Source organism: Zingiber officinale, chromosome 8A (genome assembly GCF_018446385.1).
Source record: "Zingiber officinale cultivar Zhangliang chromosome 8A, Zo_v1.1, whole genome shotgun sequence".
NCBI classification, from domain to species: domain Eukaryota; kingdom Viridiplantae; phylum Streptophyta; class Magnoliopsida; order Zingiberales; family Zingiberaceae; genus Zingiber; species Zingiber officinale.
In genome coordinates this window covers 9,509,039-9,579,506 of record NC_056000.1, presented here as the reverse complement: position 1 = coordinate 9,579,506, position 70,468 = coordinate 9,509,039, and the positions used below count along the sequence as shown (strand labels likewise).

Genomic DNA, 70,468 nt, shown 5'->3' with positions numbered 1-70,468 from the left:
AAGCTCAAGTGTGACTTGGCAATGGATGAAGTCTCAGAGGCGTGACCTCTTGGCAAAGGAAGACCCGACAATAATGACAAGGCCGATGGAAGCTCCATAAGGCAAGACGTGAAGGATGGGGAGACATCCGAGGGACGCAAGGCTGATGGAGGAGGCTAAAAGGCTAGGTCTAGGTTGGTCGGGCAAGGACGAGTGCTGAGTGAATGTACTCGGGGGTTAAATCCTAGGATTATGGCTTACTGTAGCAGTACTGTAGCGTTACTATAGTAGTCAACTGATGGTTTCATCAGTCGATCGGGCGATCGTGTAGTTTGGTTTGCATTTCTTGTCTTGTATTTAGATTATCTTTCTACTTGTTTGTTTGTATTTCCGCTGCATAACTAACAAGTGTAGGAAGAAACTATCGATTTGGGTGAGACGCTATTCACCCCCCCCTTCCCCCTCTAACGGACGTCAAGGTCCCAATAGATTGATTTTGGGCATTTCGATCGCCCAGATCACTTATGGGCACTCGGACCACTCCGGGCGCCTGGACAAACTTTTCCAGCAACCTTTATTTCTTACAAAATAAAGTTAGTCCGAGACAAATAGACAATAAAACTTATATTACCTTACCAAACAAGTACTGTTAGCACAATTATAGTCAAGAGTAGTAATTAGATTCAGTCTCCTCGAGACCAGAATCTAGTTAAGATCTTAACTTAGATTTTCCAAATGGATCTAAGTTGGATCGACGCCTATTGTTCCCTCAAACGGGGAACGCGTCCTCACTAAGTCACTTTCCTCTAGTGACTTACCTTAACTTACCGCTTTGCCAGATAACTGGTCAGCTCGTCGGCCTGTTTGGACTTCATGCCAACTATTCGGTCGACCCATTGACCAAACTGGACATCATGCCAGATATCCGGTCAGCCCTTCGACCTTCTGGACTTCGTACCAGCATCCAGTCAGCCCATTGATCTAGCTGGATTTCTTGCCAGATATCCGGTCAGCCCGTCGACCTATCTAAACTTCTCCTGCACACTTAGTTAAATCGTTAGATCACATTAAACCTAACTTAACTTACTTTGTAATTCATCAAAACCTGAGTTAGACCGTTAGTGCAATCTGCATCAATAATCTCCCCTTTTTTGATGCAATGACAACCTGGGTTAAGTTAGGAACAAACAATATGCAAAAGTAAATGACATGGTTTTTAAGTTAGTCTTGTTTTGATATTATGCTTGGTATTTTTGCTAACTTAATTCACCTAACCCTCCCCCTTTGACATTTATCAAAAAATGGGAATAGACAATGCATGAAAAAAATTTGCTAAGTAAAGTAAAAAACTTTGACAATAGAAAATTTTCAGGATTACTTGGGGGAGTTAAAAATAGCTTCGAAAATAAGTTAATTAACTTGAAGAGAATCTTTAAAGACATCTTGTAAAATGATCTTTAAAAGTAAAAAACTTTATGTTAGGATTTTTAAAAATAAGGTGATTTTGAAATTATTTTTCAAATCTACAAAGTTTTCAAAATATAAGATTTCCAAAAGATACAACAATTTGATAATTCTAAGTTTTTATAAAAATAACTTTAAAGATTAGAAATTTGAAATTGTTTTCAAAATCTACTAATTTTCCATAAGGTTTTCAAAAGAAAAGTTTTTGCAAAAATAACTTTAAGGTTAGAAAATTCAAAAATAAGAAATATTTTGAAAACAACTAGGGTTTTCAAGATCACTTTTGAAAACATTTGAAAAACTTGTTTTTTTAGAAATGTCTTTCAAAATAATATTTCAAAAACTTAAATAGTGGTCAAACTAATTTACAAAGCTACCATTTAAAAATACTAAGGGTGATAAAGTTGAAGTGTTTACAAACTTTACAATTTTGAAAATGCTAGTAGTAAAAAAAATGAAGCAATTTTCAAAATAATTTTTAAGTTATTAATCCTCCCTCTGAACCTGACATTATTTCAAAATAGACAATTAAAAAATATCCTTAACTGTCTAACCATTAGTTATTTACTAACTGTCAGAAGATAGCAGTTTTCACTTTATTAGTCAGGTTAAGTTAATTTATCCAGTTACTGTTTGACTAAGCTGAAAAACATAACATGATTACTGTTAGTTTGATATTAAATGCTCAGACTTGTATTGATGCACTGATATAAGCATCTTAAGTCCAGACAATCAACCTATACATTCACCACTTTCTAAGTTTAGCAATATACATACAAGGTAGTCCTAGTGTGTTGGTGAGATGTTCAAGTCTTAGATCTATAGGAGCATGCTTTCTAAGGGTTTTATCTAGACTAAGGCTAAAAGTAATTTTAAAAATTCTAAAAATAAGGGATGTTTTGAGAAAAATAAGTAAAGAATTTTACCCTAGAAATTTTTTAAAAAAATTTGAAAGTAATTTTGAAATTAAGAGTCCTAATTTATTAAGCGCATTCCTAATTGCAACAAATAAACTGAGAAAAACTGACTGTAAATAGTAAGTCAAAAATGTACAATGCATAGAAACATTAATCAAGGCAAATACAAGTAGACAATAGTAGCTTAATCTACTGTGATGATGAGGAGGGTGGTCCGGAACTCAGAGAGTGCAACATCTCTATTAGGTCAGTGTGACAAGTCCGGTTATCCTCACGAGAGCTGGACAGGTCCCGTCGAAGATCGGTGACATCCTACCGAAGGCTAGTCACAGCTGACTCAAGGCTAGTAACTCGGTCAGCTAGAGTGCGAGGGGCGGGACGTGTACAGGGGGATCACCAAAAAGCGCAACCATGAACTCATCCACCCCTGCCTCCTCCCCTCAACATCTGGTTGTGGCTCGACGTCCGGGTCAAGCTGGTGTTGGGCCCCCCCTCCGCCAAGACAAGACACCCTCATCATCTATATGAATACCACCTAAAGAAAAGTTCCTAGATCCTACCATGTCAAACTCAGTCAGGGCTCTGCCATCACCTCTGGTGACATCAATACCTAAAGAGGCAATGTATGTGGTCAAGATATGACAGTAGGGGATGTGAACTCGTCTGCTGGTGATAAGTCCAGCTGAGTAAAGAATGACATGAAAAATATGTAAACTAATATCTATATCTAATCTATGGCAAAAGACATATAGTAAAAATGAGTGAAAGTGACGCATCATCGCGATGTCGTGAGTGGTCAACGGCAAAATGCAAGAGACTAAGACTCTATAAAGGGTATAGTCCTGGACTCTAAGGGAGACTGACCTAAATAGGATAACTATGGATACTCTCTCTCTCTCTCTCTCTCTCCCCCCCCCCCCCCCCCCCAAATATATATATATATATCGTATCAAGTGTAATGTGCGAGTACGAATCATCAAATGATAAATCCCTAGGAGGATAACACTGAAAAAGTGCATGTAGATGGACGTAATCCTAGAAAGGTTCAAATGACAGTAGGGGAGATAACGTGATATCAGTACCAGTTACCCTAGTGGTGTATATAAGGCCATCAATTCTAATTAGGTTTTTGTACAGTTCAACACATAAACCTATGTTAAATAAACTGGTACAATAAACCAGATGCTACAAACTGTAATAGTTAATGACCTCTACAACAGGAATACATGAATGCATAAAAAATTGTCTATCTAGACACCTAGTCCATATAAACATATAAATAGTGGTGACAAACCTAATCCTAAGTTTCTCAGTAGGAAACCTAGGATTTAAACTAGCAGTAGAGGGCCCAGCACCAAGATTAGAACGTTTCCTAATTTATCAAAGAAAACTAAACTAAGCATAAAATACTAAAATAAAATAATTTAAAAAAATAGGAAAGGAAAGAAAATTTACCGACGCATCGTTAAAAGTACTAGAATTGACAATTTCGATTGTTCCACAATGACATAATAACCGGAGGAAGAGGAAAAAATTTAAAATTTTATTCCTTTTGCGTTAAAGCTCGGTGAAGGCCTTTGCAAAAGAGAAATCTAGAGGTGCAAGACATTGGGGGCACCCTTACCGCCCCTTTTATAGGGCGGTCCAGGCGCCTAAAGCAGGGCAGCAAGGCGATGCACCCAGAGCATGTTCTCGATGCCTGGAGTCGAATACAAGGGGCACTGGCCTTAAGTCTAAGTAAAATTTTAAGTTAATTTGAATTTTAAATTAATTTGATTTGAATGTTTAAGTTAACTTTCAGTTAAGTTTAAGTTAATTTTAATATCAAGTTAATTTAAATTTTAGTTTAATTTAATTTTAAGTTTTAATTTAATTTTTTATTTTAAATTTATTTAATTTTAAATTTTAAGTTTAAATTAATTTTAAAGTTTAAGTTTAAATTAATTTTTAATTTTAAGTTTAAGTTTAATTTAATTTAATTTTAAGTTTAAATTTAATTTAATTTTTAAGTTTAAGTTTTAATTTAGTTTTTAATTTTAAGTTTAATTTAATTTTTAATTTTAAGTTTTAATTTAATTTTTAATTTTCAGTTTTAATTAATTTTTATGTTTAAGTTTAAGTTTAATTTAATTTTAAGTTTAAGTTTTAATATAATTTTTAACTTTAAGTTTAATTTATAATTTTAATTTTAAGTTTAATTTAATTTAATTTTTAAGTTTAAGTTTAAAAATTATCGACCGAAGCCTTGTAGCCTTTGGTGATGCTAATCCACTAGTCGAAGTCGGTCTTCAGATAGGACTCCATTTGCTTCTTCTAGTACGGGAAGTCATCGTCGTTGAAGAGGGGAGGACGGACAACACTGTATCCCTCGTTTTGGGTCATTGCTCTTGCACACAATAAAGAAAAACAGAGATGGTCCCAAGACTTTTGGTCTTGGATTAGTAATGTGGAATAAAAATATTAAGACTGAATTGGTGTTGCATCAATTCAGATTGTTTTGCTACGAGAAAATGTTTCCAAAGAGGTAATTGTATCAATTTGGATTATGTCGAAAAATTTAAAACTAAAAATAAGAAAATAAACATTTTCACCCCCTTTACTTGATTAGTGGTTGCACCAAATCAAAGCGATACCTGGTCTGATACCACTTGTGGGATCGAAAAAAATACTAGAGGGGGGGGTGAATAGCAATCGTTGAAAAATCATTATCGAGTCAAAGTATGCAACGGAAAATAATAACGAAAACAATGTTAACACACTAAATTTTACTTGGTTCGGGGCCTTCATCGACTCCTACTCCAAGGCTCGCACGTGAGAGTGCTTTCGTTAGGTAATCCACTAATAGTTCGCAAAAGAGTTACATAATAAGTACAAGAACTATAAAATAAAGTTACTGACAACAAGGAAAATAAAAACTGAGTCACAGGTTGTCAGGGAAGCTTCACAGCATCGCAGGAGTGTCTTTGGAGCAGCGCGCAAGAAAGCAGTTGTAGAGAGAAGTTGTGTTTTGTGCTCCTGGTGGAAGGTTACTTATATAGGCAGTTCCGGGTGCATGGATCCCTTCCGGGCGCCTGGACCGTGATGTTAGCCATCTAATCAACTCTCTCTAAGCTGGAGACAAGATTGATTTTGGACATTCCGGGCGCTCGGATCACTTTCAGGCGCCCGGACCACTCCGGGAGCCCTGGACCAACTTTTCCAGCAACATTTATTTCTTGTAAAATGAAGTTAGTCTGAGATAATAAAACTTATATTACCCTGCAAAATAAGTGTTAGCACAATTATAGTCAAGAGAAGTAATTAGATTCTGTCTCCTCGAGACCAGAATCTAGTCAAAATCTCGACTTAGATTTCCCAAATGGATCTAAGTTGGATCGACACCTATTGTTCCCTCAAATAAGGAACACGTCCTCACCAAGTCACTCTCCTCTAGTGACTTACCTTAACTTACCGCTTTGCCAGACATCTGGTCAGCCCATCGAATTGTCTGGACTTTATGTCAGCTATCCGGTCGGCCCGTTGACCAAGTAGGACTTTGTGCTAGATATTCGGTTAATCGTTGACCTATCTGGACTTTATACCAGCTATCCAGTGAGCTTGTCGGCCTAGCTGGATTTCTTGTAAGATATATGATCAGCTCGCCGACCTATCTGGACTTCTCCTACACACTTAGTTAAATCGTTAGATTACATTAAATTTAACTTAATTTACTTTGTCATTCATCAAAATCTAAGTTAGACCGTTAGTGTAACCTGCACCAACAATACATTCCAAGTAAGTCATTTACCTCACAAAGTGATGCAAGCATTGAGCAAGAATGGAGTTATATTGCTTTATTATGCACGCCAGTGATTAAATATGCTTGTCGACTTTCATTAAGTACCTTCTCATCTATAATGTATATGTGAGGTGTACATGCGAGACCTAAATCATCACTTTGGGCCTCGCCTTCTTGGACCAATAGGATGTTGTAGTCATCTGGGATATTGAGACCCAGGAAGGTGAGGCCCAAAGTGATGCCATCTTTAGCTTCTCGGAAGGCGAAGAAGACATTGAAGACCTCAATAGATCCATTCAAACCTTATGCATCAATGAAAATATCTTCATGCTTGGACAGGTGGATAGGGGTTACCACTCCCAAGTCAAAGTTACTGATGAACAATACACATGTAATCATGCGTGGCGACTCAACGATGAAGTATATCCTCCACAACCCATCAAGTGCACCTACTGTAGAAGAGAGACTATTCAGAGGGCAAGGATCCACTGCCCCAAATGTTTTATTACGACCTACAATTTCTGCGGACCATATTACTTCGACAAAGAGGTACCAGTAGCCCCTACAACCCTTGCTCAATTCTTCCCCAATAGACTTGTACAAGAACAACAATACTACATTAACTGGTGCAATGGAGAAATTGAGCGTCTCCAAAAGGAGGTTGCCTACTATAAATAGAGATATGAAGAATTGCTATTGGAAAAGGACTTTGAAAGGGACTTCTCATCCTTAGAAAAAGGAAAAGGGATCATAACAGAGGATGAAGAGGTGGAAGTTGCCAGCATGCTTTATGAAGAAGTTACCGAAAAAATTACGATGGCCCAAGAGGTCTAAGGACCCAGACTAGTAAAGAACATGCTCTACAATCTACAAGTAGAAATGGAAATACAAGGTATTCCAAGGTTTTCTCTAAAGGTCATTTTGGATATAGGAGCTACGACTTGCTATGTGGATCAGGACTCAATTCCTAAAGAAGCATTGGAATACAACACTTTCCTAGTCCACTTCAGCAGGATAAATTCCCAACAAACTGCAAAAATGAAGCTTAAGCCTGGACGAATGTACATAGGGGAAAATATTTTCAGGATTCCATATACTTACAGTTTCCCTATGGTACTTGGGAACAAGATCCAAATGATAATTGACTGCAATTTTATATAGCCCATGCATGGGGGAGTTCACATAGAAGGAAACGTGGTAACCTTTTATAAGAATTTAACTGTTATAAATATTTTACCCCTCGTTACTGTAGCTGTAGCCATAGAAGAGCTTGACTTAGAAGAGAAAGAATATATGCAAATAAAAGAGATGGTATATTATTCAGTCGGGCAACCATCTCAAAGGATTAAGGAATAATTTGAGCTCCTAATAAAGGAGCTAAAGGAGCAAGGATATATTGGTGACAATCCTCTTCAGCATTGGTTGAAAAATAAGGTTCTTTGTCAATTGTACATAAAGAACTCGAATTTTACTATTGAGGATCGACCGCTCAAAAATTTAACACCTCAACAAAAGGAGGCTTTCCCCAAACACATAAAGGTCTTACTAGAATTGAAAGCAATCAAGCCAAGCAAAAGCAGACACAGAACCACAGTGATAATAGTCAACTCCGACACCATAATCGACCCAAAGACTGGCAAGGAAATTAGAGGAAAATATAGGTTGGTCTTTAATTACAAACACCTCAATGATCTTACCAATAAAGATCAGTATAGTTTGCCAAGAATCAACACCATCCTTCAAAAGAATGGCCGGAAGGTGCTATATATCAACAAACTGGAGCTCGTGGCACCCGCTCTCAAGGAGATACAGAACAAGCCCAACATGGAAGCCTAGGCCCGGATAACCCAAGTCCTCTAGACCCTATCAGCCTTGCTCGGCAGTACCAACAACTGCTTCAATATCTCCGTCAGCAACACTCAACCTCGCTTGACGACCACACCAGAGTCAGTCAACAACTGCATTTACTACAACAATAGGCTGCAGTACAAGCAGCCAACTCCCTTCAGCAGCTCAGGCTGCTTCACTCCTTGAAAAAGGAAGAATGCCAATGAAGGAGCACCCATGATAATTAGTGGGCAGACTAGTACCCTGCCACCAAACAGATAGATGAACAACTGGAAACAACTTCAAATTTGTTACATGACGCTTTGAGATGTATGGACTCCTTCCAGCTGTAAAGAAAGGAATAACGGAAGTGGTGGGCCCAACTAACTCAGCCCACATAATCTTGTCCTAGAAAATCCAAAGCAACCTAGCTATAAAGAAGATTCGTTCTTATCCCAGGACGACCACGTGGAATAAAGGCAATGCTCATGGGTAGAGTGTGTTAGAATGTATACTAAAAGCCTAGCTTTTGGTATAAAACATTTATCTAGAAATAAGAATCACATTGGTCAAATGTCTACATTTGTGATAAAAGTAGTTGTTCAATTAATTTATATTGTAGATAACATGGTGTGTGGTGTTACACACAGAAGATCATGTTATCAGTACCTTATAAATTATAAACAGTAGCTCATGACCATGATGAAAAGGAACAAACCATTGGAAGGTCGTAGTGTAATTAGGTGTTAGTTTATCTTAACTATATAATTACACTAGTACACTAAGAGTGTATTGAGTAGGACCATTAGAGGTCGTTTCTTTTATACTGACTTTATAAAGGAACAAAGACCTCAGTTATTATGGAAGTGTGTGCTCTTAATCCTAATATAATAACAAGCACATATATTTGATATTTATTTCTTTAATTTATCAATGGGTGAGATTTAGTTCGATGAATCAATAAGCCCGATAAGTTGGGAGATGATATCACTTATAGTGTGTGTTGTTGATTATAGAAGGAAACTGTGTCCTAGTAATCTAGGTTGAGAATGTCCCCAAGAGGAGCTCATAAGGATTGTCATGTTAAACCCTGCAGGTGGACTTAGTCCGATATGACGATGAAGTTGAGTGATACTACTCTTGGAGCTAGATATTAATTAAATGAGTTGTCTGTAACTTACTTAATTAGTGAACATTTGTTATCTTAAACACAGGGAGACTAACACACTCATGATAAGAAGGAGCCCAAAATGTAATTTGGGATTGATGCGGTAGTTCAATAATAGTTCTCTAGTGGAATGAATTATTATTGATAAAATTAAGTTGTATGTTCGGGGCGAGCACGGGATGCTTAATTTTATCGGGAGACCAAAACCAATTCCTCCTCTCGGTCCCTATCATAGCCTCTAGTATATAGAGATTTATACCCACCGCATACCCACCTTCTTACCCATCCAATGGGGTCGGCCAAGCTAGCTTGGAACCCAACCTAGGGTCGGCCAAGACCAAGTGGATGAGTCATGTAGGTGGCCGGCCAAAGCTTGGGTCCCAAGCTTAGGTGGCCGGCCACTAGAATATTAAAGAGGATTTTTATTAAAATTATTTCTTATGTGGATATCATGATTTTAAAAGAGAATTTTAAAATTAAAAATTTTCTTTTATAGCTTTCTACAAAAGATTAAGAGAAGAGATTAATCTCTTTCCTTATTTGTAGTTTAAAAGGATGATTTTAATTTTTGGTAAAAACTTTCCTTATTTGTAAATCATCTACATGTTTAAAAGAGAGTTTAAAATTTGAAATATTTCCTTATTTGTTGATTAAAGGAGGATTTTAAATTTTAAGAAAACTTTTCTTTTTAATCATGTTCATGATTTAAAAGAGAGTTTAAAATTAAATATTCTCTTTTATAAGTTTCTACAAAAGATTAAGAAAAGATTTGATATCTTTCCTTATTTGTAGATTAAAAGAGATTTTAATTTATAGAGATAACTTTCTTTTTATCCACATGTTTAAAAGAAAGATTTTAATTTATTAAATTTTCTTTTTATAAACCAATCATGAAGGGATAAAAATTATTGGAGAAATTTTTATAAATTTCCGGAAGCAAATAATGAAGTTTTAATTAGTGTTTAAAATTTTATTTGCTTGGAGATATTATTTGTTATGGCCGGCCATTGAAATTTGAAAAGAGAAAATTGTTTTAATTAAATAAATTTTCCTTTTCAATGGCAAAATAATTAAGGAAGTTTTTATTAAATTTTCCTTATTTGCCAAGACCAAGGATTATAAAAGAGGGGGTAGAAGAGGCTTCAAGGCTAAGGACTCTATTCTATTTTTCTCCCTCTTTTCCTTGGTGTGGTGGCCGACCCTTCCCTTTCTCTTCTCTCCTCTTGTTGTGGCCGAAATCTATCATGTCTTGGAGCTTGGAGGATGTGGCCGGATCAAGGAAGGAGAAGAAGGAGAGAAAGCATGCATCCCTTGGAGCTTGGTTGGTGGAAAATTCTTCATCCTTTGAAAGTTCTTGTGCTTGACCGAAACTTGAAGGAAGAAGGAAGAAGGTGCCAAGGTGGTTCTCATCTCGGAAGATCGTTGCCCACACAACGTCCGAGGTTAGAAGAGGAATACGGTAGAAGATCAAGAGGTCTTTCTAAAAGGTATAACTAGTAATTTTTCTTTCCGCATCATACTAGTTATTTTTGGAAATAATACTAAATACAAGAGGCATACGATTCTAGTGTTTCGAATTTGTTTTTGATATAATGTTCTTTTGTTTTTCTTTTCCTTGTGATTTGATTGTTCTTTTCGGTTGACCTAAAGTTATTTTAGGAAATTAAATATTAGCTTTCCTTAAAAGGTTTTGTCTAGTCGGTGGTGGTTGCTCCCATATCCAAGAAGGCCATGTGCCTCGCCACGTCAGTATTGGGAACTAATTTTGAAAATTAATATTTAATGGAATTAATAACTTAGGTGATTTGGATCAAACGTATTAAGTTTCGCAGAAGATCCAAGTCAAAACCTAAAAGAACAAATAGATTAAGTTTTGGATCAAACGTGTTAAGTTCCGCAGGCGATCCAAAATTTAATTTAAAAGAACACATGGTAACTAGGAAAAGGTTCAGACCTTTGTACAGTGGAACCTCTAGGTTTTCCGAATAGCAACCAACAGAGTGTGTGCTGTAAAGCATATGTATGAGTGAAGTGTGTGCTGTAAAGAAGGATTCCTTCTTATCCATAGGAGACAAGGGAACGTGATGATGAGGCCCAATGAGCACCCGACGATTCTCTCCTCTTCTATATGAGACCAAAACGCTCTGCAGAGTATTCAAGCAATAACTTGAGCTCTACTCAGGGGAATGTAAAGAGTTTGAAGTTAGTGGAATCTGTGAGTTCTTCATCTTCTCCTTATTTTCATAATTTCAACTTTGCTGTTTCGATCTGCAACCCCCTCTTTTTTTTCTTTCTGGTATCAAAGCCTTGTTTATTCTAAGATGATTATGGTAACGTAAAACCTTAAGGTCAAAGGTATGAAAGGAAGTATTATTCCGTTTTTGTTATGCCATTGTTATATTGCACATTTAAATTCTCCAATCATAATAACACAGTACTGTTTGTATTATACAAACCTTGTTAAGCAAAAGAACAGGATCTAATTTGGCAAAGCATGACATAGCAAAGTAAAAACATAAAACATAAAGCGACAAAGAACTTAATTGTAAAGTCATTGTCCTTATCCTATAGCGTCATTTTAGAATCCGATGATCCTTATGGAAAAAGAAGAAGCGGAAGTAATAAGAATTAAAGATGTAAATGAACTAAGCCACTCATGAGCTATTTGAAACTCGATTCGATAAAAGCTCGTTTGAACTCGTTTAATGAGACTCGTTAAGATAAACGAACCAAGCTCAAGTTTCGCAATATTCGACTCGTTAGCTCGTGAATACGTTCGTTAAGCTCATTAAGCAACTTTTATATAAAAATAATAATAGTTTTGATATTGAATTTATAGATTTTACACTCTACTTATGAAAAATATAGACAAATATATTAAATTTATTTATTAGAATAAAATTATAAATTTTAATAATATTATTATAATTTGTCCTAAATATATAATTTAGTTTTTAATAAATATTTAAATTTATAATTTATATTTATTAAGCTCGTTTAGGCTCGATAAAAGCTCGAATAAGCTCGTGAACCATGAATATATTCGTTAAATAAAACTCGAGCTCGACTCGATTATAAACGAACCAAGCTCAAACATTCAAGAGTTCAGCTCGGCTCGGCTCGATTACACCCCTAATAAGAATGATATTCTAAGGAAATTAGGATTGACGACACCATACAACCTTCATCAATGAGAAACAAAGATTATATTAAGATGACCTAAATAACAGATCAAGTTAGAAGATTCTACATATTAAATTTATATTTAATAATTTTAAATTAGATCATTCAAATGAATTCAATTTATATTATATTCATAACTTACAATCAAGTTCATCATATGGGATAATAATACTACATCTCCATTTATCAAATTATTCAAGGTCAATTATTTCACTTCAATAGTTGTCACGTGCAATGTTTCTTCTTATAAAGTAAAATTAATTAGGCGATAGGTAAGCTTTACATAAGTAATATTTCAATTTTCCATACTGAAGGACACGTGTTGTGTTTCCATGTGCCTTTCAAGAGCTATCTTGAAAGATGGAGATTTCCCTATCCCATAACCTGTCACCCACTTTGTGGCCTTAACCCGTTACGGAACGACTCAGCGTTCCGAAATTTTATCTCGGTCCGATATAACTGAACGCTACCTGACAGCTGGACAAGTCATAACAAAATATATGTGATGCCAGTTTTGCTTTCCTGATTTATTCCGGACAGTGAAGTCACAAAAAAAAAAAATTACGGAGAACCCTAGAAATCCTTGGACTCATGAATTGACACGTCTGGAGGACCCGCCAACCGCGTCGTCTTGACTCCCTGAAAAATATTGGTACACTATTGGGTACAATGGCGCGAGTACGGAAGTTTTGCTCTTTAAATTTTTAGGCCTTTGTAACTGGACTAGTCAACGTTACGTGCTAGATGACTTTCGTTCTTTCGTCTTCGTCGTCGTTTCTTTTTAATGGGGGCGATTTGATTTGCTCGTATCCTTGCTGCTGCCCTCTCTCGTTTCGTTGCAAGGGGAGGGCATTGGCGTGGTTCATACTCGGATTCGTTGGTCTTTCCTTCTTTATCGTCGGATGATGGGCTTCACGTAAGCATTGCTCCTACTCTTTGCTTAAAAGGTTGTATTGTTGATCCGCCCTGGAAGGCCGAATGACTTTATTCAGTTTGTTTCGGGGATTTATACTGATTGTGGCGTATTTGGGGTTGATATTTGTGAATGGAGTTTGGTTGTGTTGGGGTTTTATGTTTTACAGGATTTTTTTTCCTTGTTTTGGTTGGAAAATTTACTTCTTGTTAGGTTTACTAGTTTCCAGGGATCAATGAGCGATAATATTCTTTTTTGTGAGTTAGCCTTTGTGTGTGGAGAACTAGTTCTTTGTGTAAATTGTTTGTGGTGAAAGAGGAACTGGACTATCAAATGCCAAGTCGTCTTCTTCGCTTTCCCTCTAATTCTACTAGTATACGTATGGAGAATTTGAATTTAGGTGGCATTGCATCTTACTTTTTGAAGCGCACTTGTTTTTACCATGTTTGGCGAAATACCAAAACTTACTTATCCCTCTTCCCTTCAATTACCAGACATGCTCCTCTGAACTCTCCTGATGGACATCATGGAAGACTTGACTATGAAGATAACAGTAGTTTACTTTTGAATGGAGAAAGAAATGGTTTGGTGAGCCATGATCAGGATGGAAGTTTACTAGGTCCTGCAACAAGTCCCGTAGTGAGTGGAAGAAGAGACGTTAGCAGGCAAGATGATACTTATCATCTCTTTCATATATGTTAAGTATCATTTCTTTTTTTCTTTTCTTCTCAATGACTATTTTATAAGCTTATCCTTCAGATATTTATTTTTGCCAACAGAAAACCATTTTGCAACTTAAAAATAACGCTTCCTTTTTTACTTTCTTAATGAAAATTTCAGTTTAGTGCTTGTGTTGACGTTTGCTGTTTCAGCTTATTTCATCCATTTTATTTTTTTTGGTATTCCATACTAATTGTAAAATTGCTCATTTAACTGAGCAATCTAAGTAGTAAATGTTAATGATAGTTACTTAAAGACAATATCCATTGTTAATGCAAAAGAATTCATTGATCACTTTGTTACTTTGATATTGTGTAACTATGAAGATTATGTTTATTTCACATGATACTGATTGGACAGTTTTTTGCAATAAATACTCTAAATTGAATAATAATTCCATACAGCTACAAAACTTTAAGTTCATAATGTTATAAATGAAGCATAGTGAATATTGATTTCTTCAATCTGGAATAAATTCATGAATATTTCTCATATGCATATATTTCTTTTATCTTGTGTGGCTACTAATTCATATTTCTTGTTTTGTTTTCACATTTCATTTTATATTTGCTACATGTTGCATCATCTTTTGTGATCTTATGCACATATCTAAAAAGCATAGATTTCATGTATCCAATTTCTAAGCATTTATATTCATCTTCAGGCCACTATCTGGTGTAAGATCCTTTGAAGATGATGTGGACTTAGAAGATGGTAAAGTTGAAAAGGAAAGGGATAAACCTTTACGCTATGATAGACCTCTAAAGTTGAATAACCAAGCTTTTCTATCTGGTCTTGCATACTGCTTATCATCATGTAGTATGATACTTGTCAACAAGGTAGTGTTGTCTGGGTATGATTTTAATGCTGGGATATCGCTAATGCTTTACCAGGTGTAGTTGCATATAACCTTTATTTCCTTGCTTCTATCCTACATCATGATATTTTGAATTCATTACTGCTTCAAACGACTAAAATGACTTATATTTGAATGCAACTTCTTTGCTTGCAGAACCTTGTTTCAGTCGTAGTAGTCTCCATTTTGACTTCATTTGGTGTTGTATCAACGGAACCACTCACTTGGAAATTAATCAAAGTTTGGTTACCAGTGAATATAATATTTGTTGGGATGCTTGTCACAAGCATGTTTAGGTATGACAAGTTTCTAGATGCAATTTCTTTAATATTTGTCACTTAGTTGCATACCCTGCATCAATATTGAGAGGTAGTATTTAGATAAGTCCAGGAAATGCCATAAAGTTATCTTCTTTACTTTCATTTTCCTTCTTTGATTAGTCGCATATTGTACTTGCTCCCTTAAAAATTGTTGTTTCTTCTAGTATATTCCACCTCATTTAATTCAAGTAAAAAGACCATCAGCTATATATACACTTTGTACACCTCTAGCAATTATATCAATATGATAAAGGCTATGCATGAAAGCTAATAGAAGTGTACAAATAATCCTGTATTTTTTCATTTTGTGTCAACTCTAAGTACTTATCTATGCGTTAATACCAGAGGTTCTGCATCTGGGTACATTTGATATGTATGCAGGTATTAATAAAAAAAAGTATTTAACTTTATTCTATTTGGAAAAGCATATAACTTATTAACTACAGTAAGAATGCATAAGTACTTACTATAAATAAGGAAAAAAGGAAAACAAATCAGCTAAACTTTCTAGTAATTAAAATTATTGTACTTATGCAAACAAAGATATAAAGTTGATGTGCAATTTTTAATTTTAAAAATCTTTTTAGTAAGATTAGTCATTGAATTCCAGGTAATCATAATTTTTCTCATTCTCTTGTATTTTCTGTCTTGTTATCTTCTATCTCTCTTGGGGTAAAATGATGAGGAATTTACTTATCTCTCATAGCATCTCTCCTTTCTCACAAGAGATGTTGAAACCTTGATCTCACTTTCTTGTCCACAACACTTATATCGAATCTCTTTATTTGCTCTGCCTCCTTAAAATTTATATTCGGCTAATTTTCTCTTTCAATATTTGTTTTTTTTCTCTTGTAGATGCCATAACTTATTCAACTCTCTTTTCCAATATCTTCTTTTGACCCTTGAAATAATATTAAATTTTTGTTGGATTTTCACATAATTTTCTCTTTTACATCTCAATGAATAAATATTGGTTGCCTTGTCTATCTCTTACTGGCAATCCATTAGAGTTTTCTTCAATTCAACACCTGTTTAAGGGGAGTTTTGGAAGAAAATTCTATTCAATGAGTACCCTTTTGAAGCACAAACCAAGCTGTTGAGTTCAACATCTCACCATCGTAGTTAGAGGGAGTTTTTTTTTTTTTTTGGGGGGGGGGTGGTGCTTGAGGGTGAGGAACAAAAGAAAGAATAAATCATGATAAGTAATAGTCGATAGTCGACAACTTCAGTTGAATTTTTGCAACCAATTTGAGATTACTCGGAAACTCTTGGCTTTTTCCTCAACTAATTGGACAATATGCTCGCCTCCTATTCTCTCTTCGCTTTCATACTATTTGGCTGGAAAGAGTCAGGAAGAAAAAATTTGGTTCCTCTTTCCGTTCCAAGTAAACAAAAGAATGTGCTTCTCCCTTGTTCCTTTCCTCCACAGCCTTCTTTCCTTTCTATTTCAGAAAAAAATCAAGTAGCCTTTCTTTAAAGCTCTACGTTTCCACTTGAGGGCCTGAACAATGTAGGGTGTAACACTGTTATCTCCAGGCTTCTTGTAATCACTCAGTTCACATGACATGATGGATTTTGTGTCAATAAACTGGCATTGCATCTATCTCTAAATTAGGTAGTTAGCTTTCCCAGTTAGTTTTTGTTGGAAAAATTCGATCCTAGTTCTGTATTTCCTTAGACTATAAATTTTCTTTTTTTCTAAATCTTGGCAGTATCATGTGATACAGTTCTATCTTATTTGTTTGTGTTTGGTCGATCTTTCATTATTTCCACAGTAGACATTATTATTTATAGCTTACTTGCATAAGTAGCGACTCACGCTCTTGCATAAGTAGTGACTCACGCTTCAACATTATCTTGTGTGACTAAATATTACTATCCCATAATTGAAGATACTTGTTCAAATAATGCTAATCGATTTTTTTTTCCTGTCACAGCTTAAAATACATCAATGTTGCCATGGTAACAGTTCTTAAGAATGTTACCAATGTCATTACTGCTATCGGTGAGATGTACCTTTTCATGAAGCATCATGACAGGAAAGTGTGGACAGCTCTGATCCTAATGGTACTTCCTTATCAAGCGCAGAAAAAATTAAGCATGCAATTTATATATATATATATATATATATATATATATTTGAGTGGTATGAAATGATTTTATGTACATATGACTAGTCTAGGAATCTCGTTAACTGTTAAAGATGGACATAGATGGGTTGCCTGGTGAGAAGCTATCAAATATTCTTTGCACTGCTTGGCATATATATTTTTTTCATTTAGCTACTTCATTGATATTCATTTTTAAATAGATTATGCTCCCTTTCTGAATTAGTGAAATTTTTCTTTAAGAATCATGCCTTTTGGCGTAACATGTTATTTCTTCAATATCACACACTGACTATTTCTGCAGATAGTTTCGGCAATTTCTGGAGGGATAACGGACCTATCATTTAGCTCAATTGGCTATGCATGGCAAATCTTAAATTGTTTTCTGACAGCATCCTATTCGGTCAGTTTTTTATGTCTGATTTACTCTGCAGATTCAAAGATCATCCCATGTTTGTGCCAATCAGTGATTATAACGAGTCACATCAATTCATTTCTTATTTTGTCTAAATATGTTCTTACAAATTTATAACTGTTATAGAACACTAGCGTCACAAGTTCTTGGACTTCATTTTTTCTTCTCTTTAAAATTTTCTTCATTGTCAAAGAAATATGGATTGGCAGCCAAATATGGTGTGTTGGGCACTGCTTCTTTGATTGCAATAGCCAATTGAGTACAGACATAAAAGGCACTCTAGCAAAATAGTTTTTAAGATGAGCTAGAACTTATTAAGCAAGGTTACCTACATGTTTTGCAAGGAGAAAAATGTTTTATATCCATTGACATAATTTGTTTGATTTGTGGTATTTCTATGTACTTAAATTTAGACTGATATGTGAGAGTATATTCCAAGAGTGATATACTGTTACCATGTTGGAGCTTGTAGGTTAACACCTGAATATTGGAACTTACTAGCCATACATGTTCTTTCCAAATTGGCCAATTTTCACTGGAGTCAACGTATTGCAATCCATTCATTGACTATATTGAACCTATTTGGAAAAAAATTTCAATAGTCTAACTACAGTATTTGAAGTGTTCTATTTTGACCTTGCTTTTTTTTTTGCTATCTTTTAATGTATAATAGTTGAGTAACCAGGAATCTGATATTATTGATCACAATTTTTGTAAATGTGACAATTTTGTTTCTTTATTCAATGAACTAACAAAGGGTTTCCTACACCTCAGTTAACACTACGGCGAGTTATGGATACTGCAAAGCAAGTCACCAAATCAGGGAACTTAAATGAGTTTTCAATGGTTTTGCTTAATAACATCCTTTCTCTTCCTCTGGGACTTCTTCTTATATTTGCTTTCAATGAAGTTGATTATCTTTGTAAAACGTGAGTAGTTTATGTTGATTTCTTACTACATACATTGTTTGATTTTCTGTAGTAATATTTTTTATGAGCTGCTTCAGTTTTTGATTCTGGAACATGAATTATCTGAACTGTATGCTATTTTTTTTTTCTCATCTGACATAAAAAAGACTACAAACATTGTGATGGTAGTTTGATCGTCATCAATTGATTAACATTGATAGTTTAGTTTCGGCGGAGTGTTGTGTATTAACTCGAGCTTTCATAGAAGATAATCAAGGTCAAAAATCTTGTGCTGTGCTAGAATTTTTATCTTTAAATCGAACAATATGAGTCTGGTAATGTGATGATGTACCAACTGATGGTGCTAATGGCAAATTGAAAGAGGAGAAAGAAAGGAGATGAAAAGACAACTACATAGCTTCGAACAAAGTTTAAATTATTATTTCATGTTGGTTTTTTGTCTCTGGGTGGAATAGTATAATTTTGGTACCATGTTATGCTAACACTTGATATGCTTTATTGCTGAGATGAACATAGATGAGTTTTATTCTTTTGATACCTTTTCTTTTTGTTTAATTTATTTACTTATAAAAATAAAATTGTAGCAATAAGATAGTCAATTAATTAAAACTTTCTTATTATTTTGTGCCAATACTTGACATGATTCAGCATGTGCTAAAGAATGCCTACATAAATTTAGATGAGTTTTACTCATCTAATGTCATTCGCTTATATTTTCTATAATTGAGTTAGAATTTTAGAGGAAATAGATTTTAAATAATAATAAATATTGTTGGAATTCATTTGACGTGCATCACACTGTCAAAGTATATTGTCAGCCCAACATAATACTAATTTGCACAATCAACACAGGTTGGAAAGGAGGTTATTATGCATGGTATTGATTTCAGTTATTTATTGGAATGCTACTTTTCGCCCGTGCCCCCCACATGACCGTCGGTGACATAAGATTTCAAACTCTGATGATAATAGCATCCGCAATAGGTTTAATTTGTTTTATTACACTTCTTGAAAAAGGAAATGAAAAATAAATATAAAAACACAAGTTAGGCATGTCATTGGGCTGACTAGTTCTCATAACCTTTGCTGCCGAGATTCATGTCTATTGTTTTACAATTCTGTATTTCTGGGACCAACTAATCATGTTATTCAGCAAAAATATTTTGATTCTGCAATGATGTCTCAATTTTTAATGGAAAAGATTGTTTCGGAAAGATATAGTTGATAATTATTGCATATACAAAATACTTTCACCAAATATTTAGTGTTGAAATTTAAATTGATTCATGTGAATTTATGTTAGACGTTTTGACTAAAAGATTTTCTTAACTAAAACGTAGTGAAATATTTTCTACTGTGAGCTGCTGCCCGTATCAATTGAAATTCATTACATTCTCTGAAGCACTCTCTTTATCAGTCTTATGAATTGTCGAATGAATTGGCAGGCCACTTTTGAAGATGCCTATGTTTTGGCTGGTGGCAACTTTAAGTGGGTTTCTAGGTCTTGCTATCAGCTTCACTTCAATGTGGTTTCTTCATCAGACAGGTGCAACTACATACAGGTAGGGCAGAAAATCCTTAATTTGCCTAACTAAATTTGTTAAATTTCATTGTCAATCCATCCTCAGTCACACTACTTATTTACTCAAATAATGACCACTTTTTATTTTAGTCTGAATATTTGTCCTGCCCACCCACCATCCACACATGGTCTGGTCGCCATTGCTTATAGTCAGGAAAACTTAGTTTGATGATGATCCATTCTACCCTAGGACTTTTGTCTACATATTATTTAATATTGAATCAAATGCTTAATCAAATTGTTGGGTTTACGCAGTTGATCAGAGATCTCTATATTTTTCTTATATTCTATAATCCTGCTCAATGATGCATACTTCCATTTTGCATATCGTTCAAATAGCTTGAGCTAATTGTCTGCTGATGTGAGTTTGCAGCCTTGTAGGATCGCTAAATAAGATTCCGCTTTCAATTGCTGGAATCCTTCTTTTTAAAGTTCCGACCAGCTTTGAGAATCTGTTGAGCATTGTTTTTGGTAAGCTATCTTCATTTTCCGGTTCTGTGTTTTGTATGTGGCGTGCGTTTAATTGACAAGCTTAAACCCCACCTCTGCAGGTCTCTTAGCTGGTGTATTTTTTGCTAGAGCAAAAATGCGATAACATAAACATATTAACATTCCCAATCTTTAGATTTAAAACCGCTTCATTACAGTATAACACAATCACTTCTATCAGAGAGAATTGAGAAGCGTGATAGTGAAATTATTTCATACGATGGCAACTACAAGATCACACGAGGAAACTTACGAATAGCTAGACCTTCAAGGCTAGTGAAACGTTATTGTCAGAGAATCATCATTCATGAAAGGGTTTACGTTAGTCAAGGTCATCGACTTGGATGGGGCGAAGAGGCATTGGATACAGTAACGATGTTATAACTCTATATATTTTTTAAATTACTTATAGAAGGAAGATGCTTCGAAGTCCTCTTGTTTAGTTTTATTTTGTCATGTATTAGCTGGCTTTAGTTATTTAATTGAAAATATTTTTAATGATTCTTATTGACTGTCAAAGTTCTTTTTAAAGGTTTCTTGGGCTACATGTTGCGTTCGGTTCTCTTCAGTAGACTCCTTCTTCAACTATTTAAGCTTTGTGTGTATGATTATTATCTTGCCATCGAGTTTTACACTTGTTTCGCTTTGACCATTACCAAAAAGGCCTCTGGGATGAACAAAGTAAATGAGCAATTGACCAGGTTATTGTGCCGAAGAAAATAACTATTCAATAGGATATTTTTTTTTAAAAAAAAATAAATTGTTATTGAAAAACAATTTTTATTTGGTGCATATAGTAGGTTTATTTTAAAAATTATGTTGATATCGCGGTATAATCTCATAAGCAAGTTTTGGTCACTTAGATCAAACATATTATTGATAAAAAAATATTATAATAATAATTTTGATTAAAATTATTAAAAAATATTTTAACTTTATCAAAATTAATAATATTAGTCACATAAATAATAGAAGTCACATTAAAAATATATTTCACATCATAAACTAATAATATTAGTAGAAGTCAACATATTATCATTAGCCATTGAGATCTTTAAAATAAAATATTTAGTTTTTGATAGTTAACTATTTTATTGAAGTTTTTCTTTTAAATTTTTAATAATTTTAGTTTATTCTTTAAAAATTAGTAAATCATTTGTATCTTTTGCCATACACGTCATCCAAATTCGGGATCCTCCAGTTAAAAAACAACACTTAATCTCACATAATTACATATGTCTTCAGGATTGACTCTTTAATTATTAATTAGTTGAATCTTAATTTTATCTGATAGTTTAGGTGACGGAAGCTGGAGCATAGCGCTTCGATTGACCGCATGTCGACTCTTCGAGACCCCTGCAACCACAGTTGTGTCAGTACCGAGCTAAGAAACGGGTCCCCGACAATGATCCTCCGACACTCAAGTCAATTACCGGCGATGTGTGGAAGCAGAGCAAAGTAGCAAATAGTAGCAGCAACAGTAGATTCTCGCCTATTTTCGCTGAAGCTTGGACCCCCTTTATATAGGGCTCTTGTAGCGTGTGTGTACGCCTCCTGAAGTTTTCCCTGAAAAGATGTATCAGTAAAGTATCTTTGACATAATACCTTAACAAGCCGAGCATATCTCTGAAGTGACAGTAGAAGATTCTGCCGTACGATCTTCTGTCTGAACCAGCCGCCAACCATACCGCCTGCGGCACATGCTCCCAAAAACATAATATCCAGCTAGTCGTGTCTTTTACTGGGCCGATCGGAATAGTCTCTCGACTCGGCTGAGTGTGTTCTCTAGCCGAGCGGGGAGGGCGCTCGATCAGCGCTTCTGCTGTCTTGAGAAAGCCGCTCGACCGATCTTCTGTTTTAGCATAGCTCGGTTGTGCATCCGCTATGTTCTCGTAGCTCTGTATAAGGCCGAGCGAGGAAGTCGTTTGGCGTGCCTTTGCAGATGCGTAGCAGTCTTTCTGAGCGTCGGAAGCTCGGAACTTTGCCGAGCTTGTATGATTTCGGATTGAGTCTTCTTTATCCCGATCGGGCGAGCGTGCCACCCGCTCGACCAGTGGTCTAGGGCGTTTGACCACCTTGATCGGCTTCCACGATGGCATTGACCTCCACTATGGCAACGGGATGGGGTCCTCCCCTTGATCACCTCATTAAATCTATTATGTACACATGGAGAAAAATATACATAAAAGGACTATATATATTTAGCATCAAGTGATGGTGCCCTTGTCACTCGCTCAAATCTGTGGTTGATGTCGGTTTGTCTATGCGTCCGCTCTTGGTGTTCTACAAAGCAAAGCTTATATGTTGAGGGTTGGTATTGTCGATGTTATCCTCTTTAACGATCAAGTTAGTAATGAACTAAGACCCACGTACATGCATGAGAAAGCAAAAGAGCTCAAAGAAGAAGAAAATTTACCTTTACGTAAGAAAAAAATTATACCTTCATTTATTTTCACGGAATCTTATATAATCATAAATAGGGGTGGATCTAAAATTTTAAATTTAGGAGGAATCGAAGAAAATAATTATTATACATTGTATTCAAAGACTGTGCAACCGGGGCTACAAAAATATATATTTTAAACTACTTAATTCAAAGACTGTGCAACTGAGGGTTGGCATTGTCGATGTTACCCTCTTGGGCGGTCAACTTAGGTGGCGTTTGGTTTATGGGTTTGGGAATGAGGGAATGGATTCATTCCCAAACCTTATGTTTGGTTGATGGGAATGGAATCGAGATTTTGGAATGAAATCCAAAAACTTGGGTATGTATGAAACCCACCCCCTCCCTTGGGTTTTGATGGAATAGGAATATGAATTAAGTTATAGACAAAAATACCCTTAGTATTGTTCATTTTTTTTAATTTCACACTCTCTCTCCTTATTCTCTCTCATCATATTTTCTCTCTCCTTATTTTATCATCACACTTTCTCTCTCAACATACTTTCTCTCTCCTCATTCTCTCTCATCACACATTCTCTACCATTTTCTCTCTATATTCTCTCTCATTATACACTCTCTCTCCTCATTTTCTTCCTCTTCATTCTCTTCCATCACACTTTCTCTCCCATTACACTCTTCTTATTTTTCATCATATTTTTTCTCTCATCGCACTTTTCTCTCATCGTACTTTCTCTCTCCTTAATCTCTCTTAGCATACTCTCTCTCCTCATTTTCTCTCATCACACTTTCTCTCTCTTTATTCTCTCTCATCACACACTCTCTCTTTATTTTCTCTAATCACACTTTCTCTCTCAGCATACTTTCTCTCTCCCCAATCTCTCATTTTCTTTCATCACACTTTCTCTCCCTTCATTTTTTCCCATCACTCTTTCTCTTTCAACTCACTTTCTCTCTCATCATGCTTTCTCTCTCTTCACTTTTTCATTTTCTCTCATAATACTTTCTCTTTCTTTATTTTTTCCATCTCTATTTCTTTCTCAGCATACTTTCTCTCTCCTCAGTTTATCATCTTCTCTCATCACACACTCTCTCTCTTCATTTTTCCCATCACTCTTTCTCTCTCAACCCACTTTCTCTCTCATCGTACTTTCTCTCTCCTCATTCTTCCATTTTCTCTCATAATACTTTCTCTCTCTTCATTTTTTCCATCACACTTTCTCTCTTATCATACTTTTTGTCTTCTAAATCTCTCCTATCATGCACTCTTTCCTCATTTTCTCTTATCATACTTTCTCTCTCTTCATTGTTTCCCAACAAATTTTCTCTCTCATCACACTTTCTCTCTCATCAGTTTCTCTCATCATATGTTTCTCTCAGATTCAACTTTCTCTCTCATCTAATTTTTTTCTCTTATTTTCCTGTAAGGGTAAAAAAGGAAATTTAGGTTCATTCCGATTGAAAATATTTAACTAACCAAACATCATTTTTAAGAATGATACTCAAGCTCATACCCATTCTCATTCCATAATACTATGATACTCATTCTCATTCCGATTCCTTGGAGAGAACCAAACGCCACTGAGATTCACATGCATGCATGAGAAAGCAAAAGAGCTTGAAGAAAATGAAAAAAATTTACCTTCACGTAAGAAAAAAAATTATACCTTCATCTATTTTCGTGGAATCTTATATAATCATGGATTAGTGAAAAAAATAATTATTATATATTATATTCAAAGGTTGAGCCACCGGGTTAAAAAATATATATATTAAATTACTTATTTTATTTTATTTTATTTATATAATTAAATATTAATCTTTATATATCGTTGATACTTACGTAAAATTTATTAATTTTAATTAGCAAATTGGTAATGCATATGTTGAAAATACCTTGAATAGCCTAGAATTAATAAATTTAATATGAAGATATAATTGTCTTTTATAAATTTTTTTACTAACTTTGGTTAAAAAAGTTAAATATTATTTTTAAAAAACAGGAGAATAAAATAAGAAAATAGGGGGGTTAAAGATATATATCAAAGGGAATTCCAGAAAGATTAATGTCCTTTTAATTATCTCGTTCTATCTATTTAACATTTTTCTAATTAATAATTTATACCACATGCTCTAGTAACATACATCGAAAAATAAAGTCCTCTCAGGACGATGTGATAATTAAGACATGAGATGTTATCATATGAAGTCTTGGGATGACCCTAGGGATAAATTGACGGAAGCACTGAGACGAACAAATCATCTTTTATCACATACATCGAAAAATAAAAATAAAAACATCACTTTGAATTATTTATTGAACGCGAATTAGAAAACTGTCCGTAGGAGTAAATAAAATATTTCCACTGACTTTGACCAGCAGATTTAGAAATTGATTAAAAATAAGATATTTATTTATTTATTTATCAGAATTATAATTTGGAAATACTGAATTCTTAACAATTACGGTGGGAAATAAAGATTTTTTACCCATTGTTGAAACCAACGACAGCTAGCCTTCCATGCATCAAATCATGTCGCCGACACGCGCCAGTTATCTTTCCTAATCTGACGATGTCATAATCACTAAAACACCTCCGTTGCTGCGCTTCGCAGATCACTCCCGCGGCTCCTCCAACGCTCTTCACCTTCTCGTTTTTTCTGTCTCTTCTCTCCATCTCCGTCGCTTCCATGACCAAACACTTAATCTTGGCATCCGCTGCTCTTTTTGCAGTGGCGTGCATCCTCCCATCGATCGCGTTAGCGGCCCGCGGTGTGGCCAGCGTCAAGCCGGGATTCGTCGTCCAGGGCCGCGTCTTCTGCGACACATGCCGCGCCGGGTTCGAGACGCCGGCGTCAACCTACGTTAGAGGTGAGGGTCTCACCGTATTGCGTGCGTTTCTTGGCCCCCGATCTATGGTTCCTCGCTGGGGTATTTGCTAACATAGGCTATTCTGCTGGGTAGGGTTCCGTGAAAATATCTTATGCATATTATTCTTAATTTCTTTTAAATGTCTGATTGGGAAAACTATTTCTTTTCGTAGATAAGATATTATTGTTTTGTTGCCATAAAATTTTCTGCGAAAAGATAAGTTTCTAGATAAATTCATGTTTATCTTTTGTTAATAATCTTTATAGGGATATTTATTGATACTGCCCGAAAGCGGGGAAGGTGATTGGCTGGGGACGTGACTCTTCTGTTGACCAAATGAAGATTTCTCGCTATCCTGCGTAACACCGAGAGTGAAGCCATTGGGCCGATGGCCAGCTCGACTTGCAGGTCATAGTCAATAACTCGGTCTTCATTCGGCTCCTTCGTTTCCCTTGAAGGCATGACCTGTCCGATTGATCTGTAGGTCCGATTGACTGGGGAAGCTGGTCGAGTTAGTTAGCACTTAGCCTTAAGCTCTGTCTGCCTGTCATTGATTGAGACGTGATGTCCATCCTATTGGAAGGCTTGGTCGGCTGAGTTTCCTCAGGTCATTACACCTTGTCTTCATGTAAAGAGACCTGAAATTAGGCTCTGAGGCTTGGTCGACCATTTGAGGTCCGATCGGCCGGTTGACTATTCAAGGTCCGATTGACCGATTAACCTTTTAAGGTTCGATCGGCTGGTCAGCCACTCAATGTTCGATCGGCTATGCCCCTGCTCCTGTTGGTGATTTTGAAGGTTGACCACTTATTGACTTTGACTGCCTCGTTAGCCGATCTTCCTGGTTTTGACTAGCCTTTTAGGGGGTCCACCCTTATCACCACATCATTTGTCTTTTTGTTTTATATAGTAATTTAGCTCCCGAAACAAATGTGTGTTCCCTTGTTTATTGGAATTTGTGGGCTAATATTAAGGTGATTTATATAACCTTATGGCAAGTGAGCTATGATTAACTTAAGGGCATCTCCAATGGTTAGAGCATCTTTTTTGTAGTCTCAAACATGTCACCTCAATGCCACGTTAAAAGCATAAAAACCTTTCACTCTCTCCTCCTTGTAATCTTTTTGTGGACCTACATTATCAACTTTTTTGTGCATCTTTAATTAACCCCACCCATATTGTTAATTTTGAGATGAAAGAATGAAATTTCACTACTACTCTTATACTACAAACCTCAAACCTTGCATCCATATTGGTTAGAGTTTTTTTCTTCAACTTTTTCATTTCACAAAGCTCTTTAAAAACCTCCCATTGGAAATGCCCTTAGTTTAAGCATTTGGGCCATTGATTACTAGTAACAAGTTAATGAGTAAGTTCTTTACTTGGGTGAGTTGTAACAGTAATAAGTGCACATCCAAACCTAGGGATAGGAAATGTTTGAAAAAGTGTAATGGTTTAGCTACCATGGGTCTCATTTTCATTGGTCAGAGATGATTTTAAACTATAAGATAAATTTTGAGTGCAAATGAGACCTTAATCGGAAATTTGTGACTAAGGAAATGAGTGCTTTCTCATTTCAGCTAGGTTTTTGCTAAAGAATGAATAGTGTTCCTGAAAGAAAAACAGACTACTGCAAAAAAAAAAAAAGGTAGGTTAGTTAGATAGTATTGATTCATTTAAAGATTTTTTTTTGTCTACAGCTAGTGTTTACAAAAATGTAGATTTAGTGGCCACAAAAACCGTATCCTCAATTCATGAGATAATTTTATTAAATTTTGAAAATTTATGAACTTTGGCATTCTTCGTAAATAGAGATTTGTTGGGATATAGACAGATATGTATTTATAGATTAACTCATCACTGAGCTTTTGTGAACTTTTCTGTGAGCATGAGTTCTGACTTGAATCAATATTTACCTTCAAGGAAGAAACTTAACAAGAAAACGCCATACATAATTGGGAACTATAATTCTCTCGTCTTATAAAGAAGAAATCATGTAAATCTAATAAGCATCTCATCATAACAGATCGTTCTACTCTTTCAAACTATCCCCTTCACATTGCAACATTGTTTTTTTTGCACAGGTGCAAAGGTAAAAGTCGAGTGCCACCGGCAAGCCGCAGGGGAAGCAACATCCAGTTTTGAGGGTACTACTGACCACACCGGCACCTACAATATCCTAGTTGCTGGGGAACATGAGGATGAGATGTGTGAATCTATGCTCGTTAGCAGTCCTGAGAGTGGGTGCAAGGCTACACTCCAGGGCCGTGAGAAAGCTCCTGTGTTCCTCAGTAATAATAACGGTATTGCTTCAACCACCAGATATGCGAATGCCCTTGGATTCCAGAAGGACACTCCCTTACCTGTGTGCGCTCAGCTGCTCAAGGTCTATGAGCTGGATGATGAAGAAGAAAATTGAGTTTACCCTTGGTTTCATTGAGTTAGTATTTCCCATGGAATGTGCCGTTTGCCTTTCCGTTTTATGCAATGTTTGCAGTATTCCTGGCACTGCTTTTGGCTAATTCTGTAAAGTTTAGAGGATTTGTCTGCTTTACTTTATGATGTGTTTTATGGTTAATTAGAATTTGAAATTAAGCAAAACTAATAGAAATTTTCGGCAGGCAACTGTGCGTAGGTAAAGGATAATTTGGCGACAGGAGGTAGAAGAGAAGGGAAAATAGAGAATAGTGAGAGGGGGAGTTAAAGATAGAAAGTGTGATGTTCCACCCATCAAATTTGGTCTAAAGTTAGTGGTTTCAACAATTATTCATTTGTCCTTGTATTTTTATTTCTTTTTGGATAAACTTCATTTGTACTTCAATTGTGGAAAAAAGCGTATATGTTCGACCCCAGTGTCTCCATCAATCCGTCCCAAGGTCAACACGGAAAAAGTAAATTACAGGTGACTATTAGCCTTTGGAATAGTGACTAGCATATAAGGGAGGTATTTATCTCGGTTTTGCCGAGATTCGAACCCCATGCCTCATTGTGACAGCACCTCATGTGCTAGCCACTAGACCCATCCGAGGAGACCCTCATTTGTACTTCAAGACTTCTAGTGAGGTGGCACAGAGCGATTCAATTGAAAAAAGGCGAATACGCTCGTCCCCGTCAACCCGTTCCAAGGCCAACACGGAGGAGGTAAATTACGGGTGGTTATTAGCCTTTGGAATAGTAACTAGCACATAACGGAGGTATTTACCTCGGCTTTGCCGAGATTCGAACCCCAGACTTCATTGTGGCAACACCTCATGCGCTAGCCACTAGACCCATCCGAGAAGACCCTCATTTGTACTTCAAGACTTCTAGTGAGGTGGCACAGAACGATTCAGCTCGAGATAGTTTCAGGTTGGCACCAACATACAGATAGCTTTTACTCTCTCCTATCTTCTTAGCAGGCCCAGATCTTTTGATTCATACAAAAAGTAATTTAAGAGATAGATCATTTGTAATTATTGTTAGATTATGATCGTAAACAAGTTATAATTAGCTATAATTTCTTAATTTATAGCCCCCATGTTATAGTTTGGATCAGGATGAATAACTGAAAACTATCCGGAGGTCGTCCCCTACTCAGTGTCAGGTTATCTGACCACTTACCTACTGTTGACAGTCTTCGGTCATCCGTTCTGATTTAAATTATAATCGGAGGGCAGTGAATTCAAAAAAGAATCATAATCAATTATAATTGGATTATGATCGATCCATCCTCTTATCTATTTTCTGTTTCTTCGAAAGATCTGCTCCTTAGCTTGGGAAGGTCGTTCGACTTATGCGTGGTGTAGTCGTTCCAAAGATACGCTTTAAATGGCCCCACGGGCATTTTTGACATCATAGATCCTGTTGTCTCACAATCTTAGCATTCACATATAAACATGCACTAATTTAAGCAGATTCAAATTAGAATCGATCATGAGAAGAAGAATAACAAAAATAGAAAGCAATCCAATAATAGAAGATGAAGAAGGGTTGGTTGTTTGAAATTCAAATTTGCAATTTTGCTAGCTCAATCACAGCCGGAGCTTGGTGTTGCAATGCTGCGACGAGATGAGGGCTTCTCTGGCCAGCGCACTCGCTCCAACACCTCAAGTCACCTCCATTCTCATACTCCAAAGCTTCAACTTTCCCGCCTTCGGCCTCGCTCTCAACTTCGCCGTCAACTGTAACGCCACCGCGCCCTTCGGTTGCGAGGCGTTCGATCCGCGGAGAGCCAGCGGCATCGTCGTCGTGTTCAGGGGCCCCTGGTAGAACCGTGGCGTCTTTCCAGCCGCGATCTCGGCTCCGTTAGTGACGGACACGAGCACCACCCTCCCGCCTACCGCGTATGAGTACCCCAATTTGTGACTAGGGTTTCTAACGCTCAAGGTCAGATCGTACTCTGTTTTATTGGGATCGGTGGTGCCCCGGACGGAGAGGCTTCGGACAGCGAAGGCGTGCGACGCGGGACGCAAAATGAAGTACAAGGCGACGGCAGTGGTACCGACGAAGAGGAGGAGGAGGAAGGCGACGGCGAGGATCCAGATGAGGCAGCGGAAGCAGGGGTTGCGGCGGCGGATTTTACTCTGTTTGCGGTAGCGCTCGACGAGGTCGGCATTCTCTGGCGGGGGGACGCGGTAGATCTAGTCCTTGGCGACTTGGACGACGAAGGTCCCGAGCTCGGGCGCAGGGACGGGTGAGGCGTCGGTGGTGGACATGGGAAGTGGGGGTTCTGTGAGGGAAGAAGGGGAGTAAGAAGAATGAAGTGAGGGGATGACATTGGGAGAGGATCAGAGAACGGGAACACCCGCACATGTTGTAGCGGAGACAGCTTCAGGCCAGCCACGGTCATGGCGGTTTGTTTGATGCGTTACTCCAATCCTTCTCTTTTAGAATATAATTTATTCTACGGGTTGGTGGTATCAGTCAATCCTCGCTATAATCCAGCTGTCATAGATCGTGAAAAAGATCGACCGAGTTTCGTATATTTGAAGGAAAAATTATCGGACAGAAGGTGAAAGACCTGCTGTGTTGTTCTACGAGCAGTCCATAGAAAGGTAAGAAATCCATCTACCAAAATAAATGACACGTTGTGTTTCTTTGCCATCAACAGCCAACTAAGGAAGGTTCCACAACAACTGTGAATAATAAAAGTCAATTGTGGAAATCATGCCACTAGAGCCCTTATCCTCATATCTCCACAGGAACTGCATTAGAAAAATATAAATTCTTCTTGTATATGTATGTCAAATAACTCAAAACTCATGTTAAATTCTTAACTTAGTGGACTACTATTCATGTTTAAATCTGTATTCTTGACTAGTTTCTGGACCAAGTTCAAAAATTTAAGAGGAATCAACTGACACTGGCCCATTCAATCAAGGTCTTGCATGAAAACCAATATATCAAATAGAAATCTCGAACATGTTACAAAATTCCAACTAGTATCTTTTTCTTCTTGCCCCCATTTCATCTCTAAGGAAACAAAGTGATTCAAGAGTCTGCCTTTCCGCTGTACTGTCTTTGTTGCGCAAAGAAGGGGATAACACCTCTCAACCTCTAAAACGAAAAAGAGAAAGAGATAAAGAGATCGCGCAGAGTAACAAGACAAAGACGCACAAAATGAGAGCAAACACAAGGAAGGAGAAGAAGAAGAGTTACCGTGATTCGATGGCGTGCCTACTCCACAAAAACGACCGAACCTTTATTAGAATTCTTTCTACACAAGAGAATCACATTACATGATTCTTGTGATTATTGTTCAATAGGTTTACAATGATCTTTATAAATAGTGCATAAATCTCAAACCCGATAAAATCGTAACAAAATTTTGTTATGAAAAATCATAGCAGAATTTTATTATGAAAAATCGTAACAGAATTCTGTTACAATTTTTTATAACAGAATTCTATTACAAAAAATCTTAATAGATTTTTCTTCTATAGCATTGTCCTTCATCCAAATATAAGTCACACATCAACAATCTTCACCTTGGTAAATATTCACCCCTTCAAAGAGCACGAGTATCTGAATAAAGCTCCATCTGGATTTCTGGGTCTGGGATCAAGCAATGCTTGACTCCTCTATGCTCACTGGCTTTGTCAACATGTCTGTAATATTGTCTACAGTATGAACCTTCTTAAGTTAAATTTTCTTGAAAGCAATCAACTCTATGATCTTATGAAACCTCACATCAATATAATTGGTTCTCACATGATACACTTGATTTTTCGCCAAATAGATAACACTTTGACTTTCGCATAACAACTTGACTCCACCTTGCTAAACACCCAGTTCTCTAACCAACCCTGTAAGCCATAATAAAGCTTCCTTTGTTGCTCAGCTGCTGCCATGTACTCTGACTCCATAATAGACAATGCAACAATAGATTGTATCATAGATTTTCAACAAATAGGTTCTCCTGTCACAGTAAACACATATCCTGTAATAGACCTCCTGTTATCTAAATCTCTTGCATAGTCCACATCTACGTACCCAGTAACTGATGGATCTTCCAGTTATCTACTGAACATGATGTCATAATTAGTTGTATTTCTCAAATATCTGAAAATCACTTCACTGCATCCCAATGTGGTCAACTAGGATTTGAGAAAAATATGCTTATCATGCTAACTGCTTGTGCCAAATTTGGTCTCATGCAAATCATGACATACATCAGACAACCAAATGCACTGACATAAGGAACCTTTGACATCTCTTGGATCTCGCCATCCATCTTTAGACACTGTGTATTGGATAACTTGAAATGATGTGTTAGGGGTGTGCTCATCGACTTTGCATTCTTAATGTTAAACTTATCCAGTACCTTCTTCACATAGCTACGTTGAGACAACCATAATCTCTCTGCAGCTCTATACCTGTGAATCTCCATCCCAAAACTTTCCTTAGCCTCTCTCAAATCTTTCATGTCAAATTCCTTGCTCAATAGCCTTTTTAATTTGTCAACCTCTTTCATTTTCTTCGCAACAATGAGCATGTCATCTATGTATAGTAGTAAGAAAATCAGTGATTCATCTTCAAGGCTCTTCACATATATGCAACAGTCATAATCACATCTTCTATATCCGTTTTGAATCACGTATGAATCAAAATATTTGTACCATTGCTTAGGAGATTGTCTCAATTCATAGAACGATTTCTTCAACTTGCAAACCAACCGCTCTTGTCCGGACTGACTAAATCCCTCAGGTTGTGATATAAAAATTTGCTTCTCCAAATTTTCATGAAGAAATACAGTTTTCACATCCATTTGCTCCAACTGCAAATCGTGATGTGTCACCAAAGCCAACACCGCTCTAATTGACGTATGTCTTACCACTGGAGAGAAAATTTCTTCATAGCCAATCCCCTTTCCTTGGGAATATTCTTTTGCTACCAACCAAGCCTTGAGCTTCACTTATTCTCCCTCTAATATTGCTTCTTTCTTCTTGAATATTCACTTGCACCCTATAGGTTTCTCTTCTTCAGGAAGTTCCACTAGATCCACGTTTGGTTCTTATGCAATGACTCCATCTCCTCTACCATAGCACTCGTCCACCTGTCCTTTTCAGAGCTGTGTATTACCTCTTGAAAAGATGTAGGGTCTCCACTATTAGTGATAAACGCATAAGATATCAAGTCTTCAAATCCATATCTGGTGGGTGGTTTTACGACTCGTCTCATTCTCCCACCAACTATAGTATGATGCTCCGTGTGCTCTGAGCTAGAATCATCAGAGTCATGAGTCTCTAGCTCCACCTGCATAACATATTTCTCTATGTTGCTATGTGGTATTTCCTTTCCTTCTTCCTGAGTACGTTGTAGCATAGTTTTCTCGTCAAACACTACATCTCTACTGATCACCACCTTGTTTGTCTTAGAATTCCAAAGCTTAAAGTCTTTAACTCCTTTCTGATACCCCAAAAAAATGCACTGTTTTGACTTCACATCCAGCTTTGATCTTTCCTTACTAGATATGTGCATATAGGCTGGACATCCAAAAACTCGAAGATGATAGTAATCTACTTGATTCCTGTCCATACTTCCTCTGATACTTTGCCTTCTAATGCTGCCTTTGGTGATCTATTAATGAGATAACATGTCATGTTAACCATTTTGCCTAGAAATTCTTTGCAAGCTTTACATTCAGACTGAGACATCTTGCCTTCTCAATGATTGTCCTATACAACCTTTCTACTATCCCGTTCTACTGAGGTGTCATGCGAATTGAGAAATGCCTCATTATCCCATGTTGCTCACAAAATTCTTGAAACTTTAAATCTGTGTATCCAGTCTCATTGTCTGACCTAAGATATTTGATCTTTCTTCCGGTCTAATTCTCCATTGCAGTTTTTCACTGTTTAAACTTAACAAAAGTTTTCGACTTATGATACATAAAGTATACTTAGACCTTTTGTGAGAAATCATTAATAAACTCACAAAATACAAGTGTCTTCCACGTGATGCTACATTGGCTGGTTCCTAGATATCCGTATGTACGTAGTCCAGAATTCTCTCCATTTTATTTGTTGTCGTCTTGAATTACACTTTGCTCTGTTTCCCAAGAACACAGAATTTACAAAATTCAAAAAAATATGGAATCGCCATATCAGCGGCCCCCTAGAGTCGGTCCCATGGATATACAGGGAGGTAAATGCAGGTACACAGTTGAAAGCATGTGGTCAGGACGCTAACCCTAGGTATTTACATAAAATTTGTAGAATTCAAGCTTGCGCGTCTTGACACCCTTCAACAAATCTCTTTTGTGAAGTTCTAGCATCTCACATTCACCTATATGTCCTAGTCGCATATGCCACAAGACAGTATTGTCTGATTCAGACTCTACTGAGGTGACTCCACCTACAACTGTAATCCCTAGCAACTTGTAAATGTTTCTTGCTCCTTTCATTATCGTCAGAACTCTCTTGTTGACCTTCATCACCTCACTTACTGATTTATAATTGCAACCAATATCATCCAGTGTGCCTAGTGAGATCAAGTTCTTCCTTAGCTTTGGTATATATCTAACATCACATAGGGTTCTGATCATACCATCAAACATTTTGATTCTGACATTCACTATGCCGATAACTCTGTATGACGCATAATTTTCTATCAACACTTAACCAGAATCCACTATCCTATAAGTATCAAATCACTCCTTGTTTGGCATCATGTGATATGAACATGCAGAGTCTAAAATCCATGCATCCGTCAGCTGCTCCGAACTCGACATAACTGATAACATATCTCCATTACCACTCTCTGAATTTTTTTTCTTTAACTATGTTTACAGATTTTGTCTAACTACCTTTCTTCTCTGCAATATGTTTCTTTATCTTTGGATAATCTCTTTCAATATGACCTTTTCCTCTACACTTGTAGCACGTAATCACCTTCTTCCTTCTCGACTTAAAACGAGACTTGTTGTTGTTACCCAATCCATGTCGAGATTTGCTTATACCACGCTCTTGGTTGCTATTTACCACAAGTCCTTCTCTCTGAGAAACTTCATCAATTGTTTTCTTCCTTTAGTAAAAACCTAGTGATCCGGATATGTGAGGGGGTCAAAGATAATTAAAAGAAAGAAGAAGGGCATTTTTGTAATGGGACGTTTAGGTTTTTTTTGGTGATTAAGGCAAGCACGAGGGAAGGGAAAAGGGGGTTTTTTTGGGCTCGCGTTTTTTGGTCCGCCGGCAGGAAGAGCTTCTTCCTCCCTCCTTGCCGGCGCCGACCGCCGGCCGCCTCTCTACTCCCCCTCCTTTCCTCCGGCCTGCATCCTAGCGGTGACACTAGAAGGAGCGAGCTGAAAGGGGGTTTTTTCCGCCGCCACCCGCAGTCAGCACTGCCTCCGCCCTCCTCGCCGGCTGATGCCGCCAAGGGATCGGACCTCCGCCTCTTCTTCTCCTCCTCTCGCCATAGCTACCGCGAGTAGGGAGGGGGAAGTTCTCCTCTTCCTCGTGCAGCCACATGGGGTGACTTGTGGCTCACCGGGTTTAGCAGTCACCACCGCTACCTAAAGCAGCGGTCGGCGCCGCCTCCAGCGCTCGGCGCCATCTCCAGCGACAGGAGCATCCACCAGCAGCCACCTCAGCCTCCCATGGCCATCGGCGCCGCATCCAGAAGCCGTCACAGCCACCTCTTCCCGCGTCTGGCGCTGTACAGCGGCCACTACCGCTTCTCCAGTCGCTGCCACCTCTCCTGGCAGCCTTACAGCTGACTCCGACGGCCTTATAGTCGTCTTGTCCATCATTTGAGGCATAGATTGGATCCACTGTGGCATCTCCGGCAGTCACCCCATGATGTATTCGGCCATTGAGCCGTGGTGCTTGGTTCTTCGTAGCACTATGGGTGTTGTGAGCTGTTGCTATTGACCTGCCTCTGAGTCGTGACTGTATGTTATATTCCGGCCTGCGAGCCGATGTCATATGCCGGCCGTGTCGCCATTGTATTCCGGTTGTATCTCACCTCTCGGAGCCACGCAGTGTTAGGCTCCATGTCGCCACCTCCGGATCTCCTCTTTAGTCGGCTCAGATGCCTTCACTATTCCAGGTGACCGCGACTCGATCAGCTCTTCCATCCATCCGAGGGCGCCCCCCTGGGCCAGGGTACGTTCTCGTACCTTTTCTGCATTTAGTTAATTATTCTGTCATTAGTATTCGGTTGCTCATATATATGTGGGATTCGCCTCGAGCACCGAGGTACTAGAGGCCGGGGCGACCCGGTCGCTGGATGCAGGTACAGTTGAACGGAGGAGGACTTCCGACGATCTGGTCAACGTAGAGGACAGATCATCAACCGAGTCATGGGGATGTGGTCAACCTTCCAGACACGTCATTCCGGCAGGTTCGTCTTCTCAGCTTCCAGACAGGAACACCTAGCAATACACCTGTGATCTCCTCCAATTTGAGAGTTTCCTTACCTCACATCAAAGTAGTAACTAAATTCTCATACGTAGGAGATGAAGGTAGAGAATTCAACAACATCAGCGCTTTGTCTTCATCTTCGATCTTCACATCAACCTGCTTCAGATCACTTACAATTTGGTTGAATACGTTGATGTGCTAGCTCAAATCAATTCCTTCTATCATCTTCAACCCGAATAATTTTTGCTTGAGATACAGCTTGTTTGTCAATGACTTTAACATGTACGGGATTTCCAGCTTTTGCCAAACTGCCACCGATGACTCCTCGTTCATGACATGGTACATTACATCATCCATAAGATAAAGCCTGATTGTTACCACTGCTTCGCCTGAAGGTCTTTCCAATCTAATCTCTCTATGCTTTCCGATTTCTTTTCTCCTAGCGCCTTCACCATGCCTTATTGCACCAACAAGTCCTTGACTCTTCTCTGCCATAATCCGAAGTCTTCGGTTCCATCAAACTTCATTATATCAAACTTCGTAGAAGTCATCCCCGACATGTTGAAGAAATCCACCAAAACTTATAACTCTGATATCAATTGTTGCACAAAGAATGGGACAACACCTCTCAACCTCTAAAGTGGAAGAAGAGGAAGAGAGAAAGAAATCGAGCGGAGCAACAAGACAAAGACGCACAAAAGGAGAGCAAACACAAAGAAGGAGAAAAAGAAGAGAAAGAAGAAGAGTTATCATGGTTCGGCGGCGTGCCTACTTCATAAAAACGGTCAAAGTTTTATTAGAATTCTCTCTGCACAAGAAAATTACATTACATGTGGCAAAAGGCGATTCGCTCGCCCCCAGCGTCCCCGCCAACCCGTCCCTAGGCTAACACGGAGGAGGTAAATCACTGGTGGCTACTAGCCATTAGTGCAAATGGCCAAGACATGGGGGAGGTTATGCTCGGTCACGCCGAGTTTCGACCCCAAGACCTCATGTGGCAACACCCCATGTCTTAACCATCGCACCGCCCCGAGGGGACTAGAAATTTACATTACATGATTCTTGTGAGTGTGGTTCAATAAGTTTACAATGATCCCTATAAATAATACATAAACCCTAGATCCGGTAAAATCGTAACAAAATTTTATTATGAAAAATCGCAATAGAATTTTTTATGAAAAATCGTAACAGATCATGAATTCTATTATATAAAATCGTAACAAAATTTCATTAAAAAAATCTTAATATATTTTTTTTCATAATATCCATTGCATTGATCTTCGTCTAAATGTGAGTCACCCATCAAGACTCTTGTTTTCCCAAAGTTAACATACACTTAACATTTTTCTGACGTGGACAACGAGCTTCAAGCAACAAGAACAGAAGCCCTTCATAATTGATATTTATTTGAATGCACCACTGTAACTTCTTTTTACCCAAATGGCATTTCAGGAGTCTTGTCTTTTCCCATTACAACTCCGATTTTTTCTTTAAAAGACGACACAAGATTATTTGCAAACTGTTTTTGAGTTGTAAAGCAACTTGTAAGACGGTACTATTTTTCTTAGCACAAGGTGATATGTGCATCAGCTTGTACTATGAAAATAACATACCTATCCCATGGTTTTGTTTTGAGACAACCTATGTTGAACTTTCAAGCTTCCAAGTCCTCAGAATATACTTTTTTTTTACTCTAAATCTCTCTTCAGGTTGATTTTCAAATTAACTTGTGATACTTATAGGAGTTCATTTTAGTAAATACCCACCATGAAGAACAGCTTTTGGTAAAATTCTCTATCATTTATGAACCTATATTGGACCATACAAATTCTACAGGGAAGTTTGTTCTTGGATGTCACCCTACGATTATCTAAATAACTTCAAGAAAAGTATCAGGTTGTTAATGCTAAGAATCCTTTCGTGCTCACCTTGTCTTATCATTTGTTTGAAGATATCATTAATTTCGACTCTCCTCTGCTTTAGTTTCCTGTTCATAACATAAATTTCCTGACAGACTCCGTCTATGTCAGTGTTATCTATCTATATATAACAATCAAATGAATTATTACTTTTCAGGTACATGGTGTATCGATCAACATTTTCCCAGTCGAGAAATTTGATTTTCACTTAATCAATTCATGTTTTAATTTCCCACCAGATTAGTTGGAGAACAATGAATATCTTCTTAAATGCACTAGCGACTTGAACCTGCTCATCAAATTAGTGTTCTTTGACACATGTCTTGCATGATATGGCTACTGAAATCGCTCTACTCAGGTCAGTCTCAAGCTCAGAGTCAACAGTAGATGAACGCTACAAAGTCCTTTTTCTTGCTAATCGGCCTCTTCATGAATTTATGCTACATTAATTCCCTGATATCTTATTGTTGTGTGTTAATTAAATCCTTTAAATTGCATGCATAAAGAGCAGAAGAGGTAGGAGATGGCATTTAACAGGAACTGGTGGCAGATTGATGGCGCTGTGGTTGTGAGAGCAAAGAAGCAGCATTCAAGGCAATTGAAAGAGGAGAGTTAATGGTGGCAGGTGTGGCTCAAACTTATGAACTGTGACCTTTTTCTTCCTGCTTTTAATGTCAAGGGATTTTTCCCCCCTTGAGGATCAATCTCCTCAATAAGCTTCAATTCTGCTGAATGCCATAAAATGCCTTGCTAAGCAGGTGTTAGCTAGACAGTGTTCCTGCATCACCCAGCATTCAATTCATGAAGTACTTTTGGATTTGCTTAAGGATCACAACTTCCATTAGCTCTAAGTGGAGGTCTCTTATTATAATTCTAGTTCTCTATAAGATTTGGAAAATGAATACATAAGACTTTCATTCCAGCAGGTTTTATCAATACCACAGCCAAAACCTGTTATGCCCAAGAGTTATTGTAGGCTCCATAATGAATCCAAGCAAAAGAAGAAAACTAGGAATTTATTGATGAGTCACTGATCCATGGCTGAATATCTGAGTATCTTGGCAAAGTGGTCACAGGAATTGGAGTAGGTTCAGAAGAGCAGGAGGCGAGGGGTTGCTACTTGACCAGCAATAAGTGATTGATTACAATTATCGCTTAAAAATGGGTGTTGATGTGCTTTAAATTTGGTGAACTAAATAAGGAAGGTGGAGTTAATGAAGGAGGGTGCATTTAATGCATTGCTTCTTCCTCTTCAGTTATTACCACCACTCATTTATCACCTCTACAATCCACGCCAACCAGCAACACATGAAAAACTGTTATCTTTTAAGCTGATAATTACAGATTAAAATGATTTAACGTGTGACAATATTTAATGTTAATTATCTTTGCCAAAAAGATACATTCCCCCCGTAACTCCCTTATCGGGTGTGCTGATGCGGTGGGCGCCATTAATACATGATAAAAAAGAAGGATAAGCATGTGAATATTATTTATATATATATATATATTCTTATTACAGTATGGTGTGTTAGATCCTTGATTGCAGTCGTGTTCCTTTCAAATTTAATGATCGATCCATTCCCTATATAAGCAAGTTTAAAGTCCCTGCAAGTCACAGAAGAAAAAGAGAGTTTGGTGCTCAAGAATTGACTCAATCTCCTCCTCCATTCATGGTGTCCTTGCAAGCAGCCCGTCCTCTCGTGGAGAAGAAAAGGCCTTGTCCTAAAGTTGAAAATTTGCTGTCAAAAAAGAGGAAGAACAAGAATGATGGAGAAGAGGAAGAAGAACGGCTCACCAAAGAGATGAAATCAGGGAAAAAAGAAGAGATTGAGCTTAATCTTGATGCTCCTTTGCCTATGGATTGGCAACAGTGTCTTGATATCAAGGTGACAACTAAAATGAAAACAAAAAAAATCAATTAAGTGTTTTCTTCGTGATATTTATTTCTGTACGTTGTGTTAGGTAATCTGTTTTTTTTTTTAATGATGCATAAGGATTTCAAAACCAGGGCATTATATTCTGGCAATTTTTGCGATTTCTCAGAAATTAGAGAGCTTTTATGGTTAAAAGCAAAAGTGTAGCATTATGTTGTAAAAGTATTGACGATGGAATGTTTTATAGGCAAACGGTTTTTTTTTTAAAAAAAAATTGAATTCTAAATAACCGCAGAGAAACACTTGCTGCGTTTATTTTGCAGTCCGGCCGAATCCACTTCTACAACACGAAGACTCACCGGCGGACGTCGACGGATCCTCGGCTGGGCTTGGATCCGCCGCTGCGCTCGGCGTTGAGCCTCGATCTCGAGCTCAACCTGGCCTGCCGCGAGCCGCCACCAATTAGGGTATCGGCGCTGCTTCAAGAGAAGGCCAAGACGGACCATGCGTGCTCCAAATCGCCGTGCGACGGGGAAGGAACCCCCTTGTCTTGGGTTTCTCCTGTCTCCGATGCCCAGGAAATGGTGGCGGCGGTCTGTGCGCGCTGTCACATGCTGGTGATGATGAGCAAGGCGGCTTTGTCTTGCCCTAACTGCAAGTTCGTGAATCGGCCGGAACGCCTCTTTTCATCGGAGATCAAATCAACGGTGAATTTCTTGTGCTGCAAGGATTTGTAAGTGTTCAATAGGATCTCATGGAAGCTTGTTCATCCCCTCACCATTAATATATGAATCTTACACTTAGATCCGAGTTATGTAAATAATACCAGATGTAGTCGTCCTGATTGATATATTTAGCTTCGTCTTGCTATATGTAGACGCATGGTTCTATGTCAAATCCTTCATATCTCTATGCTTGTAACTCTAAGCATACTTAATTAAAAAACTTAGTTTAAGGGATTTTCTGTCTATTGGTTCCTAAACAATTTGCTTGCTTATTATATCAGTTAAATGAAATAGAAGAGAATGAAGTCTTCTTTCTGATGCATATATTCAAGATAAGGTTGTCCGCTTGCTTTCGATATATTTAGTTTTTCCTTGTTTATATCTGACTGTAGATGCATGGTTATTGGCAAAATATATGCATTTCTTTGCTTGTAGCTTTAAATTTTGCTAGTAAATTGAAGAGCTATTTTAAGAGGGTTGGTATTTACTAGTCATTGCTAATTTATTCTTTTAACAAATTTGTTGCTGTTTGTCTCAGTTGAGTGATAGTGGACCACCTAGTTTGTAGTGGTCTTCCTGGCATTTAATTTCTCATCGTTAATTGAGATTGGAAAGTTGACACATGAAGACAAATGTAGACGTGAATAAGGGCTTCTTGAAGGTGCAAGAACTATGGATGCAGTAGCGCTGTCTGATAGATTTAGTCTCTCAGTTTTAGTAGAAAGCTGTGGTGCATGGTGGTGTGCTAAATTTGTATCACGGACGCCCATGCTGGAAACTTTATATCGAAACAAGAACAGGGTTTGCCATATATTGGATAATTATGGTTCCTAGTAGAACTGCAGACCCACACATTTGCCCTATAGTGATGTACCGAGTTTTCAGGGAAGAGCCTACCCTGGTAGGAAGGGAACCAAAAACTTGCTTAGGTGCTGGATTGAATGGTTATGGGTAACCTTGTTGGAACCTATTCGTGTCGGTGCAATTTTCTCTTAGTCAAGGTTGATCAGGTTGACTAAGTTTGAGTTGGTTTAATCTTGAGTCTTGATGTTTGACAATGTATGGAGATTGTAGGTGCAATTGTCCATACGGGATATTGATGATCAAAGGTTGATCGGATACTTAACTGAGAAGTCCTAACTGGAGGTTAGACAATGACAAAACCAACGGGAAGGTTGAAATAAGAAGAAAATCCAAGTGGGTCAGTGTTGACTAAACATTTAGTGTGAAAGTCTTGGTAGTGAAGTTAGGCAACTGGAAAGTCCTGGTGAGTGAAGCTAGGTCGTTGGAAAGCCCTAGTGAGTGAAGTTAGGCAAATGAAAGTTCTGGTGAGTGAAGTCAGGCAATTAGGAAAGTCCTGATGAGTGAAGTCAGACAATTAGGAAAGTCTGGTGAGTGAAGCTAAGTGAAAACCCTTAGTGAGTGAAGTTAGGCTGTCGAAATCCTAGTGAGTGAAGTCAGGTGAAAAACTCTAATGAGTGAAGCTAAGCAGTGAGAAAATCCTGATGAGTGAAGTCAGGTGGTGAGAAGTCCTGGTGAGTGAAGTCAGACAGTAGAAATTCAGGTGGGTCAAGGTTGACCGGACACCTGGTGTTTGGAAGGTCAAGTGGGTCATGGAGGACCAAACACTTAGCATGAGAACGTAAATCCATGTGAGTTAAGGTTGACCGGACACCTGGTGTTGGGAAGTTCAAGTGAGTCATGGAGGACCGAACACTTGGCATGAGGCCGTAAGTCCAAGTGGGTAAAGGATTGACCCGACACTTGGTGACAAAGTCCCAGCAGATTAAGGTTGATTGGATGCTAGATATGAGGAAGTCCTAACAGGTCACGGTTGACCGGATGTTGGACAAGGATACCTTAGACTTAAGTCAGGGTTGAACCCAATCGATCAGTTGATTGATTGGGAGTGTCATCGCGAAGAGAGAAGGTGAATTGATCAATCGATCGATTCAGCCAGAGCTCCATCGATCAGATGATCAATTGAGGCACTTCGTAAGAGAGCACAGTGTGCTCTCAATTGGGACACTCCAATTGATCAGTCGATCAATTGGGGAAGGTTTTCTTACGATATTACGAGGCAGCGGGAATCGATTGGTCAATCGATTCTGGGACTTTTCTCGAGAACACAGAAGTCATTTAGATCGATCAGCTGATCGATCTAGATGCCCCAATTGATTAGCCGATCAATTGGAATATGACTATTGGCGCAGGTTGAAGGTAAAAGCGCTTTGCTAGCTTCAAACAAGAAGACTTCTTCTCGTCGCATCTTCATTCTTCTTCATCGATTCTCTCCAACTCCCCACAGAGTTCTTGAAGACTTAGAAGAAGTGTTTTTATATTTTCAAGTTGATTAAGAGGTAGATAAGTAAGAAGGAGCAAGCTAGAGTTTTAATGTTGTAAATCTTATAAGATTTGTTTGTATTAGCTTCTCTTTTTTCTTCTTGTTGTATTGGAGATTTCTCCGCCTCCAGAGTGTTTCCGAAAAGAAGTGTTTTAATAGTGGATGTGTGAGAGACGGCCGAATTTTTGGATTAGTCACCTCATCTTGAGGTGAATACCAAGTAAATCTTTGTGTTAATATTGGAGGAGTTCGCTTCGAGATTATCCATTGCAAATCATCTTCGACGAAGTTTACATATCATCAAATTGTTATCTTCTTATAATAAATTGGATTCTGTCCTGTATATACACAAAGGAAAAGTTAACTAATTGCTAAGTTTATATATTGTCAAATTGTTATCTGCGTATGCATTAATCTGTAGAAGTCTCGTGAAAGATACTTCTACATTAGACATTAAACAGAAAGAGGTAGATCCGTGGGAGTGTCGGTCCTACGGATATAGATGAAGGTAAATGTATGTATATATGTGTTAGACGTATGGTGGGTTAATCATAGATCGTCAATTTATAAGAATCGACTTTTGATCATTACGTCAAAATTTCAGTAAATGCATGGTAGCTTAATAATTGGATGTAGCTTAACTGATGGTATGACATCTATGATTAGGCTATTACTGGATCTGGTATGAAGCATGTGAAATTATTGATGAGGCATTCTTTTTGTGTTTTGCGAACTGTAGTTCTGAAAACTTGGAACCCACTAGTCTAACATAGTTATTTTGATGCCAAATTCATTGTTTTATTTTTAACTACAGTTCGTGAACAGATATTAGAGTACTACCTGGAGTTCATTTTTATAGGTGATCCTTTGGTATAACTGGATTCTATCTGTTGCTGCCATAGTCCCCACCTTTGGTATAGGCCTGTTATATAGATGTTAATTCTTTAGAGCTATATGCAGATCTCTATATGGCATTTAATTATTAGCAATTCTGTCATAGTATATCAGATTTATATAACGTTGCTAAGTTCCACTGCCTATGATAGTGGGCCTAACGCGAGCCCATGAATCCTACATAGAATGCGACATGGTATTGCATGGACTTGAAATTCCAGTTATAAGTATTGGAATTTTTCTAAGTAATCTCGAAGGATTGTGTTTTGGTTGAAAAGTAATGGGGAATACTAATTAATAGTGATTCTTTTTTGAAGTGCTAATTTACTCTGCGAGCATTTCTTTGTTGAAACTCTAACACCACGTGTTGTGTTTTTTATAATTCTATTTAGTGGTTTTTAATAATGAAAACATATTGCTCTCGTTCACAAATTCTGTCATGCTAATCGTGTAATAGATTTATCGATGCTATGTGCAGTTTTCACTTTTATTTTGTTCAATGGTATCACTATTTGACGTCATAAAAGACAAATGAATTCATCTTTGCCGCACACTTTTCACATGGAGACAAGTCTTTAAAAAAAAAAAAAAAAGAGAAACACAATTAATTGTTTAGATGAACAAACAAGGACAATTTTTGTCATGGCGATTTCTTTTACCTGATGATTAGCACTACAAATTGCTTTAATTTTTCTTTAGAAATGAATGAAAAATATAATTCATTTCTTTCGTTTTTCTTTCCTTGCATAAAGTTTTTAGGTATACAATAAATTGAAAAAAGAAAATCTTGATGAATTAGCATAAGCATAAACATAAACTAATGCTTGTTAAACTCCATCAACATGGAGACAAACAAGCTTGCTTTGTTATCTCCATCAACTAATGCTTCACATAAACATAACTAGGACAGAATTTATTTTATGTTTCCTTTTTGCTAGCCAATGCTATTATGATTGAAAAGCCTAGCCAAGGACAAAATTTAAATTCATTCAACAACTATCAAAAAGATCTTTATCTATCTTTATTAAAAGTAATAGGGTAAATTAAATTTATCATTTGATTTTTTAAATTAATAATTATCATATATTTATTAAATTCATTGTCTATTTTATGTGTATCTTAATACTAGTTATTGGCATTAACATATTAGTATATGACATTATCAATCTAGTTACCTCATAATATCACTTTCTCAATCAATTATATTATATTTATATATATACATATATATATATATATATATATATGGCTATGAAATAAATATCTTAGACACGATTATAAAATTTTACAAAATTATTTTAAACTGGAATTTGCCAAATTTAAACTACGTACATATAGTTTTCAAAAAAAAATCATACAAAATATGAATTTTCATTTAATATATATATTTTTGAATATTAATTCTAATTCTCTAAAATTATTATAAATGTGGATGGACAAAAGATAGTAAGATACATACAATTTATTAGAAGCACGGGTATTTATTTTTTAAAATCTGAAGCTCTTTGAAATTTATCCTATTTACTTTATACTTCATTTTGCCAACTATTTCATTACCATCGAAACGCATTTCTTATTTTTGTCTGTGTAGTTCTTCTTCTTGGTCTTGTTATTGAATTTAATTTCCAAAAACCATCCATTTTTATCAAATATAAAAATAGACGCCCCTAATAATTTTTATTATGGTTGAAAGGTTCCATTCATTCTTTCTCTGTCTGACACTGAATAGTTGCTGGCGTATATGGATTACATTATAAAATGTATAGTTTTAAAATATCATTCAATTATATTGTAAGTAATAATAATTTCTTTATATTCAATTATTATGGGACAAAGTATTATTAGAATATATATATAATTTTAATTGAAAGATTTGCTAAGACAATAATATATTATCTAAATTTTAGAATATTTATTTTTTGAAATCAAGTATTCTTTTTAAATTAAAACATATATATATATATATATTCTATCCTACATTATTAAATTTGATGTTGTGAAATCTAAAATTAAGTTATATTAATATTTCTTTTACATCAAAAATAATTTCAATTCTTATTCATAATTTTAACTTTTTTTCACCGTCTCAATCCTTATCGATTTACTCTTCTTTCCCCACTCTCTCTTTTTTACTAGAGCACATCTCTTTTGAATATCAATACATCATATCAATTCATATGTATTTTATTGATTTTTAGAAAAAAAATCATATCCGTATCTATCTTTATTATTTCATCGATTTTTCGGATGATATAAAATATTCGTGTCACATAATTTAGATATGATTAGTAATCTTTTTTAATTTTCAAATTAATTTTTTATAAAATAAATTATACTAATATTAAATAATTGACTATAAATATTTATTTTATATAATTTATACGTGCGCTAGTATTTAAAGAGTAAGTACACATTTTAATAATAATTCGACCTGTCGCATAGCGGTATGTAATTTAACGCTGCGACCAACTTTCAATGCGCTGCTCCGATCTGGTTTAATCCATGCAACGACATTTATTCTTTCAATAAATTTCACGGATCGATATTAACTCGTCAGTATCATGGTCGCACATTCCCATTACACGTCAACCGACACACGTACGCTTATCGCCCTCTCACTTGCCGGCAGTTCTACGCTTCCTTCTCCTAATCAATCTCCTTCCCCCGTCTCCTTCCTCGCCTTCGTACTAGAACCTGTCGCACTCTGCCCTGCTTTACAGGAAAAAGACGGTTTCCCTATGATCTCTTCTGTGAGATTCATCCGCGCGCTTCAGTCTGCTTTTTCCTTTTTTCCTTTCTGTGATCATTAATTAGATCTTCTAAAAATTATTCCTCGAGAGGAGTTTCAAGCCCCATTTTCTTGATTTCTGTGGAGGTAATTTGAGGATTAATTGGACGGTCTTCTCTGTCTCTATTTCTCTCTATCAATCCTACTAGGCACAGAAAAAGGCCTGATGGTTGATGTGTGATGGAGATAAGGCCGAACTAAGAACTTCATCCTTTTCACTGCTACTCAGAGCCAGATGGTCTTGCAGGGACGGCAATCCTTAGGGCCTAATTGCTTCTTGTGGAGTAAATAATAATAATAATAAATAATTGTGATTGTTTGTCACACAGGACACTTCTAGCTCACACTGCTGGTTTGTGTCGATGAAGTTTTTTTTAATAAATAAATATATAATAACTTTCAGGTCAACAAGTAAATTAATTATAAAATTTGAAATATATTTTATCTGATAAAATCTATAATGAATTTATCTTTAAAATATTATAATTGTGGGATAGAAATTAAATAAAAGTTTAGTTGTTTTTTATTTTTTTAATTAAAGAAAATATTTTATTATCTTCCTATTATTTTATAGTTCATTTGTTAAAATCAGGGTTGAAGTCGGCATCAAAGTCGACATCGGTATTAAAATCAATATCAACGTCGACGGAGTGCAAGCATCGAGCGGTATAAATGTTTTTCGTTACATCACAAAAAATATCTAAAATAATAATTTTAAAAATTAATATAATAAAATAAAGATAAAATTAATATATATATTTTTTTAATCCACTTATGTTTTCTTACACCTCGAATGGAAGTGTAATAAATTCTTTCATTTTATGTATAAGAAAGATTAAAATTAATTTATCCTTTCTTATCTTTCCTTTCACCCTAAATTAAGATTTCAAGTTTTTCACCTTCTTTCTTTATCCTTCCCTCTCCTTTTCTTACGTCCTCCCAACCATTTATCACTAGCGATTATTAAAAGTTATTGCTCATAGAACATACTTACAAAAATTGCACACCGCATTATTAGCTATTTGAGATCATCAATTTTGCCATCACCTACACCTTCTCAGTTTCTTTTTAATATTAAATAAATCAGTCTAAAAATTTATCCACTTTCCTCCACTCCTTAAGTCCAGTGGCTTGACTGAACTCGCCGTGCAATTACAATTAGTGAATTTATAAAGATTTTTTCTTTCACGTATAATCATGAGATCCTAAGTTTTTAAATTATTATCGTGAATACTTTTCAATATATCCTTGATGACAAATAAGAAATTTTTATAGATCTGATTTATTAAAATTTTTAATAACTTGACTGAGTTATTACTATAAGGTATAATTATAGAATCAAGTCAATGATAGAATTATCAATTAAATAAGGATCGATATTTCTGATGAAGCTAGAAAAAATATCTTTTCATACAGTAGTGACATGTTCAATCTACCGATTTACTATTATATAAAGATATCGATGGTGGCAAAAATGATTATATTTTATTTTACAAAGATGACTTTTGCTAAATCTTAATAAAAATTTACTATGTTCGTAGGCAGGAGAGACGGCTGGCATGTCCCATGACAGGACGGGAACGGCTTTCGGGCTTTCCTGCTAATAAAACGTTTACTCGAAAGGTTGGTCTCTCCAAATAAACAAAACCTTAAGTATTTCTCTATCTCTAGATGGAATAAGATCCTTTTATCTTTGGCCAAATAGCTTGCGTCTTCTTTAATTAATTATTATGTCGATCAATCCCACATTTTGATATTAGAAAATATTAGATGTCAATTTGAAAAATAAATTATGAGTTCGTTCTTAGTAAAACTCTTCGAAAGATCATTTAACTGTCAAGGTTCGATTGTTGTCGCATTAATAAGCAGATAATTGTGTGAGAGATAACGTGTCAGTGCTCGACTGAAATGTTAATCATAGCGAACGACGCTGCCGGCCAGTAGCGATTGGAATCTAAAAATCGATGGCTTCTCCGACGGTGGCCGAGCCACAACCCCACGCCGTTCTCGTCCCCTTTCCGATGCAAGGCCACATCACCCCGTTCCTGCGGCTGGCCACCCTCCTCCTCGCCCGCGGCTTCCACGTCACCTTCGTCCTCACGGAGTACAACGCCCGCCGCATGGAGCGCGCCCGCGGTCACCGCTGGGACGCCGCCGCCATCCCATCCTTCCGCGTCGAGACCATCCCCGACGGCCTCCCCGAACCGCCTCCGGACCAGCGAGACGAGACGCAGGACGTCCTGGCTTTGTGCTCGTCCGTGCGCTACACCTGCCTGGCCCCCTTCAGGGATCTCATGGCCCACCTCGGCCGCGCGCCCCACACGCCGCCGGTGACGAGCATCGTCTCCGACAGCGGGATGGGGTTCACAGTGGACGAGGACTTCGGCGTGCCCGTGTTCTTCTTCGTCACGCACAGCGCTTGCGGATGCTGGAGCTACCTACAATTTCCGGACCTCGTCGCCAGAGGCTACACGCCGCTCAAAGGTACAAAATAACTAGTTTCCAAAATATATATAGACTTTTTTAAAAAAATTTATTTTTTATTTTTTGTTTTTTTTGAGAGAGAGAGAGAGTTTGCTTGATAATTTTGCAAGCATTTGGCAGACGCAAGCTGGTTGAGCAACGGCTACCTGGACACGCCCATCGACTGGATCCCCGGCCTGGAAAACCTCCGCCTCCGCGACTTCCCTTCCTTCGTCCGTACCACCGACCCAGCCGACGTCTTGCTCAATCTCAATGTCCGCCGTGCCATCGTCGACGTCGCTCGCAGCGCGGGTCTCATCTTCAACACCTTCGCCGCCCTAGAGGATCCGGTGCTCGCCGCGATCCGCTCCAAGTACCCCAACCTCTACGCCATAGGCCCGCTCGCATCCTCCTCCGTCTCCTCCTCCCTCTGGAAGGAGGACGCGGAGTGCCTCCGGTGGCTGGACGCCCAGCCCTCCGCCTCCGTCCTCTACGTCAACTTCGGGAGCATCACGGTGGTCACGACGTCGCAGCTGGCGGAGTTCGCGTGCGGCCTGGAGCGGAGCGGGCACCGGTTCCTGTGGGCGGTGCGGCCGGATCTGATGCGGGATGGCGGTGCGGCGGCGATAGTCGGGGAGTTGGCGGCGAAAGTGGGCGATCGGGGCTCGGTGGTGGGTTGGTGCGACCAGCGGAGGGTTTTGGCGCACCCGGCGACGGCAGCATTCCTGTCGCATTGCGGCTGGAACTCGACGCTGGAGAGTGTGGTCGAGGGCAGGCCCATGATATGCTGGCCGTTCTTCGCGGAGCAGCACACGAACTGCCGGTTCCTGTGCACCACGTGGCGTATAGGCGTGGAGATTAGTGGGGAGGTGACGCGGGAGGCGGTGGAACGGTCCGTGCGGGAGGTGATGGAGGACGAGGACTTGAGGCGCAGGGCGGCGGAGTGGAAGCGGAAGGCGAGGGAGGCTGTCGGTCCTGATGGTTCCTCCACCGCCGATCTCGATAGGTTGGTGGTGGACTTGAAGCCGACGACGAAGAAGCGGCCGCTGTCTTGAATTCAATTCCATCTCGGTTCGCTGGATGTCCCAATCATCTTATCCAATCTGTCCTTCAATTATTTCCAATTTGTTGTTAAACGCATCGTGTGCTGTTTTATTTTGTTAATGAATCGTGTTAATCACAATGGCCATTGCAAACGGACGGATTGTGGAAGAAGATTTGCTGATTAAAGTTGGCGATTTACTTTATATACAAACAAGCTTCAGTCCAACTGAACGGTTTAATAATTTACGTACATAAAATGACAATTGGACAAAAGCTTCCCATCCTTTTCAGCTATCTGGGGCAAATACGTATGCATGGTGGGGCACAACGACAACAAGTGGAAAACTGTCTACATACAAACAGCTGAATTAAATACGCAATCTTATTCAAACCATACAATCATGCATCGAGACAATCATTCGAGGTGCAAGTCCGATTTCATTAACACCAGCAAGGTTGGTTAATGGCCACTTTGCACTGCTCCTTGTAGATTTTTAACGGCACTGTCGTAGTTGACAAAACCCATGAACCAGAACTCATGATTGTCGACGGACACGACCTGGATGTACTTTTCTCCTGCATTTGCTGTGCTTGTTACAGGAGTAATTGATCTTAGTTGATGAACAGGAACTGCTACCTGTATCGGCATCATGATAAAGGGGGAAAAAATCAGTATTTTAAGAATGACAGGCTGAACTCATAGTAATGTCACAAAATGGACCAACAAGATGCATGATAACAATTTCTAGATATCTTGACACAAGTTCTTTATTTGTTCAGGACTCCAAACAAAATAAATATTAAATTTCAACTCATTGTAGCAAATGAGTTATGTCTACTCACATCCTGAAGGGTTGCTGATCCAACAAATTCAGAGTAGTTGAGACCAAATGTTTATCAGTGTATATCATGAAACAGCAAAAGTTTAGATCCTTAGCATACTTATTTTTATCAGTTTTACTACTGGAGGTAAAACTTCTCAGTTATGCCCGAGGTCTCGATCGATAAATCAACTCATTTTTGTCAAGATCACACCAAACTGGATGTTTAGTTCGCTTACCACAATCAGCATGAAATTAAGAGGATAGGTTAAAAGACTAAGCCAGAACTTGGAATAGATAGTAAAAATAAATCCCTACCAATTTTGGTGTCTAGAGAATTGAGATTATGCTCGAGTCGACTAAGATTTAAATTACCACTCTATGTTGGACTTTCCTTTTCTAATTGGGATGAAACAATTTTAATATCATGCCAGACAAAGCTCAACACGCTTCAAAGTGTGCTATAATTCACTTCTATTTAGCTCGTAACCACCACATATAAGCATCCCAAGTAATGATTATACTTAATTAATATCAATATGAGTGTGTGAAAATGTTATTTCTCATAGAATCCTAATGATATCAACCCCATAATTTTCAAAAGTCCATATTAAATAATACTCCCACAATCCGCCCATGATCCATGATATCTAGTATTGAAATTAATTTCTTCACATGTCCATACATTTAACTCGCTTCATTCCTAATAGTTGAGCTTAAACTAGCATAATTGAAACCGAAACACCCATAGCTACAAGATATGGATATATCACGTTATTTTCAACTTTAGCATCATTGTTTGTTGTTGCTGCTGTTGCACAGATTGGTGCTTCTTCCCCTCTCTCTCGTTCCACTGTTTTTATAGTGTTTTATCTTCACTTTGTGTCCAACAAATGAAACCAAAGGTTGATTCACAAGGCGATGTGCTCTTTCAGTCGGTTCCAAATGGTACCAGCTGAGATATGCATCATCTCCATTGATACAATAAAACCCTATCGGCATGGCAACCACATTTGCGCCATATATTGGTAAAAAAGAGGTATTCTTTGACAACAAGGAGGATAGGAGAATGATGAAACATTAACTTGTCAACCCCGACCACCAGCCCAAATTGCTTAACCCCACAGTTAACACTAAATTATTCATCTAAGCTTATAATGCTTGTTTATTAGTCCAACACACTGAAGCCACAAGCCAGATCTTCCTCATTTGCCACAAGTTAATGTGGTTGCACTTCTCCACATTTTGACAGATCGTTACACGGTGACATGGACTTAAGACCTCACAATGCATGCTGTGAACTTGATCAATTGATGAAAATGTTTGACAAAAGAAAAGGCAACTTCAGCATTTCCGCAGAAAAACTAACAATCTGCCTTAAATCAAGAGAGAAGATCAGGGCACCTTATAATAGCTCCATTCAGTTTTATCTCCAACTTTATATGAGAGAGGATTGTCACTGCAGAATGCAAGTTTGGCAGTTGAGAGATATAAAACTCCCATAACAGGGCCGGCGGATGTTGACAAGTAGCAAGCATACGTCTTTTTCAGTTTTTCTTCTGGAAGAACTTCAAAAGATTGTACGAAAACTTGTTCATAACCTCCTTCAGCTATGACTTTGGATATCTGCCCAACCCTTCCCATTGCTACATTAGCGACACTAGGGCCCGTCTTCACTGGAATAAGAGAAAAAAAATATATGCATATTATTGTTCAAACATGATCCAATAAAAGCCATTCCACGACCAACTAGAACAACTGAAACATAGACAAATGAATTTAGAAAGAACTTGTTAGCTCATAATATTTTCCTTCTACATTAAAACGAATGAATTTCCCACTGTCTCCGCGTTAAATAGAATGGGTTAATTTTGTTAACAGGTCTTTTGTCTTTCCGGATCTATCTTTTCTTCTCTGTTAATTGACTTTAATTTTGGTAAATTGTGCATTTATTATTCCACATCTTGCGATTTGGCCGAGGCACAAAACTATGATTTGAGGATGCCTATCACATCTTGCAAAGTGGCGGGGAGGTACTAGCCATGAAAGGTAATGCCGCCTAGACGAGGCATCAATGAAGTCTCTTCTGCTTCTGCCAGCATTTTTTCAACTAGATTTGAATTAAATCCGAGTAAATGTGTCAGAGCATGTCAGTCTTATAGCTTCCACTATCTTTCTCGAATTGACACATTAGAGTGATTGCAACGGCAACTTTAAAGCTATCCTTAGGGCATCTCCAATATTAGAGCATCTCCAATACAAGGTTTTTAAAGAGGTTTGTGAAATGAGAAAGTTGAGCAAAAAAATTCTAACCATTGTGCGTACAAGGTTTGAAGTTTAGTGAAATTTCAAAGCTTCTTTTTTTTCTTGAAATTGATGTAATATGCATGTAGTCATGCAATTACATGTTATGAATTTGACTACACAAAATATTTAGAGCTCTAACTATTGGAGATGTTTCAATAGGCTTTTAGAATGTTGATGTGGCATATTGCGATCATAAAAAAAGTTTTTGGAGAACTCTAACTATTGGAGATGCCCTAAGATTTGTGAGATCTTTGTTGAATCAAAAAAGCTGAATAAAAATGTTTGAATCATTGTAGAGGTGAGGTTTGTAGTTTAAGGGCACCTCCAATGGTTAGAGTTCTACAAAAGTTTTTTTTTATGATCCCAATATGCCACATCAACATTCTAAAAACCTATTGCAACATCTCCAATAGCTAGAACTCTAAATGATTTTTATGTGGTCCCATTCATAACATGTAATTGCATGGCTACATACATATTACATCAATTTCAAGAAAAAAAAAACAGCTTTGAAATTTCACTACTGCTCTTGAACTATAAACTTCAAATCTTGTATCCACAATGGTTAAAAATTTTTTATTCAGCTTTTTCATTTCACAAACCTATTCAAAAGCTAGGGTTGTAAACGAGTCGAGCTGAGCCAAACAGTAAGAGAATCGAGCTCGGGCTCGGTTCGTTATCCCTATGCTTGAGCTCGGCTTGAGTTCGATTCGAGCTTTAGTTCTTAAGCTCGAGTTTGGCTCGTAATAAAATTAAATAGCTCAAGTTCGGCTCGAGCTTGGCTAAAAAAAAGCTCATTTTAAAATTAAACGTTAGCACTAAAATACTCCAATCCATACACCAAATTCCACATCAAATATGGTGTGGTGAATAGTGCAACACCATCACCATATTTGGTGTGGGAGAGGGTTTTTATTTTTTAATTTTATTATATAATTAATAAAATCAAATGTAATTAATTTGTAATTATTATTTTCTTTGTCTTTACTTATAGGATATTTAAATGTTATTAAATGTAATTATTATTTATTATAAATTTAAATTAAGTGTATTTAGTAGCATATTTAAATTATGTATATTTGTATAGTTTTAATTTATTAAAATTATTATTTTTTATTTATTTAATATATTTTAATTATAATTACATTTATAAAATATATCACTAATTTCATTAAAAAAATACAATAAAATATTAAACTTTTTGATATGCATAAATATAAAATACATTACCCATTACTCTGGCATACAAAATAAAAATAATAACAACACTAAATCAAAATATTACTAATATAAACTTAAAAACATGAGTAACTAAACTTAACAAACAAAAACAAATAAAAACGATACTAAGAAAGCACACATAAACTTAAAATGACTTAAATAATATTATAATACTAATATTCGGGAAGATCACTCCCCATTCTGCTAAAATAATTATGAAATTATCTGAAAATATTCATAGGATTATGAGATTCTTGATCTTCACCGTGATATTGATTCTGAGAATATTCCTTTTTGGTGTGATATGGTGTGGATGGGCTGGAGCTGAAATAGTGTTTGGAACTAAAGTGTTATGGGTTGGAGATGGTCTAAGGGATGAGTTTATGGGGATGAACTCACTGCGAAGACAAGGAAGATAAGAACTGCAGTGATCTTGACTTGACGATATGTCAGAGGATTCGGTTCCCCCGGGCAAAAATTTGCCAAGAGAAAAATTAGATCTTCACTCAATCTAAGTAAATATCAAAAGGCAAGTAAGATATAACTTAACAATTGCTGCAAACCATAAAAATGCATCTTTTACACATAATCAAGATAGATGATGCACTCACAGTGCTGCCAAACATCCCCAGCGAGGCCCTCAGTCTTCTTCGCTGCGTCGCTGACCCTCTTCCCAAAATTCCCCAGAGCTTCCCTCACTGTATCCATCGTACCTATTAATCCCAACCGAAAAGAATCAAAAATTTGGGTATTAGAAACCAACCCCCAAATAAGTCCAATGGTGCGGATTAAACAAGGAAGAAACCGGATAAAAGGAATAAAAAAAAAAACACAGGCCCGTGCAAGGAGAACAAGTGTACGCATACTCTTGCTAACAGGAGAAGAGGTGATATAGGGATTAGACTCCGCCGGCATGGAGGTGGCATCGCGAGGATCAGCCACGACCGAGGGCGGAGGCGGAGGCGCGACGTCCTCAGCGGTGAGCGTGGGGTAGGGGGCGTACTCGGTAGATCGCTCGCCTTCAGATCTCTTATCCTCGGCGCGATCGGCGGAGGAATCCATTTTTGGTGAAGCGCTTCGACTCCTCGCCGCCCCCGCGCCGGTATCAGTGTGTTCTTACTTCGTGAAGAGGTTGGTCAACCGTCCCAAATAAAATTAAATATGTAAATAAAATCTTACAAGGTCCATATCTACCGTCAAATTTCCCGCATTAACATCTCAACCGCCAGATGGGTAAGTGACAGATTCGGGTTGGGATGTTTGATATACCTTGCTTCTACGGTTTAGATTTGTAGTTGTAGTAAAAGAATGTACACTTGTGTTGGAGAGAAACCTCTCAACGACACGTGTTTGCGGACGCGGGATCGCCAGCGATGTAGAAGACGCGTTTCTGTTACATATTTAGAACGGCACGAATGTATAACGGTTGTCATAAGTCGGCAATCGTAACCTGCCCGGTGTTATAAATTCGATCGCGACATGCAACTAATCCAAAAGATATCGTAGATGGTCTATTTTAGGTTGTCCCCATGCGGATACACTTTAAAATATATATATATAAGTAAAAATTATAAGTGCGCATTTTTTTAATTATTATTTTAAAAATTATTAGAAATATCAAAATAGCACTCTAAAATTTTTTTACTCCAAAAATACGTTTATTCCACAATTGTAGATTTTTATATGTTTTTTGTTTGCCTTGTTTTTACAAATTTTGCTTAGGATTTGTTTCTCATAATGTGATATACATATTTCAAAATTAATTTAAATTTGAAAGGACATAAAAATACTTTATTTAAAATTACAATAAAAATCACAAACTTATGTGTAAAAATTGATGTTCAGCACAGCCTATTTTCATTTTTTTGCTATTTTGTAAATAATGATAAAAAAAATCAATTTATTTGATATGTTTTTATTGATGAAATGAAAAGGCCTCATTATTTATTTTATTAATTTTCATAAAAAATATTTTCATTAATTTTATTCTTAAAGATTACACATATTTATATATATTGATTATCCATAAAGATGTGAATTATTCAGATGTCATATTTAACAAAAAAAAATAAAGAATATCAATAAATACAAAATAATATTATTAATATAAATTTAAAAATAATTGAAGATAAATTAAAATGTGTAATAATCTCTATCCTAAAAAATTCGAGGACATAATTTGAGTAGTTATAATGCGAATTATATATATATAAAACCAAACAACATGCTTTGAAGTTTAGATATACTATCAAGAAATCCTATAACATATTCATTACATATAATTAATGTTGATGAAATAAAATTATAAATCTTAGAGCATTGCAACATACATATATAATACTATAATGAGTCTACACAGACTCTCTCTTTTTTTTTACATTAACTAGAGACCTCTTCTAAAAGCTTATACCTTCTTACTTTGCCCTTGAAGACTTGTCTTGCCTTGCCCAATTTAGGGGAGATCTCTCTTGGCGACCGGACTCGGTGATCAGTGACATCGGAGGCCGACCTATCCAACATCCTTGGTTTCTTGACTGGATTATCGAGTTGCGATGTGAAAGGAACTCGATGAAGCTTAAAACCCGAGCTAGGACTGCTAGTATTAGTAGTAGTGCTTGTGTTGTTATTGTTAACATCTAAATTGACATTATCAACATGGATGTTGTTGTTGTTGGAGGAGAAAGGGATGGCATTATTTTTAATGCCAGAATATCCTTTGTTAATTTCTTTGGTCGAAGAATTTGATTCTTCTTCTCTCAAACACCAATTGCAAAGTCGGTAAAATTCGACTTTAGGGTACAGATTACTACAGTATCTGCCAATACAAAAAATAGGTCTGATCAAGTACTAATTCATGAGGTCATTGTGAATAAATCATCATTATTATCTTTAATAGTTAAAGTTTTAAAATACAACATCTAATCTTGGAAATAAGCTTTAATTAATAAGCTTGTTATAAATGAACATATTAATACAACATTAATATGATAGCCGAAAACAAGCATGTGACGAAGGTATCACCTACCTTATTGATGATAATTTATGTAGCATGTAAACGTGCATGTCATATGTATGGCTTATAAATTAATACGAGAACTAAACTCAATAGAAAAAAAAAATTATGCGTATAAATAATTTGTTAAAAATTTAGTCTTCATGCATGTATTTAAATTAAGGCATTAATAGGGAAAGAAAAAGAAAGTAATATTAGATGTAGTTTTCTAATATTGCAGTTTTTTATTCCAAGAGATTGAGCAATGGAATAAGGAATTGCCTATCAATTGCACCTTTTTTTTTTCTTTTATTTAATAATATTAATTATATATGGAGCAAATATATGTTCTCTGAAGTATTGTCCATGTATCCTCAAGATAACCACAAGAATCTCTCTCTCTCTCTCTCTCTCTCTCTCTCTCATTAGAGGACTAACAACGAGTTGGGAATCATATCTTTTTTCGTGGCGAGGAATAGAATTACAAATTATATCTTAAAACATTAAATTGGATCCACATCGTAATTAAATTAATTACTAGATCAAGATATGTCGGCAGACAGTAAAACTACTGTATTGCTAAGCAGAGATTCTTGGATCGGCAAATGAATACGATCTTGCAGATGGATCTGACTAATGGTGCGGAAAAAAAATCCAATCTTGTTCGTTTGATCCGGTTTTATTCTATTTAATTATGTTTTTGATATGATAAAAACATGAACTCGCCAGAAATATTAGAAGGCAGACGTAGAGTACCTGTGCTGCGACCTCACGAGGCAGAGCTTGCACCGGAAAAGCTCCTGGGTCAACCCCTGATCACCGCACATGCAGCAGACCGCCGGTGGCTGTGCCGGCGCCGGAGAAGACGGCCCTCCCTTGCTCGCCATCCGTGAAAGATCAGGAAATTTAGTTAAAAATCCGATCTTGGAAGCGGAGAAGAGTTGAAAATCTGATCTTTTTGTTGCTTGGAGAGGAACAGAGGAGGCAGGGGAAAGGATGAAAAGAGAGGAAGAGAGGGATGGGGGTGGATTATCTGGCCATTCTTCATTGGGACTTCAAGGGGAGGTAGCTTTCAGAGATGGGAGACTGGAATTTTTGGCCAAGTTTGTGGATTATTGATTTTGCGAAGTAGAAGAATTTGCCTTTTATTTTTAAAGGAAGGAAAAAAATAAATAAACTAGGAGATTGAGATTCGGGTGGAATCAAATGGCTTGTTTGTGGCGAACAAAATTAACTACAACAAACTCAAAAGTGCCTAATTTTTTAGTAGATCATTTTTTTAAAAAAAAAAAATATTGTCAATCCTAGACTAGTTGAGGTTCGCCTTTTAAGTTGAGAATTAAAATAAGAACAATTATTTTAAAGACGTGTCAAAGTCTAAATCTCTCTCTAGTTTAACATTTTGCATGCCATTTTAAAAAAATAACAAGGATTATTCTGCATTTCTGCTGTCGATGAGCTTGGAGCCCATAAGATTAGAGTCAGTTAAACACTTTCGAAAATTAAACTTCATTTCTTTTGTTTGGAAAAGAAAAAGGACTAATTTAAGAGTGCGGCAATTGGAGATTTATGGGATGCGATAAGAATAGATTCCTGGACAAAAATCTTCTTCGAAGTTGCATTGAGACAACTCATAGATTTGGCTTTCCAGAGCAATATAATTATATAATTGAAAAAAAAAAACACACGATACATTTGTGCTCGGTTGGAAGCAGCGCGATGACGGTTGTCTTAATTTATTTGTAGGCTTCTTGGCTGACAATGCACGGGCAATAGAGTGACAACATCTGGAGATTTATGATTCGAATGCCACCCCACCTCAATCAGACATTTCGCCTCTGTTAATTTAATTAAATTAAAATTAACTAATGCGTTGGCACAGTCGTGGAGCTGACGAAAAACCAGGCTGTGTCGCCAATGAATTCGACTCCATACTGTTCATGACACCTTATCAAACACCGCAAGCTTGCTGATGTTTAAATCTATTCAATTTTTTTAATAAGCTTATTCATTTTTTAAAAAAAAAATAATAAAGCTTGAATGTTTTTTATTGAGAATAAAACATTATTTAACACACGAAAGCTATATTACCTTTTTTAAATTTTTAATAGAATTGATAAATTAATGTATTAAAATATATTTAAATAAAAAAATAAAATGTATTTACAGAAATGCTCCTAAAAACATTTTATTTAGACCTTGTAGGAAGGATCCCATAATTCACAATTCATGCAGAACATAAACTAAAAATATTTGCTTGCCATCGCAGGAAGCATGAAGAATCTTTTTTGCTAAAGATTCAATACAAACTGAAAGTCACAAACCGTTCTTTTCCTTGATAACAATTATCATGCAACAAACCATATGCAAAGACCCATGACCGCAAATGACTGAAGGCCAATACATGTCTTCATCCAGGGAGATGCCAACAGAAAGGTCATATGAAAGAAGAGCTGGTAACAGCTCGAGCTGATAAGATGACTGCTAAAGCTGGTGAGAGACCACGGCCAACACCCAACAATATGTGGCATGATTACCTCGAGTCCTGGTAAGAAACGCTCATGGGTTGAGACAGTCGACAATGACCACTAAGGGGGAAAAAACAAACCAAGGGTTCGAGACTAGAGGATGTAACAGGAGATCCACAGAGACCACGCCCTCAAAAAGTCATTTCCCAGAGCACTCAGAAATTTGCCGTAGAACTAGCTGACCAGAACCAGAACTTCCAACAGGACAGCGACATCCACTAGTGAAAAAGGAACCAATCAGCGGACCACACATCCATCTCCACTCATCATCCAACCAAATACCTTTTCTTCGAAAATATTCCAACAATGACCCGTAGAAGGTAAAAATAATGAGTGAACCTGCCTCCACCATTTTAACAAAAAGCAACCCATCCTCAATAACTCACAGAAAATCATTAAAGTCGCACTGCATAACCAGACATCATTCTTTCACTGCATTTCTATTCTACTGTCTAAACCAGCCCACTGACTGAGATAAAGTTACAATCACCACAAAACATAACTGGTACGTGGTGGCCTGCCTTCTATAGGCCCATGCCTTCTGTAGACCCATCCCACACGCGCACTCCTAGCATAACCCATCATTTCCTTTTGGTCAAAATAAGCTTTGCGACAATTTGGAATCCTCCCTCACACAAACAAACATTAAAGCACAGCCTTGGCTTATTGGACCATCATATATATATCCTGCGCCCCCCACCATCAAAACCCAAAATTCTTTCGAACCTCCAGAGTTTTGATTCGCGTCTTCAGTCACTAGAATTTTGCAGCTAAATGCACTTAACTCTCCTCTCTTTCTCATAGCACCTAAGGGGCGTAGCTCCATCAAAGTGATACTGCCACTATTGCTACAACTAATGTGAAGGGTAAACGCTCATATAGATATCGATGCTAAGGAAAACTTTCCAATAATTGAGCCTTCAGCTTAAGTGAGTTGAGATAGTTGATGGCCTCATCCAGGACTGTAATTGCATCCTTGCAATTCCCACCAGGGATGATCTTTCTCAGTATGCCAAGTGTTTCCTGAATTTTAGCTCTTTTGAATACCCTGTTCTCTTCATTCTGATCAGTATATACTGCTTTAAAGCAGCTAGATGCAGAATTGTTATCATCCTGTTTGTTCCTGTGATCTGTAAGTATATCAGAGCAATGGAGTACTTGTGAGCTAGCAGTATTGAACAGTGATACATCGAATTCATCATTCACATCAATTCTCCGCCGTTTTGCCGGAAGAATAGAGCTAGCTACCTCAGAAAAAGTCCTCTCCACTACCTCAGGCTCAGCTGGAGAATGTCCTGTGCTGGTTTCTTCATCGCCATTATTGAAGTCGGAATCTGAGTATAACAGTGCATCAATTTCTTCTGTGTCTTCGCGCATCTCATCAGCTCCATGTCCATTGGCTACACTTGTTACAGGGTTTCCCTGCAGGTCAAAACCTGGGTTCACAGAGTCGATGCATGGATCAGGGACACTAGCTGAGTTACAGATGAAGCTCCTTCCATCTCTTATCTGATCAAAAACTAGGTGTCTTTTATTTGAGCCTAATTCAAGAACTCCATGAGATGAAATCGGAGGAATGAGGGGTGATGTCTTCTGAATATAAGTATAGGTGTAGAAACCAGGGAAAGGTATTGCAGAAGTTACTGGAAAGAGACTAGCAGATGGATTAACAAATGCAGAGGAGAGCATTGAAATGGAGTCCTGAGGCATGGTAGCAAATTGTGTATTATTTCTAGCAGATACCATGTTACTAAATTGCCACGGTAGGCACTGCGAATTGATGGGGGTATTATTTTCTTGGTCCATCAACAAATACCCAAATCAATCACCTGAGAGCAAGTATAAGTTGATTTAAATAGATCCATGAATTAACTATGATGGACGAGATGGATCAAAAACGAATAAAAACTCATGTTTTACCTCAGGCAAATGGTAATTCCAAATTATTCCCGAAACTCTACCAAAAGAAGAAGATAAGAAAACCAAGATTTTGATTGAAGATAAACTGCAAGCGAGAGAATAATTTACGTAACAGGCTTCAGGAGGTGGCGGAAGTATTCAGCCTGTTGAAAATGCAAAAATTAGTCAAGCCAGTGAAAATAGCTTTTTTCTGTTCTCAATACCACAGCAGGCCATGGCGGGTTTTCAATTTTACCTGGCAATCTTGCAATGGTTGGAAACAAGCGATGACCCTAATGATTATAGTGGTGCTACCAGCGATTCCATTCTCATGTTTCAAAGCTCGGAATGCGGTTCTTGTTGCTGCTTGACACACCATTCCTACAATTCTTTCCTCTAATATACGAACCAGTCCAATAAACCAACAAAGCACAAAGAAATCGAGATGAACGAAACACAAACGATACCTAAACAAGCAAAGTACAGATTAAGATGGAAGAGGAGCGCAAGGCATGAGAAAACATTGGGGTTGCTGCTATCTCAAATAAAAGAGAGCTTTGATGCCTGAACCAGAAAAGTAGAACCAATTCAAGAGAGCATTCCAAAGAAAGGGAGTTTTAATACCAGAACCAGAAAGGAGAGGGAACGTTAGAAGGAAAGAACCATGGGAGGAAGAAATGAGTTACAGAATCACCCTACAATACAAGTTCAAAGAAATAACTCTGCGGTAAACATCAGCAGATAGACTCAGCCGCCGCATATTGTTCTAAATCGTTTACCACCAAAATTTAATTTTCCACCTCTCACAGCTTGGAATTCCTGCAACAACAAAAATCAATATCAAAGCCCAAACATGAGATTGGCTGTCCTGAAGTACAGTGAGTTATCAATTCTTCTAAAAGTAAACGAAAACTTTAAAAGGAAAAAAGGTGTAAACTTGCAACTGAAACTCCATAATCTAGCAATATAACCGATAATGTTTGATAAATTCTTTTTACCCAAAAAAAAAAAAACCGATAGATGCAGTCGAACCTAGATAACCTTGGAAGTAGCTTCCGGGTAACAAATGCGCTCCTGCGACTCGTCAAGTCACATACAAAGATCTCCACTGAAAGCAATTGCCGGAATGAAACCGAAGTCTAAGTTGATTTGTTGCATGAGCTACTGCGAAGAGTTGTAACTTTAATGTGCGCAAAGCCGGCAAAGGGAGAACCCCTTCAAGGAGAAAGAAAGCGGAAGACTAGAAGCTCCCAAATCAAAGCAACAAGACACATGATGCCACGAAAAATGCGAATAAAGACTCGATCTTAAGCATGATACAATATCATAGAAAAACCAAATCCCAAGACTCCAAAAATCGCCTATCAGATGAAAACTGAATCAAGAACCACAACCGAGATAACTTCAAGTAGCCCAACATACACTAACGAAAAACACAATTCCTCGGGGAACACCACGGATCTTACCCCTCCGCGTCGATGCCGGACACCAAAAAGACCGAATCGCACGCGCTGGAGGTAAGAGCACGAGCGAGCGAGGCAACGATCGCGAGGGAGGGAGAGGACGAATCTTTCCTTCTTGGGCACCGAGCGATCACGAGGGGAGAAAGCCCAGAGGCGTGGCTCTTTATGGAACTCTTCGGACTAAAATACCCTCACTGGTCACGCCAATTTACTAGTACCTTAATTGTACTGCGATGTAGTTCTTGATTATTAATTGCCCTTCGAGGTCATAATGCTTCATAAATGCGACGCTGTCAAAGAATATATTGACCCGAGTTGAGTTTGCTGCCACGAACCATAGTTTGAACGATATAGTTCCATTCCACCCTCGCCATTTTGTTGTATTGCAGAATTGCCCATTACCAAATGAACAAAATATATATATAATTGTAGGCTTCCATTTTTTATTACATTTTGTAAAATTTCAAACATAATGTGATTTAGTTTCACATTATATTTTGATAAAATATTTTTTCTCTTTTTAATGCGTATTTAATATTGCATCAGATTTCCACTTACAACGAGAAAAGAAGGAATATGAGGCACAAGAAGATACAAAGCATCAAAGGAAGTGAGGATGCATGAACATAAATAAATTAAGAAAAATTATTAAAAAAATTGATCATTAAGCAACAACAAAAAAAGTTTCAAAAGTCAATAACACTACTTTAAATGCACTTTAAGAAAAGCCGTATATTCTTCTTGCCCATTGTTCATTTTATTAGTCATGAAGCATTTTTTTTTTTCTTGCCCTTGTTCTTGACCGTATATTATAACAAAAGATGTACACAGACCCAGGGATGTTAAGAAAGCATGCTATGATACCAAATCTTGAGGTCTCAAGGTGAAAGATTTGCTCACAGTTTGTTTAATCCCTCAAGGATTGGACAAAGTAGCTTTAAGTCTTCTTTCGGGGTCATGCTGCCTTTGCTTAGGGTTGAGGGAACAAAAGGAAAGAGGGATTAAGGGAAGGGCTCTCCTGCGGTCCACTCGTTAAGTAGCGTGGGGTATATGTGCCCTGCTTTTGGGTTAAGGGATGAGGATTATATTCGGGAGGGTAGTTCTTTTGTTGCTTTAGGTAAAGTGGGGGTTTTGTGGCATAATTAAGGCCATGCTAATCATGGTTAGTGTGGTCATAGGTCAAGGAACATGTGTCGTGTGGAGGATCGACAGTTTAGAAGACTTCAGATTGATGGCTGGTTCATTTGGATTTGTATACCAAGTCAACCGCAGCACAAACATTAACAATGCTTTTTCATACAACAGCGACAATGTTTGTGCGGTTGAAGGATTCATAATGGAGGAGACTTGAAGGGAGGGCCCTACGGTGTGCACGCAAACAAAGGACGCACACTCCTTCAAGCTTTGCAAGCATGGTTTGTGGATTCTCCAACAGAGACACCACATCTTATTATTATTATAATTTTTTCTTTTACAAAAAAAAAAGAGAGGGGGAAAGAGAGTAGGAAAATTAAATGCACCCACCATCACCATGCACCTTTCTTGGTCGCCATGGAAAGAGAGGAAGAAAGCCAAAAGTTCTTTGTAATAAACTTAGGAAGGAGTGAGGAATGGGAATCCATGCTACTATGCGTAATGCCTGGAGTAGTGCAACCCCACCGAGTCGAATGACTACCACCACAGTTGATGTTTAAAGTTTATGTGGGATTAGTTTCAATTTGGTCCATACTGTTTATTTGGTTGAGTTAAATGTTAGATTGCTTGATTATGTGTTTTTTTGCAAAGCCATTTGAGTGGATAAAAAGTTTGGGTGAGTTAAGATGATTTTAAATGAAACAATAAAAATAAGATCAGGTGATATAAGTTATCATCTTCAGGGGTGTCGTTTCTTTATTCAAATTGGTGATAGAACTCTTCAAATTCGATGAAAAAAAATATTATTCTTAGCTTGTTACAGATAGGGGCATTCGACAACTTCTGTTCTGGATTAAGCAGTGGCTCGAACCGAGATTCTTATGCTCAACTCAAACCCTCCTTTTGTCTTTTCATCACACAAGTGCGAGTGTTTGGTTGGACGAGGTAAATTTCTGCGTGCCTAATTGTTTGATTTTTTATAAAATAAATAAATAAACAAAACGAAATATTTAAAATTAACTATTTAACATGTTTAAATTTGTTAAAGAATGATGCAACATTTTTTTATTTTTCTATAACTACGGATAATTCCTGCAGGACTTTCCTATGCTATTGAAACGAAGGTAAATTAAGAAGGGCTTCGCCCCCACACAATGGACTTTTGCATGGAGAGTCGAGTTATGCATTAAATCAACCGTATACTCTATTACAACAATACCACACATGTAAATACGAACTATACCAATATAATAGCTAGTTACAGCAAAGCTATGGGGAAGGTCTGTTGTGAATAGAGCGAAAGAGCCCCGGTCCTGCTTCATAAAATTGACTGGGAGGTGAAACTTTTGTTGGCGTTCGGGAGGCAATAATGATTCAGGGACTGCATCTTCTTGGTGTACAATGTTTTGGAGCATCTTATCAGATGCTAACTCTATTGACATGGACCAATATTTTGGAAGTAGAATACGATTAACTGGATTAATTCAAGAATCAATGAGCATCGAAGAAAAGTGTGACCTAAAGAAAATGCTAAGATATAGTTTAATAAAGAGTTGATAGGGTGCCCCGACTCACTCGGGGCACCTGGATCATTTCCGTACATCCCAATTTATCTCAATCATGGAAATGAGGTGCGGAAGTGAGTCAGACACCCTATCAAACTCCTAGTTTAAAAATGCACGATAATAACTATATCAAGAAGAGTGGTTTGAAAATCAAACTAAATCATTAATTAATTTACCCGTACCAACCCAACTTGAAAGGAGAGAACCATAGCACTAGTGCCTAGATAGATATCAAACGCATGTCAGGACATACAAAACATTGTTTGGACTAAACGGGTTTATATATATATATATATAAACTCTTCATTTGAATGAGACTTTGGCAAATCATAGCACAAAAGTGTGGATAACTTGCATCAAGGTGTTGTGCATGCGGCAATGATGAAACAGGTCCAACAAGACCAACTTTACTTGCAGGATCATGAAGCAGCAGGGAAACGACAAGCATGCACAATTAGGAGGTAATGTGCAGTGGCGGGTAAAGGTGTCACCAAAGGTTTCTTGATATGTTTCTATGCATCATAGATACTTCATGTGCTTTACATAATGCTAAACATGTAAATGAAAAATTATTGCTGTTGATGCTGACAAGATAAGTATTCATCGAGTAATGATCAAAAGTTGACAAAAAGCTTGTTGTTTCTCATTATGAAGCAGATGACAAATTCTTGCAAGGTTGTCTCAAAAAGACATTTATAAGTTATAACCATAGCAAAATATAAATCATTCTTGTGAAGACTGTCATTTAAGTACAAGTACCATAGAAATACTAGTAAGTCTTAAAACACCATTACCTCTAGCACTAGTTTCCTTCACGTTTTGGTATGCCATTACATATTGATAAATGATTACAAAAACAACGACAGCAGCAATGGCAAGGAAATTGGACCTTTACCTCAAATCACTAGTTTCCTTCATACTTTGGGTCTGCCACTACATAGTGATAAGCGATTACCAAAACAAATATAAAGATGCCAAGAAAATTGGCAAAGAATCCCAAGTCTTGATCGTCAATCATCTGCAAGAAAGATAAAGGAAATTATCCAGGTTGGAGGGACAATATTACATGTTAGCTTGTAGCAATCTGTCAAGGTAACCATGGGACCATAAGAATTACTGCAACTCTCAAAAGGCACACAGAATTTGATTTAGTATTATGGTCTTTCTGACCCATACCAATTAAAACAGGCAACAACACACCACATTACAATCATAAGAATAAGTAACGCACATTAAAAAATTTAGGGAACAGGGAATTATCATGATTGAAGGGTAAGTCTAAATATTCTTTGGGGCATCTAGACGGTACAAGGCGAACCCTGTGGAACAGTTGTTCTATTGAGATCAGGATCTCATGAAATAATGAGTTCCAAGCCACAAGTCATAAGGTTGTTCTCCACTCCAATCCACCAATCTCAGGTCCTATTTTAAGCAATCTTATGATCACGACCTGACCAAGACTGATTTTGGGGAAATGCAACATCAATTTCTAGCAAAACAGTCATTGTTTAATATTTTAAACTGCTGTTCCAAAAAATCTTGAAAAAAAAAAGTTGACACGGTAAACAAGCAGAAAAACTGAAAATAAAATTGAAAGTTTATTGAAATAGAAAGATTATAGTGGCGAGAGTGCTACTTGGTTCTTTTCTAGAATACGATTATAGTAAAGCTTCCAGCCATTTATTTTGTAGAATAAGCATATCACATTCCTATTGCATAGGATCAAGATTACCATGCTTTAGTAGTGCCAACTCTGAATACTTATAATTCCTGTTTAGTTGTACAAATGTTGGTGTAGAGAATATTAGATAAGGAATCCAAACCACTCTAAGCTCGGAATGGTAGGTATAATATACGAAGGACACCTCATTAGTCTGGGTAATTTATTTCAAGCGAGTCAATCTATTTTGTTTCATAAATCTACTCTGATTACTTGACTTTTTCATCATTTCCCGCATATTTTTATCAGCAATTACCACATTCACCATTAGATAGATCATAAAATATTGGTACTATGAAGCAGTAGAGATCCCACCTTCTGCAGAGTGATATAACACTTTCTAGTTTGCATTCTGGCAATTTCTTCCATCCTGTTCTCAAATCTTGGAGACACTCCTTAATTAAAAAAAAATGAATGCACACTTATATTCAGGACATTTGCTAGTTCTTGATGTCTACACTAGGTTTAAATATCAAAGTAAATGATCCAATACAGTTATCCTTTATGTAGATGCACACGATCTATTTCTTGGTACAAAGAATTTCAAAGCATAGATCAGGTGGCAGGACTATGTGAAGTTTGCAATTACTACTTGTATATGACAACACATTCTCTCAGAAACACAATCATAAACAATAAAAAAAAAGTGCACACTTATTTGCTATTTCTTGACATCAACTAAGGGACCTAAACTATGTTTACGAATGCAACTAAGGGACCTCAATCATGTCCCTTTTCAGCTGATGAAAGGTAATATCGGTGAAATCCTAACTCCTTGGCCAATCTTGGAACTCCACTGAAGTTCCCGACGATAACTTCAACACAAGACCCAACAGCCTTAGCGTCCTCCCGTGTGTTGATGGACGTACAAACAGCGATTATCCACAAGATAAATTTTACCATTCACCTCATATTTAAGGCTAAGGAAGCAATGCTTCTGCATCTTATGAATATCTTGGTAAGTCCAATGCCAAGGATGACAGCTGCTGAACTCGCATATCCCTTTTCTTCTGAGTTTTACCAACTCTGCCATATTTGAGAGTCTAAATGCCCTTGTTCCCCGGTGTTGGCTTTGCAGGTCCAGAGCCTTGTGGATCCATCCTCTCAATCTGCCACCTTGGGATGGGATCACGGCTTGGTTCATTCAAAACCATTTTTTTCTTCAGAATCATTGAGGCACACAGGCTCAGACCTTACCATGAAGCCCACACATCACGAATATTCTAGCTATAATGATTAATAAGATCACCAAGCATGAGTAAAAATATGTTTTTTTATAGGTTCTTCTCCATAATAATCGCCTTCCTAGACCGCTAAGGACCTTATCTCTGCACATTATCATCAATTCAAAAGAGGAACGAAATAAGTCAATTTACACAGGTTGATCATAGAATTGACATCCACACCACACGCATATCATTATCGTCGTGGAATAGCAGGATCTGCTAAATCACACCAATCTAGGTTACCTAGATCTCCAGTGGGAATGCGTAACCAACTCCTCCTAACCTGACTCGGATCTTAAGATCCAAGGAGAAATCGAGGTGCCCGTAGCAGCAAACGTTTCGTAAATAAAGCAAATTTTTTTAAAAGAAAATAAAAACTGAAAAAAAAATGAATAATAATAATCAACAATGCATCAAGTTTTGTTCGACATGATAAGAAAGCAAATCGATCCAGGGTTTCGAAGTAGAAAAAAAATAAATGAATAAATCAGAAACTAGGACAGAAGAGCTGAGAAAGAGGCACCTCCGGTTGGGGGCTGAGGGATCAGGAGCTGTAACTTTAGAGACGACGGAGCAGCCGAGGGAAGCGACGGCAAATTTTCCTTGCCGGTATTAAAAAGGCTGAAGCCCTAAACGGCCACGATTGACAAATGACAATACCCGTCACCCGTGCGTATCTACCCGAACCATGCTTTAAGATTCGCGTGAACTGATTGGCTAATAATCAAAAAGTCCAGTATTCAGTAACACTGGACATAAAAATTGAATAAATTAAA

The 70,468-nt window shown here is 37.3% G+C and overlaps 8 protein-coding genes and 1 non-coding gene across 15 annotated transcripts; 5 read left to right on the top strand and 4 right to left on the bottom strand.

Annotated features, from left to right (window-relative positions):
* Positions 1-13,051: 13,051 nt before the first annotated feature.
* LOC122012325 (GDP-mannose transporter GONST1-like) lies at positions 13,052-21,193 on the top strand. The gene is made up of 10 exons (XM_042568822.1): positions 13,052-13,232; positions 13,724-13,894; positions 14,614-14,842; positions 14,962-15,101; positions 17,063-17,192; positions 17,538-17,636; positions 18,423-18,577; positions 20,023-20,139; positions 20,533-20,630; positions 20,711-21,193. Exons 1-10 carry the CDS (start codon positions 13,219-13,221, stop codon positions 20,752-20,754), a joined length of 1,197 nt encoding a protein of 398 aa, XP_042424756.1. The 5' UTR covers positions 13,052-13,218; the 3' UTR covers positions 20,755-21,193.
* Positions 21,194-25,637: 4,444 nt separating this feature from the next.
* LOC122008043 (pollen-specific protein C13-like) lies at positions 25,638-28,522 on the top strand. Its single transcript, XM_042563618.1, has 2 exons — positions 25,638-25,921; positions 28,006-28,522. Exons 1-2 carry the CDS (start codon positions 25,741-25,743, stop codon positions 28,338-28,340), a joined length of 516 nt encoding a protein of 171 aa, XP_042419552.1. The 5' UTR covers positions 25,638-25,740; the 3' UTR covers positions 28,341-28,522.
* Positions 28,523-40,240: 11,718 nt separating this feature from the next.
* Positions 40,241-41,528, top strand: LOC122011410. The gene is made up of 2 exons (XM_042567801.1): positions 40,241-40,570; positions 40,882-41,528. Exons 1-2 carry the CDS (start codon positions 40,355-40,357, stop codon positions 41,293-41,295), a joined length of 630 nt encoding a protein of 209 aa, XP_042423735.1. The 5' UTR covers positions 40,241-40,354; the 3' UTR covers positions 41,296-41,528.
* A 7,312-nt stretch (positions 41,529-48,840) lies between these two features.
* LOC122013208 lies at positions 48,841-48,968 on the top strand. The gene has a single exon (XR_006120531.1). It is a non-coding gene; the product is annotated as a U6atac minor spliceosomal RNA (small nuclear RNA).
* Positions 48,969-49,208: 240 nt separating this feature from the next.
* On the top strand, positions 49,209-50,955 carry LOC122012322 ((R)-mandelonitrile beta-glucosyltransferase-like). Its single transcript, XM_042568820.1, has 2 exons — positions 49,209-49,793; positions 49,914-50,955. The coding sequence occupies exons 1-2, from the start codon at positions 49,274-49,276 to the stop codon at positions 50,825-50,827; spliced, it is 1,434 nt and encodes a 477-aa protein (XP_042424754.1). The 5' UTR covers positions 49,209-49,273; the 3' UTR covers positions 50,828-50,955.
* Positions 50,956-51,079: 124 nt separating this feature from the next.
* Positions 51,080-56,287, bottom strand: LOC122012323 (GEM-like protein 1). The gene is made up of 4 exons (XM_042568821.1): positions 56,032-56,287; positions 55,777-55,878; positions 53,042-53,313; positions 51,080-51,453 (listed from the first exon to the last, which is right to left on the bottom strand). Exons 1-4 carry the CDS (start codon positions 56,225-56,227, stop codon positions 51,277-51,279), a joined length of 747 nt encoding a protein of 248 aa, XP_042424755.1. The 5' UTR covers positions 56,228-56,287; the 3' UTR covers positions 51,080-51,276.
* A 1,103-nt stretch (positions 56,288-57,390) lies between these two features.
* Positions 57,391-59,435, bottom strand: LOC122007952. The gene is made up of 2 exons (XM_042563489.1): positions 58,914-59,435; positions 57,391-57,980 (listed from the first exon to the last, which is right to left on the bottom strand). Exons 1-2 carry the CDS (start codon positions 59,042-59,044, stop codon positions 57,545-57,547), a joined length of 567 nt encoding a protein of 188 aa, XP_042419423.1. The 5' UTR covers positions 59,045-59,435; the 3' UTR covers positions 57,391-57,544.
* An 843-nt stretch (positions 59,436-60,278) lies between these two features.
* On the bottom strand, positions 60,279-64,184 carry LOC122012321 (transcription factor SAC51-like). 7 transcript variants are annotated; one of them, XM_042568818.1, is made up of 7 exons: positions 64,051-64,178; positions 63,617-63,748; positions 63,306-63,403; positions 63,052-63,148; positions 62,841-62,965; positions 62,606-62,748; positions 60,279-62,514 (listed from the first exon to the last, which is right to left on the bottom strand). In XM_042568818.1, the coding sequence occupies exon 7, from the start codon at positions 62,489-62,491 to the stop codon at positions 61,577-61,579; it is 915 nt and encodes a 304-aa protein (XP_042424752.1). In that variant the 5' UTR covers positions 62,492-62,514; positions 62,606-62,748; positions 62,841-62,965; positions 63,052-63,148; positions 63,306-63,403; positions 63,617-63,748; positions 64,051-64,178; the 3' UTR covers positions 60,279-61,576. The 7 variants fall into 7 exon arrangements, with proteins under 7 accessions (XP_042424752.1, XP_042424748.1, XP_042424753.1 ...); XM_042568814.1 differs by having other exon boundaries at positions 62,841-63,148; XM_042568819.1 differs by lacking the exon at positions 63,617-63,748 and having other exon boundaries at positions 60,279-61,815; positions 61,934-62,514; positions 62,841-63,403; positions 64,051-64,184.
* A 3,225-nt stretch (positions 64,185-67,409) lies between these two features.
* Positions 67,410-67,764, bottom strand: LOC122012319 (dolichyl-diphosphooligosaccharide--protein glycosyltransferase subunit 4A-like). Its single transcript, XM_042568811.1, has one exon. The coding sequence runs from the start codon at positions 67,762-67,764 to the stop codon at positions 67,651-67,653; it is 114 nt and encodes a 37-aa protein (XP_042424745.1). The 3' UTR covers positions 67,410-67,650.
* Between the last annotated feature and the right edge of the window lie 2,704 nt (positions 67,765-70,468).

Excerpts from the sequence above, each read along its gene's own strand:
- LOC122012325 (XM_042568822.1), top strand. Across the intron at positions 14,843-14,961 it reads TATCGCTAATGCTTTACCAG|AACCTTGTTTCAGTCGTAGT; the intron begins GTGTAGTTGCAT and ends CTTTGCTTGCAG. Across the intron at positions 15,102-17,062 it reads CTTGTCACAAGCATGTTTAG|CTTAAAATACATCAATGTTG; the intron begins GTATGACAAGTT and ends TTCCTGTCACAG.
- LOC122008043 (XM_042563618.1), top strand. The coding sequence starts at position 25,741 with ATGACCAAACACTTAATCTTGGCATCCGCTGCTCTTTTTGCAGTGGCG. Across the intron at positions 25,922-28,005 it reads GGCGTCAACCTACGTTAGAG|GTGCAAAGGTAAAAGTCGAG; the intron begins GTGAGGGTCTCA and ends TTTTTTGCACAG.
- LOC122011410 (XM_042567801.1), top strand. The coding sequence starts at position 40,355 with ATGGTGTCCTTGCAAGCAGCCCGTCCTCTCGTGGAGAAGAAAAGGCCT. Across the intron at positions 40,571-40,881 it reads AACAGTGTCTTGATATCAAG|TCCGGCCGAATCCACTTCTA; the intron begins GTGACAACTAAA and ends TTTATTTTGCAG.
- LOC122012322 (XM_042568820.1), top strand. The coding sequence starts at position 49,274 with ATGGCTTCTCCGACGGTGGCCGAGCCACAACCCCACGCCGTTCTCGTC. Across the intron at positions 49,794-49,913 it reads AGGCTACACGCCGCTCAAAG|ACGCAAGCTGGTTGAGCAAC; the intron begins GTACAAAATAAC and ends AGCATTTGGCAG.
- LOC122012323 (XM_042568821.1), bottom strand. The coding sequence starts at position 56,227 with ATGGATTCCTCCGCCGATCGCGCCGAGGATAAGAGATCTGAAGGCGAG. Across the intron at positions 53,314-55,776 it reads TGGGGATGTTTGGCAGCACT|TGAAGACGGGCCCTAGTGTC; the intron begins GTGAGTGCATCA and ends CTCTTATTCCAG. Across the intron at positions 51,454-53,041 it reads CTGAATGGAGCTATTATAAG|GTAGCAGTTCCTGTTCATCA; the intron begins GTGCCCTGATCT and ends ATGCCGATACAG.
- LOC122007952 (XM_042563489.1), bottom strand. The coding sequence starts at position 59,044 with ATGGCGAGCAAGGGAGGGCCGTCTTCTCCGGCGCCGGCACAGCCACCG. Across the intron at positions 57,981-58,913 it reads CTCGTGAGGTCGCAGCACAG|ATACTGTAGTAATCTGTACC; the intron begins GTACTCTACGTC and ends TTGTATTGGCAG.
- LOC122012321 (XM_042568815.1), bottom strand. The coding sequence starts at position 62,491 with ATGGACCAAGAAAATAATACCCCCATCAATTCGCAGTGCCTACCGTGG.
- LOC122012319 (XM_042568811.1), bottom strand. The coding sequence starts at position 67,764 with ATGATTGACGATCAAGACTTGGGATTCTTTGCCAATTTTCTTGGCATC.